The sequence below is a fragment of the Arachis hypogaea genome, chromosome 20, assembly GCF_003086295.3.
Source record: "Arachis hypogaea cultivar Tifrunner chromosome 20, arahy.Tifrunner.gnm2.J5K5, whole genome shotgun sequence".
In the NCBI taxonomy this organism is placed as follows: domain Eukaryota; kingdom Viridiplantae; phylum Streptophyta; class Magnoliopsida; order Fabales; family Fabaceae; genus Arachis; species Arachis hypogaea.
Genome location: NC_092055.1, coordinates 74,876,356 through 74,948,444, shown reverse-complemented (window position 1 = coordinate 74,948,444; position 72,089 = coordinate 74,876,356). Strand labels below are relative to the sequence as shown.

At 38.6% G+C, this 72,089-nt stretch overlaps 1 protein-coding gene, 1 non-coding gene and 1 pseudogene across 2 annotated transcripts; 1 reads left to right on the top strand and 2 right to left on the bottom strand.

The window, feature by feature from the left end:
- The first annotated feature begins 28,733 nt into the window (after positions 1–28,733).
- LOC112783969 (uncharacterized) lies at positions 28,734–32,225 on the top strand. Its single transcript, XM_025827059.3, has 3 exons — positions 28,734–30,139; positions 30,877–31,105; positions 31,816–32,225. Exons 1-3 carry the CDS (start codon positions 29,265–29,267, stop codon positions 31,978–31,980), a joined length of 1,269 nt encoding a protein of 422 aa, XP_025682844.1. The 5' UTR covers positions 28,734–29,264; the 3' UTR covers positions 31,981–32,225.
- Positions 32,226–59,045: 26,820 nt separating this feature from the next.
- LOC112787970 (small nucleolar RNA R71) lies at positions 59,046–59,147 on the bottom strand (annotated as a pseudogene).
- A 9,712-nt stretch (positions 59,148–68,859) lies between these two features.
- LOC112787892 (small nucleolar RNA R71) lies at positions 68,860–68,967 on the bottom strand. Its single transcript, XR_003195278.1, has one exon. It is a non-coding gene; the product is annotated as a small nucleolar RNA R71 (small nucleolar RNA).
- Positions 68,968–72,089: the final 3,122 nt, after the last annotated feature.

Below are 72,089 nucleotides of genomic sequence, written 5' to 3'. Positions count from 1 at the left end.
TTAGAGTCTATGCCTTAAGGTTATGAACAACCTATGAATCCATCACCTTTCTTAAATGAAAAATGTTTTAATTACAAAAGGACAAGAAGTACATGGTTTCGAATTCATCCTTGAAATTAGTTTAATTATTTTGATGTGGTGACAATACTTTTTGTTTTCTGAATGAATGCTTGAACAGTGCATATGCCTTTTGAATTTGTTGTTTATGAATGTTAAATATGTTGGCTCTTGAAAGAATAATGAAAAGGAGAAATGTTATTTGATAATCTAAAAAATCATAAAATTGATTCTTGAAACAAGAAAAAGCAGTGAATACAAAAGCTTGCAGAAAAACAAGAGAAAAAAATGGCGAAAAAAAAAAGAGAGAAAGAAAAAAAAAGCAAGCAGAAAAAGCCAAAAGCTCTTTAAACCAAAAGGCAAGAGCAAAAAGCCAATAGCCCTTAAAACTAAAAGGCAAGGATAAAAAGGATCCAAGGCTTTGAGAATTAATGGATAGGAGGGCCTAAGGAAATAAAATCCTGGCCTAAGCGGCTAAACTAAGCTGTCCCTAACCATGTGCTTGTGGCGTGAAAACTTGAGACTGAGCGGTTAAAGTCGAGGTCCAAAGCAAAAAGAAGAGTGTGTTTACGAATCTTGGACACCTCTAATTGGGGACTCTAGTAAAGCTGAGTCACAATCTAAAAAGGTTCACCCAATTATGTGTCTGTGGCATTTATGTATCCGGTGGTAATACTGGAAAACAAAGTGCTTAGGGCCACGGCCAAGACTCATAAAGTAGCTGTGTTCAAGAATCAACATACTAAACTAGGAGAATCAATAACACTATCTGAATTCTGAGTTCTTATAGATGCCAATCATTCTGAACTTCAAAGGATAAAGTGAGATGCCAAAATTATTCAAGAGGCAAAAAACTACTAGTCCCGCTCATCTGATTGGAGCTAAGTTTCATTGATATTTTGGAATTTATAGTATATTCTCTTCTTTTTATCCTATTTGATTTTCAGTTGCTTGGGGACAAGCAACAATTTAAGTTTGGTGTTGTGATGAGCGGATAATTTATACGCTTTTTGGCATTGTTTTTAGATAGTTTTTAGTATAATTTAGTTAGTTTTTAGTATATTTTCATTAGTTTTTAAATAAAAATTACATTTCTGGACTTTACTATGAGTTTGTGTGTTCTTTGTGATTTTAGGTATTTTCTGGCTGAAATTGAGGGACCTGAGCAAAAATCTTATTCAGAGGCTGAAAAAGGACTACAGATGCTGTTGGATTCTGACCTCCATGCACTCAAAGTGGATTTTCTAGAGCTACAGGAGTCCAAATGGCACGCTCTCAATTGCGTTGGAAAGTAGACATCCAGGGCTTTCCAGAAATATATAATAGTCCATACTTTGCCCAAGTTTAGATGATGCAAACTGGCGTTCAATTCCAGTTCTCTGCCCTATTCTGGCGTTAAACGCCAGAAACAGGTTACAAGTTGGAGTTAAATGCCCAAAACAGGTTACAACCTGGAATTTAACTCCAGAAACAGCCTAGGCACGTGTAAAGCTCAAGTCTCAGCCCCAGCATACACCAAGTGGGCTCCGAAAGTGGATTTCTGCACTATCTATCATAGTTTACTCATTTTCTGTAAATCTAGGTTACTAGTTTAGTATTTAAACAACTTTTAGAGATTTATTTTGTACCTCATGATATTTTCATGTTTTACATTATATCTCTACGGCATGAGTCTCTAAACTCCATGATTGGGGGTGAGGAGCTCTGCTGTGTCTCGATGAATTAATGCAATTACTTCTGTTTTCTATTCAATCACGCTGGTTTCTATTCTAAGATACTCGCTTGTACTTAACCGGGATGAATGTGATGATCCGTGACACTCATCATCATTCTCAACCTATGAACGCGTGCCTGACAACCACTCCCGTTCTACTTTAGATTGAGTGTGTATCTCTTAGCCTATTGGTTCATGATCAGAGTCTTCGTGGTATAGGCTAGGATTATTGGTGGCCATTCCTGAGATCCGGAAAGTCTAAACCTTGTCTGTGGTATTCCGAGTAGGATCTGGGAGGGGATGACTGTGACGAGCTTCAAACTCATGAGTGCTGGGCGTAGTGACAGACGCAAAAGGATCAATGGATCCTATTCCAACATGAGTGAGAACCGACAGATGATTAGCCGTGCGGTGACAGCGCATTTGGACCATTTTCACTGAGAGGACGGATGGTAGCCATTGACAACGGTGATCCACCAACATACAGCTTGCCATGGAAGGAGACTTGCGTGCGTGAAGAAGGAGACAGTAGGAAAGCAGAGATTCAGAAGACAGAGCATCTCCAAAACCTCAATCTGTTCTCCATTACTGCATAACAAGTACTATTTAATTTATGCTTTTTACTCTTCATAAATATAATCACTCTTATCATTGACCTCCTGACTAAGAATTACAAAATAACCATAGCTTGCTTCAAGTCGACAATCTCCGTGGGATCGACCCTTACTCACGTAAGGTATTACTTGGACGACCCAGTGCACTTGCTGGTTAGTTGTGCGGAATTGCAAAAGTGTGATTGTGATTTCGTGCACCAATAACCTATATCTTCTTCCAATGTTGGAGATGACGAAATAAGATAAATTCTTGTTTATCATTGTGATATGATTGATTAGTCTTGTTTGACATTCTCCCTATGTGAAGATAACATGATACCTTCTTTCATTTGTTGGAGTTAACTAAATAAGATGAATCGATCAATCCATGACTAGGATAGAAAGCCTATATTCTCAATCTTTGCCATGAATATCTCTCTTTACTAATTGCTTTCTTTAATTGCTCTCTTTACTTTTCTTGTCATTTAATTTCTTGCCCTCTTATCAACCAAACCCCCTTTACATTTTCATAGCCAATAATTGATCACTTCATTGCAATTCCTTGTGAGACGAGCCGAAGTCTAAATACTTCGGTTATAAATTCATTGGGGTTTGTACATGTGACAACTCAAAATTTTTTATTGGGAGGATTGTTTGTTGGTGTAGAACTATACTTGCAACGAGAATTTATTTAATTGAGGAAATTCTATACCGACACGACAATTCTCTTAAATCAAAATGGTGCCGTTGCCGGGGAGTTGCAATGGTGTTATATTATTGGCTATTGTGAATATTGTGAATATGTTTGCCTTTTGCTTATTTGTTAGTTTTTGTTAGCTTTAGGACTTTATTGCTTATTTTTGTAGCTTTTGCTTTTATTTGCTATTATGAATTCTCATCCTCACTTTGGCTATGAGTTTGGCTCAAATTATGTTGTAGGGAATGGGAACTACAATGACAATATGCATCAAGGATGGAACAATCAAAGGTGGGAGGAGCCTCAAGGAATTGATCAACCTTCTTGGCAACCACAACCTCCGATTTCCTATAGGTATAACTCTAATCCTAATGCATATCAATCTAATAGATGTGGTGACCCTTATTGTAATTGTCAACAACAACCACCACATGCCTATGAACCACCCCCTCAACATGGTTTTGAACCACCTTACTCACAAGCCCTCTACCACCAAACACCTCATTATGACCTTAATTCTTATCCACCATACCAACCACCTTATGAACCATATGAACCACACATGGAACCACCACCATTCCAACACAATTACTCTCAAGAACCACCTCAATATACACCATCTTCATACCCTTACCAAGATGAACCAACTTCCAATTATGAAACTTCCTTCCCAAACAATGAACCCTCTCTCTCACCACCGCTCCCCGATGAAGCCCTCACACTAGAACTAAGAGATCTTGACTCTCATATGCAAAGGCAACAAGAGGGGACGGAAAAGGAGTTTAAGGAGCTAGAAGCCAAGATGGCTATCCTAGCGGAAGCCGTTAGCAATTTGGTCTCCTCCTGCCTAAGCCTATGCGATCAAGGAACTCCCATTGTGAGGGAGTGAGCTTAGAGCTTCAAGGTGAAGAAGAGGAGTTGAAGCAAGAATTGTCACAAGGGGAAGAAGTTGAGATAAATGAGCCGGAAGAAGTAGTTCAAAACATAGGAGATGTTGGAAGTCCATGGGAATGTAGAATTAGAGAGTTCTCTTCCAAGATGTTTGATGTTAATGTAGAGGAGGGTGTACAACCTCCAAAGCATATCATGATTGAAGACTTTGAAGAGGTTGATCAAGAGATGGATTCAATCATTGAGGAGTTCCTATCTACAATTGAATCTTCTCCCATTGGGCTTGAAATTGAGATCAAGGAAGAAGAGGCACAACCTCCCATGCCCTTGGTAAGCAATGAAGAAGGGATTGAATTGGAAGAGAGCTACCAAGAGGAAGAGGTTGAAATTGAAGAAGCTTGTGAAGAGGTGGAGATATTCAAGGAAGAGCACAAGGGAGTGCAACTTACAAGGCCATTGGAGACGTCCCTTCCTAAGTCACCATCCAACACAAAATTCAAGTGGGTAAAATTCTTATCCTTAAGCTTTACTTTCTCACTTGAATATGGTTTGATTGAAAATGATGGTCAACTTAGAGCTCTTTATGGAGTTAAGAGTAGGAGAGAGTTGTGTAGTGGTTGGACACATTACTATAAGTTCATGATGGTTGCATGCTCGAAGTTGAATGGCAATGGTTAGTGTAAAACCAAATTGCATGGGTCTAGGAGAATGTTTGGATGCTTAATTGATAATTCTAAGGTCATGCCACCTAATTGGAATCATGATGATCAATTTGAAGATGGGTGTCAAAACAAAGTGTGGGATCCCGGATCGCACAAGGAAAATCAAATTTGGGAGCCCATGGTTTGTGTGGCACTCCATCAAGGCTTGGAGTTATCATCTTTGAATACTAAAGCTTATTGGAGATTCAAGCATTAGTGGATGTTCAAGGATAGCTTCAAGCACAAGCCACCTTAAGAGGAGCTCCCCATAAGTCTATCTTAAGGACAATAAACAAAAGTGCTAGCTGAGAGACACCCTACCATGGTAAAATCTTTTCATTTTTCCTTTTGTATATATTGATAGAATTAGTTTAAATTCATGTTTTGACTAGTTTGTTGAGTTTATTTGGTAGTTAGTATGTTAAATAAGGTTTTAAGGTGTTTGGGTAGCTGTTTGGAGGTTTGGAATGATTGGTTTGGTGCAAGAACTTGGAAAATTTTTGAAAAACAGAGAACCAACCCGCGCGTGCGCACACCTAGCGCGTGCGCGCGCCTCAGGCATTTTCGACCATCCACGCGGACGCGCCATGTACGCGTACGTGTGGATTGAAAAATCTCAACCCTCCATACATTGACCCGAGAGTTGCGCCTACACTGCGTCAGCACCATGCCTGAGGCACAAACCACCCGCGCGTGCACGCACCTGGCGCGTACGCGCCATTGATGTTAATTGCGCAATGCGCGCACACGCACACTGTACGCGCGCACCGTTAGCGCCACCTGCCTTCCTGGTACATGTTCCAGAGAGTTATGCCCAGTTTGTGCCTATTCTGTGCCTGCAACCCATGCGTGCGCGCACCTAGCGCGTACACGTCCTTTGGCCAAACTGCGCATCAGCGCAGAAGCGTGCGTGACACGTCCGCGCCGGTGAAAAAAAAAGTTCCTTCCAATTTCTTTTATTACATTTGCTTATTTTCATTTATTGCATTTTAATTTTGTTTTTATAGCTTATTCGTATTTTCTTTTCTAAGTTTCTTACTTTAATAATGGTGTTGAATGCTCTTACTCAATTGTTGAGAATTTCTTGTTTGATATTGATGGGTAATGAAATTTCTAATTCAATGCTTAACCTTTGATGATCCTTGTACCTTTTGTGCATTGATATGAGCTTATATGTCTTTCACAACCCACTCTTTCTTGTTTGAACTTGATGCTCAACATGTTCTTCATGTCATTTGCCTATGCTTTGACTTTACTCTTGTATCAAGTATTAATTAATATGCCCTTTGCCTATATTTCTCTCTCACTTACAAGCATTGCTAACATGTGGTGAGATCCATAATTTTATTTGGCATTAGCCCCCGCCTATGTTCTACTTGCTTTGATATCTTTGATGTAGGCTTAATTATCCTTCTTTCTCTTTCCTTTTAGGTTGGCTACTGATAAACCATTATTTTATGGTTTATATTGTGTTTAATTGTGTGGTTTTATCATGATCCTGACCCACTTATTCATTAAAATAGCATGCATTTATATTTCCTTCCTGAAATCATTACATGAGTGAAAACTGCTTCCTAGAGACTTTTAATTATACATTTTACTTCTCCTTTATTCCATTCGATGTCGTAATCTGTGTGTTAAGCGTTTCAGGCTTTATAGGGCAAGAATGAGTTGGAGATTGGAAAGGAAGCCAGCAAAAATGGAAGGAACACAAGAAATTGAGGAGATGACCAGCGAGAAGCAACGCGGTCGCATGGACGATGCGACCGCACGGAGAAGATCAAATCACAGTGACACGGCCGCATGGATGAAGCGACCGCGCGAAATGGAAAAGCACGAGCGACGCGGAGGCGTGGACGACGCGCCCGCGTGGTGAAGCGAAACGTGAATGACGCGTCCGCATAAGCGACGCGATCGCGTGGCATGCGCGATCTGCATAATTTGCAGAATCGCTGGGGGCGATTTTGGACCCTATTTTGACCCAGTTTTCGGCCCAGAATAGCAGACTAGAGCCAGAGAACATGCAGAAACCAGAGACAACATTCATTCTACACAGTTTTAGTTTTTAGATCTAGTTTTACTCCTCCTCTAGGTTTTCTCTCTAGACATTCATAGTTCTTAGGATTTTAGTTTCTCTTACTTTTTTGGCATTGGAACACTGAGAAGAGTTATTATCTCATCAAGACTTCGTCATTCTAGTTCATTTTCTTTACTTGGCTTTACTATTCCATGTTCTTTGCTTTGTTAATTTTACCATTGGAATATTTTTAGGATTATTTAATACAAGGATCACCTTTATTTTTAATTGACTATTTCGATTTTTATTTACAATGTCTTCCTTTAATTCTTTTTTGTATGCTATGAATTTTACATTCACAATGAGCAAGTAGTTCCCTAACTTGATGAGGAATTGATTGAAAGGAACCCTTGAGTTGGAAGGCTTGAAAGAAAAATTGTAATTGGGTTTATGATTGGATTGCCTCCTAATCACTAACACCAATCCCTTTTAATTAAGTGGATTACAACTTGTGAACGGACGTAGCATTCCAACTTGTTTGACTTTCCTTCACCTAGCAAAGGATAACTAAACAGGACAACCTTCAATTGTCAATTAATCCTGACAGCATTCCAACAATAATAGGGATTCCAACTAATCAATTCCCAGTCAAGGCTTTTATTTACACTATTCAAATTCACCAATTTAATTTCCTGTTTGCTCAATTCAATCCTTTTTGAAAACCTCTGATTAATAAAATAGCACACTTTTCTACAACTCGTTGGGAGACGACCTGGGATTCATACTCCCAGTATTTTAAATTTCAATTTTCTGTGACACCCTTCTAAATTGAGCAGTGGATTTCTGGCGAGTTAAGAACTATACTTGCAACGTATATATTTTAACAATTTTTAATTCAGCAATTTCTGCACGCATCAATTTTTGGCGCCGTTGCCGGGGAGTTGCAATAGAGTGCTAAAGTTATTAATTAGAATTTATTTATTTGCATTTTATTTTATTTTGCTACTATGAGCTGCATGTTTCTTTCGCTAGATGACGCGTTCACTCCCTGACCCACGCTTGCCAGTATTCGATCCTGAGATTGAAAGAACCATCTCACGAATAAGACGAGCTCGGCGTCGGTTAGTCCTCTCTGAGGGCGGATTTGAAATGCCATCTGAGGAAGAGACCAGCCCCCGTTCTACTGATTCGGTTGATTCACGTGTAGATGACATGGCAGAACCCAGAAGAGTTACCATCCAGGAGGAAGGACCCCCTGATTTTACAATGCAACCGTTTCAAGCGCATCACCCAGCGGTGGCTACAAATTTCGAAATAAAGACTGCACTGCTCAATTTGATGCCCAAGTTTCATGGCTTACCTGCTCAAGAGCCTATCAAGCACCTGAGAGATTTCCAGGCAGCCTGTTCTACTGTCAGGCGTGATGGTGCTGATGAAACTTTAATTCTGCTGAAAGCTTTCCCGTTTTCTCTTGAGGGAAAAGCAAGAGAGTGGTATTACACTCAACCCCTAGCAAATGTATCCAACTGGGATACGCTCGGAAAAGAGTTTTTGGAGAAATTCTTTCCATCTGAAGTTACTGATAAACTAAGGAAAGACATTTCCACGATTGTTCAAGATGACAACGAGACTCTTTTTGAATACTGGGAGTGCTTCAATAATCTTCTGGAAGCATGCCCCCACCACAGAATCGACAAGATAGTGTTGCTCAGCTACATTACACAGGGTATGAGGCCCCAAGATAAGACCACATTGGAAAGTGCTAGCAATGGGTCTATGAAGAAGTACAAAACCACTGATGAGGCATGGCAATTGATCAGCGACTTAGCTGAATCTACTAGGAACCACAGACAAAAGCAAGGCCATTTAAAAACCGTTGCAGAAGTATCCTCTAGCAGAGAGACTACTGCTCTAGCTCAGAGTATCTGTGAAATGACCAACTTGTTGAAGCAGATGCAATTGAATCAACAACAAGTTCAGCAAGCTCAACCTTCTCCAGCATAGCAAAGCCAACAGTTAGTCCCGCAGAGAGTTTGCGGAATTTGTGCTGATTATAGCCATTATACCGATGAATGCCCGCAACTCCAATAGGAAGACAACATGGTGGCATCCACTCATAACTTCTATGATCGCCCCAACCAAGGGTACAATCCAGGTGGAAATAATAACCATGGATGGCAGGACAATTCTAACCAAAACTTGAGGGACAACAATAACAGAGGAGGCAGAGATAATCAGGGAAATCAGAGGTGGAATAATAACAACAACAGGCAGCAGAACTAACCTTACAGAGCACCTCACCTGAGGCAATCCCAAGGACCACAGAATGCCCAACAGTAGACCTCTCAATTTACTCACCCTTCTTCATCTCCTAATGAAGAGTTACTAAAATTTTTGAGCGAAGTCAACAGACCATGGAAAATAACATTAATGCCAGTCTGAATGGTCTGACCGCTACTTTGCAAGCTCTTGTCTCACAGATTGGATCAATGCAAAATTCCAATAACCAACCTTCAAGTTCCACTAGAATTCCCTCTCAACCATTACCCAATTCGAAGGGGAGCATTAATGCCGTCACCCTAAGGTCCGGAACCACACTGCAGGAGAGGAATCAGGAGGAGCCAAGCCCACCAGAGCACGCCTCAGCTGAAGAGGTCGTAGAAATAGAAGATGTTGAAGAGGAAGAGGACATACAGGACATAACTGAAAAAGAAGAAGCCCAACCACAGGAGGAAGCACCAAGAGGCGTAGACACTGCAGAAAATACCACTCCCATTCCATTTCCACAACTTGCAAGGAAGCCCAGGAAGCAACTGGAACCCGATCCCAAAATGGTAGAAATATTCAAAAAAGTTGAGGTAACCGTTCCTCTTTTTGATGTTATTCAACAAGTACCTAAATATGCAAAGTTTCTAAAAGATTTATGTATACATAAGGACAAAATTCATAAATTAGAAACTATTCCTTTAGGTAGTTCCATATCTGCTTTAATGGGGGGATTACATGAGAAGTGTAATGACCCAGGTCCTTGTATAGTTAGTTGTACTATTGGTGGAGTAGTAATTTATGATTGCATGTGTGATTTAGGAGCCTATGTTAGTATAATTCCTTTGTCTATATATGATATTTTGAGGCTCCCTCCCTTAAAAAGGTCGGCAGCTCGTTTTGTGTTAGCAGATAAAAGCATTATTACAGTGGCTGGAGTTGCTGAAGATGTTTTAGTGAATATTAAAGGGCTTACATTCCCCACTGATTTTTATATCTTGGAGATGCCCCATAATGACTCAGATAAGCCATCATCAATCCTACTTGAAAGACCATTTCTGAAGACATCAAAATTCAAATTGGATGCTTTTTCAGGAACATACTCTTTTGAAATAGATGGCCGCATAGTAATCTTCAATCTGAATGGAGTCATAAACAACCCTCCAGAAGATCATTCCATCTTCCAGTGTGATGTCATAGATGAAACTGTAGCTGAAGTCCACAAGGAAGAGTTAGAAGAGAGGCACATTGGACAAGGTCCAAGTGTGGGGACCCTCTTGACTGACAATGAGGGCACCTCGGCATTTTCACAAGCTCCAGACAATCCAGAGCCTACCCATGATCAGAAGTTGGAACTGAAACCTCTTCCTCCACATCTCAAATATGCTTATCTTGAAGATGAACAGAAGTTTCCCGTTATCATTGCAAGGGAACTCACTTCCCAACAAGAAGAGCAGTTACTTGATGTACTGAGGAGGCATAAGAAAGCAATTGGGTGGAGTTTGGCAGACATAGTAGGCATCAACCCTCAAGTATGTGAGCACAGAATATTTTTAGAAGAGGGAGCAAGACCTGTCCGTCAACCCCAAAGAAGATTGAATCCCACTATCTTGGAAGTTGTCAAAAAGGAAGTGACCAGACTATTGGAAGTAGGTATCATCTATCCCATTTCAGACAGTGAATGGGTTAGCCCAATACATGTGGTGCCCAAAAAGTATGGAGTCACTACAGTGAAGAATGAGCATGGAGAGCTCATAGCAACTAAAGTTCAGAATGCTTGGAGAGTCTGCATTGATTACAGGCGTCTCAACCAGGCCACCCGTAAGGATCACTACCCACTTCCATTTATTGATCAAATGCTGGATCGTCTATCAGGTAAATCACATTATTGCTTTTTAGATGGTTACATAGGTTATTTCCAGATTCATATAGCTCCTGAGGACCAGAAAAAGACTACTTTTACATGTTCTTTTGGGACTTATGCTTACAAGAGAATGCCCTTTGGCTTGTGCAATGCACCAGCTACTTTCCAAAGGTGTATGATGAGTCTTTTCTCTGATCTTATTGAGGGTTGTATGGAGGTTTTTATGGATAATTTTAGTGTTTATGGTGATTCTTTTAGCCTTTGCTTAGATGGTTTATCTAGAGTATTAGATAGATATGTTAATACAAACCTTGTATTGAATTTTGAAAAATGTCATTTTACGGTAAAACAAGGGATTGTATTAGGACATGTGGTATCTAATAATGGCATTTCTGTAGACCTAGCAATGGTGAGTGTTATTTCTAGTTTATCTTACCCCTCTTCTGTGAGGGAAGTCCGTTCGTTCCTTGGCCATGCAGGTTTTTACAGGAGATTTATTAAGGACTTTAGTAAGGTAGCACTTCCCTTATCCAGATTACTACAGAAGGATATTGAGTTCGAGTTCAATGAAGATTGCAAGCAAGCATTTGATAAGCTGAAGGCCGCCCTGACTCAAGCTCCAATTATGAGCGGACCAGACTGGAGCCAGCCATTTGAAATCATGTGCGATGCTTCCAACCATGCAGTAGGAGCAGCGCTGGCTCAGCGCGAAGGTAAGGATCCTTTTGTTATAGCTTATGCGTCTAAGACTTTAGACGCTGCCCAGTCCAATTATACTACTACTGAGAAAGAGCTTCTTGCTATTGTTTTTGCTCTGGATAAATTACGAGCTTATTTACTTGGTACTAGAGCAGTAGTGTATTCAGACCATGCAGCTTTAAAGTATCTATTATCTAAAAAGGAATCCAAACCAAGGCTCATACATTGGATACTCCTATTACAAGAATTTGATTTAGAAATAAAGGATAGGAGTGGTAACCAGAATTTAGTGGCAGACCACTTGAGTCGCCTTGAGCACATTAAGGATGATTCTGCTCCTATAGATGATAATTTTCCATTTGATAACCTGCAAGCAGTATCTGAGGTATCTCCCTGGTATGCACCTGTAGCTAATTATCTAGTTAGCCGCACATTTCCTCCTAACTTTTCTAAGCATCAAAGAGACAAGCTGAAAAGCGAGTCTAAATATTATATATGGGATGACCCATATTTATGGAGATGTGGCGCTGATCAGGTAATTAGACGGTGTGTGCCTCAATCAAAATTCCAGTCCATCTTAGAGGCCTGTCACTCATCTGAGAGTGGAGGACATTTTGGCCCTCAAAGAACTGCTAGAAAAATCTTAGACTGTGGATTCTGGTGGCCTACTCTTTTTAGAGACGCTGCTGAATTTTGTAAATCTTGCCCCCCATGCCAAAAATTTGGTAATATATCCAGAAGGGATGAGATGCCTCAACAAATTATGCTTTTCTGTGAAATTTTTTATGTTTGGGGCATTGACTTTATGGGTCCATTTCCAAATTCAAATGGTTATTTTTATATATTATTAGCTGTGGACTACGTTTCCAAATGGGTGGAAGCAATTCCTACCCGCACTGATGATGCTAACACTGTTGTTTCCTTTGTGAGAAACCACATTATTTGTCGCTTTGGATCACCACGAGCAATCGTGAGCGATCAAGGCACCCATTTTTGTAACAGGAGACTAACAGGATTAATGAAGAGGCATGGGATAATTCATAAGGTTGCAACAGCATACCATCCTCAGACCAATGGGCAAGCCTAGGTGTCGAACAGAGAGATAAAGCGTATCTTGCAGAAGATAGTCAAACCTCATAGAAAAGACTGGAGCACCAGGCTACAAGATGCACTCTGGGCATACATAACAGCATACAAAACACCCATTGGGATGAGTCCGTTCCGCTTGGTTTACGGAAAAGCTTGTCATCTCTCTGTTGAGGTAGAGCACAAAGCCTTTTGGGCAGTCAAGGAGTGCAACATGGGGTTGGAGAACGCCAGAGCTGAAAGGAAGTTGCAACTGCAAGAACTGGAAAGCCTTCGCCTAGAAGCTTATGAGAACTCAAGACTATACAAGGAAAAGATGAAGGCTGCACATGATCAGCACATCAAGAGGAAAGAGTTCCAACCTGGGGATTTAGTCCTCCTTTACAAATCTCGTCTGAGGCTCATGCCAGGCAAGTTGAGATCCAGATGGGAAGGTCCATACAGAGTAGAGAAGGCCGAACCATACGGAGTTTATCACCTAAGTCATCCTTCAAGTTCTGAACTTATCAAAGTTAATGGACAACGCCTAAAGCTATACCATGGCGAGAAGATGCAGAAAAACAAGGAGCTTGAGATCTTCCTCTTGGAGGATCCCCACATAGCAGAAGAGTGAGCTAGTGGAGCGTCCAACTTACGGACGTTAAAGCAAAGTGCTAGGTGGGAGACAACCCACCATGGTATGATCGTTCTTTTCTTTATTTTTAGTTTTCTTATCCAATAACTCTTCTCTTTATTAGTATATTTCGTGCATCTGCATCTGCATATTTAAAAAAAAAAGAAAGGTGCCACGCGACCGCATCAGCGATGCGTCCGCGTGGCAATGAGAGGAGAGAAAATTAAAAACAAACAGAGGGTCATGCTGGAGCGTGGCTGGAGGAGTGCCAGTGGCACAAATCAGCCCACGCGATCACGTCGCTGACGCGTCCGCGTCGTATGGGCATAATGGCCTCTTACGCGACCGCGTGCCCTGATTTTCGACGTAAAACGGGTGCACAGCTGAAAGTTGTGCTAGACTGGTGCTGGACTGGCGCTGGATGCACAATCCCCCTCACGCGAACGCGTGCCCCACGCGAACGCGTGCCCCACGCGAACGCGTGCCCCACGCGGCCGCGTTGTATCCCATAAATCGCCCACTCACGCGATCGCATGCCCCATGCGATCGCGTCACCTAAAATTTGGCATTTAATGATTTTGAACAGAGAGTTGTGCGAGTGCGAGGCAACCCTCGCGCCACTGGCACAAACTGGGACACGCGACCACGTGACCGACGCGACTGCGTCAATCATCCTAAGCGCAAGTCGCGCGACCGCGTGCCCCATGCGATCGCGTCGCTTGCACCGCACAGCTCAACCTAATTTTGCCAATTATCATATCTTTTTCTTCTCCAAATCCTAATTTTTCTTTTCCCTCCTTATTTCTTCCTCCTCCCTTCTTCCTTCTATCTCACCTTTCACTCTCTCTCCCTCACCTCCATTAACAAGGTTTTATTTTCTTCTTCATCCTTTTCTTTTCTATCATTCTTCTTATTTTATATGTTATTTTCTTTTCTTTCTTTCTTTTCTTTTCATTATTCATATTTTCTTTCTTCTTCTTTCCCTTTTTACACGGTGTTAGAATTTTATTTGAGTCATTATTTTTCATTATATGCTTGTGGATTGTTGTAAATTATTTGATAATTATATATTATTTTTTTAAAGGGTTGCTTGCATGTTCACTTTAATACTTTCCATACCTTCTTCACCATGCATGCTATGTGTTTGTGAAAAAGCCCATATGGCATTATGCACTTCTCTATGTTATTCTACTATTCAATGCTTGCTTTTCACTAATTCCCTTTACTATTATATTAATTGAATTTAATTGTCAATACAAACGTGATGGTTTGTTACAAAGTAATGCTTGGTCTATGCTACTCATGCCCTTTTCCGGCATGCCAATAAACACCTTGCATTCACTTGTCACTATATGCACTAGCTATTTTCCTTCGATGACTTTTCACATGTACTCATGAGCGTGTGTTACTGTCAGTTACCTCCTTATGTGCATCCATCACCACCTTTTCCGTTCTTTTCATTGCTATATATCTCTTTGAATTCAATCTACTCTCTCTTCCCTTTTCAGGATGGCCACCAAGAAAGGAAAAGAGAAAGCTACTCCCAAACCACCAGCAAGAAGAGGAACTAAAAGAGCACTAGTGACAGAGCCTTCTTCAACTGCAGTCAAGCCCTCAACAAAAAGAGTTAAGAGGATCATAAAGGTTGATGAAAAGGAGAAAGCCTTTCCAGCAAAGGACACTGCGCGATTTCTAAATCGCTACTGTGAGCAGATGTTCCCTATCCTGGCTGCAAGGAGTTACAACAACGAACACTTTCTTATCCTCCCGCCCAATATTGCTACTTTTGTTGAGCCGGAAATTGAACGAAGACAATGGGGTTTCCTACAGAGACAACAGAAGCAGGTCAATCTTTCTTGGGTAGTCGAGTTCTACTCTAACTTCTACCTGCCTACCCTGCAGTCTGTCTTTGTCAGAAGCAAGTCCCCATTACAGAAGAGGCTATTCAACAAGCTTTAGGTCTTCCCCCTATTTCAGAAGGATTGGACGCCTTTCAAGAAGCCGCACTCAAGCGCCAGATGTACCAATTTGACTGGGAAGCTGTTCTCAAAGTTATCGCACTACCTGGCAGCCGTTGGATCTACGGATACCATCGTACCCGCCCTAAGGGTATATTGGCTTCAGCACTTACCTTGGAGGCTCGCGTATGGGCACAGATCATGTCCCATTACGTCTTTCCGAGCACTCACGAGTCCTCCTTCACTGCGGACATGGTCGTTCTACTATGGTGTATCCTTACAGACCAGCCTCTGAACCTACTAAGACATATCCGGAATGCCATGGGACACGTACAAATTGCGGACAAATTACCTTTTCCCGCCTTGGTCTCAGATCTTGTCTCAGCAGCCGGAGTCTCCTACAGAGCTGGAAACACCAAAGCCATGCTCCCACGGGATGATCAGTATGTCCCTAATGGGAAATACCTCAGACTTTCAGCAGCCACTACAAGCCTTCCTTCTACTCCAGTTGAAGATATTCCTTCTTCAACACCACAAGCACCTACAACAGATGAACTGCTCCAGCAGATAATCAAAAGATTGGATCGGCAAGAACAGAAAGCGAAGTTAAGAGAGCGCCGTAACGAGCGCCAATTCAAACACCTCAAGGAGCTACTCAAGGGACACTTCAAGGACTCAGACACCCCGGACTCCACTTCCTTTACCAGCACAGGGAGCCATGATGGTCCCGACTGTGGAGATACTGCTACCAGCCCACCCCTGTTCCTGACAGATGGCACCGAGGACGGTGCAAAGCCTTAAGTGTGGGGAGGTCGATCAGTACCTGACTTCCGGAGGTAATTTCTCTTCCCTAGCACCAATAAATTAGGATATTTTAGTTAGTTTTTCTTTTTTTATAGAATAGGATAAATTGCATAGTAATAGGTTAGTTGCATGCATGCTCTACTTGATTGAAAAGACAATAAGTTTCTTCTAAGACTCTATCTTTGGAACAAAATTTCACTAATTTTTAAAAAAAAAATTTTTTTTGATAAATCTACTTGAAGTTGTATTTGGAACATGATTTTTGAGCTAAAGAACACACAACCTGTGAAGATTTGAGCCTTTATGTATGGTTACATTATTTAACCATAATTATTTTATTCTTGTGTGTTTACTTCTCTATGATTGTAATCTATATTTTATTTTATCTTATATGTCCAATATTTATTATATTTGTATGCTTGCATATGATTGAGGCCATCTTTTGTTTAAACTCACTTATCCAAATTAAGCCTACCCTTTTCAATTATCTTTGTTAACCACTTTGAGCCTTTAAATCCCATTTGTTCTATATTTCACCACATTACTAGCCTTAAGCGGAAAAACAATTGTATATCCCAAATTGAATATTTGGTTAGCTTAAGATAGAATTGTGTGTGCTACTTAAGTATGGGAAATTGTGGGAACAAAAGTTATTAAGGGAATGTGTCATGATAATTTAATGGGAATTTAGATACCTACTCATGTGAAACTATAAGAATTAAAAATCTATGTGCATTGATAAGCTATGTTTATTTTTGCTTCTATTTAAAAAAAATTAATAAATAAATAAATAAGGGGACAAAATTACCCCAATGCTGAATTGAGAATTCAAAGATCAATGCACATACGATAAAAATTAAAATAAAAGGTTGATACATGAGTATGGAATGTAAAAGGGAAATTCTGGGTAGCTAGGTATGAATTCTAAGGTTATGCAAGTTATATAAGTTGGGTTGAAGCTTGGGTTAATTAAAGATTCAATTTATAAGCTCACTTGACCATACATGTATCCCTACCTACCTTGGCCCCATTACAACCTTGAAAAGACCTCATGATGTTTGCATTGGTATATTAACTGTTGTTCATTGGTTAGGAGAAGAACAAAAGTTAGAGAGCATGATTAGAGAAGGATAGAGTGATTACCCTATAAACTAGAGAGATTAGAGCGTACATACATCATCAGTGAGGGTTCAATGCTTGAATCTCCATGTTCCCTGCTTTCATGAGCTATCTTCTTGCACTTTTATCTATCTTACTGTATAATGATAGAATTAGTAGAATTTGATTTGTAATTGTTTTAAAGAGCTTATTTACTTTTGATCAAGTGGACAGGAATCATATAGTTGCATTCATATATATAGGATTGCATTGCATGAGTTTCTACATGTTCATACTTGTTTATTTTATCTCCTTCAATTGAGCATGAGGACATGCTAATGTTTAAGTGTGGGGAGGTTGATAAACCACTATTTTATGGTTTATATTGTGTTTAATTGTATGGTTTTATCATGATCCTGACCCACTTATTCATTAAAATAGCATGCATTTATATTTCCTTCCTGAAATCATTACATGAGTGAAAACTGCTTCCTAGAGACTTTTAATTATACATTTTACTTCTCCTTTATTCCATTCGATGTCGTGATCTGTGTGTTAAGCATTTCAGGCTTTATAAGGCAAGAATGAGTTAGAGATTAGAAAGGAAGCCAGCAAAAATGGAAGGAACACAAGAAATTGAGGAGATGACCAGCGAGAAGCGACACGGCCGCATGGACAACGCGACCGCGCGGAGAAGATCAAATTGCAGTGACGCGGCCGCATGGATGACGCGACCGCGCGAAATGGAAAAGCACAAGCGATGCGGAGGCATGGACGACGCGCCCGCGTGGTGAAGCAAAACGCGAATGACGCGTCCGCATCAGCGACGCGATCGCGTGGCATGCGCGATCTGCATAATTTGCAGAATTGCTGGGGGCCATTTTGGACCCTATTTTGACCCAGTTTTTGGCCCAGAACAGTAGACTAGAGCCAGAGAACATGCAGAAACCAGAGACAACATTCATTCTACACAGTTTTAGTTTTAGATCTAGTTTTACTCCTCTTCTAGGTTTTCTCTCTAGACATTCATAGTTCTTAGGATTTTAGTTTCTCTTACTTTTTTGGCATTGGAACACTGAGAAGAGTTATTACCTCATCAAGACTTCGTCATTCTAGTTCGTTTTCTTTACTTGGCTTTACTCTTCCATGTTCTTTGCTTTGTTAATTTTACCATTGGAATATTTTTAGGATTATTTAATACAAGGATCACCTTTATTTTTAATTGACTATTTTGATTTTTATTTACAATGTCTTCCTTTAATTTCTTTTTGTATGCTATGAATTTTACATTCACAATGAGCGAGTAGTTCTCTAACTTGATGGGGAATTGATTGAAAGGAACCCTTGAGTTGGAAGGCTTGAAAGAAAAATTGTAATTGGGTTTATGGTTGGATTGCCTCATAATCACTAACACCAATCCCTTTTAATTAAGTGGATTGCAACTTGTGAACGGACGTAGCATTCCAACTTGTTTGACTTTCCTTCACCTAGCAAAGGATAAATAAACAGGACAACCTTCAATTGTCAATTAATCTTGAGAGCATTCCAACAATAATAGGGATTCCAACTAATTAATTTCCAGTCAAGGCTTTTATTTACACTATTCAAATTCACCAATTTAATTTCCTGTTTACTCAATTCAACCCTTTTTGAAATCCTCTGATTAATAAAATAGCACACTTTTCTGCAACTCGTTGGAAGACGACCTGGGATTCATACTCCCAGTATTTTAATTTCAATTTTCTGTGACATCTTTCTAAATTGATAGGCGGATTTCTGGCGAATTAAGAACTATACTTGCAATGTATATATTTTAACAATTTTTAATTCGCCAATTTCTGCCCACATCAGCCACCAAGAAGGAAAGGATTGGAAAGGCTTCTAAATGGGGCAACAAACAAGTCCATCCGCACAACCTTTTGAAGAAGCTCATCAATTGTAGCAACCCTTCCACTTTACTCTTCTTTGCATGCACCGAGGACGGTGCAAATTTCTAAGTGTGGGGAGGTCGTCCGACCGATCTCCATGGGTAACAATTCCTTTCTTTCAACACCAATTCTTGATTTTCTTTCCTAGTTAGTTGTTGCATTGCATGATAGGTTGCATGTTAGTTAGAATTTGTACATATTTCACCACTTCTTTTTATGTTAGGACTACTTGGTTAGGGTGATGATTTCTTTTTCAAGAAAAATTGTTTTTAGGGCACCCTACCAATTTAAAAAAAAAATTCTTGTTGAACTTGCTTGAAGAATTTATTTTGGAACATGGTTTTTGAGCTAAGAACACAAGCATGTGAGTTTTAAGCCCAAGGGTATGGTTACATCTTATAACCACTTATTTTCATTCTTGTGTGTATTATTCTCTCTCTATGATTATAATCTTTGATTTGTTTGATTCTTTATGTCCATTGTTCCATGTATACATGCATTTATATGATTGAGGCCATCATTTCATTTTAGCTCACTTACCCAAATAGCCTACCTTTCATCAACCATTGTTAGCCAATTTTGAGCCTAATTAATCCCTTTTGTTCTTAATTTTAGCACATCACTACCCATAAGCGAAAAACAATAAATGTCCTTAATTTGGATCTTTGATTAGCTTAGGCTAGTAAGGGTGTGTATCATTTGGGTATGGAAAACTTGGGACATTGGTTGAGGTAAAAGTATATTTTGTATTTTTGATTGAAAATATTGGAATTGGGTACATGCTTATGCATTAAATATGTAAAACCATATGCATTGATACGTACGTTTGTATATACTTTTGAAAAAAAATGTGAAAAAAAATATTTGTAGAAAAAAATAGAAAGATAAAATAAAAGAAACAAAAATAAAAAAATAAAAAAATAAAAAAATAAAATAGAAAAAGAAAAAAGAGAAAAAGAAATAAAAAGGGGACAAAAATGCCGCAAAGTAAAGTTCAATAAAAAAAATCAATGCATATGGAATGTTAATTAACGAGAATGCATGAGTATGTGAAAAAGTGAGAATCATGGGTAGCTAGGTTGTGTATTAGAATTGTATAGGTTGTTACATGTGTTAGGTGAGAGCTTAGGCTAATCAAAGATACAAATTTCAAGCTCACTTGACCATATGCATCCTTACCTTTACCCTAGCCCCATTACAACCTATGAATAAGTCCTCATGATGAATGTATGCATGCATTGAATAATTGTTTATTGTTAGAAGAAAAACAAATCTTGGAAAGCATGATTAAAGGAGAATTGAGTGAATCGACCCTATACACTAGAGCGATTAGAGCGGATACACATCCGGTGAGGGTTCGATGCTCAATTCCTTGTTCCCGGCTTTCATGAGCTTTTCTTCTTGCAAGTCTATTTGTACTTTATTTTGATATTCAAATTGGTAGGATTCATGAATCATCATATGATCATAGCCCAACTTGTTCATATATGTTCTTGGAGATTGATTTACTTTTAACCAAGTAGGTAGAATCATTTTGCATTCAGTTGCATTCATATAGATAGATGCATATAGTTTATTTGCATTGAATAAATGTTCATAACCCTTTTCTTGTCCTTCTTTATTCTTAGCATGAGGACATGCTTAGTTTAAGTGTGGGGAGATTTGATAAACCCCAATTTTGTGGTTTATCTTGTGCTTAATTTGGGGGATTTTATCACCTTTTCTCACATTTATTCAATGAAATAGCATGGTTTGCAATTCTCCCTTGATTTGTGATTAAATGTGAAAATATACTTTTTGGGCCTTAAAATAGCTAAATTTAACTCACTTTAATTTCATTCGATGCCTTGATATGTTTGTTGAGTGATTTCAGTTCATAAGGAAAGAATTGGATGGAAGAAGTGAGGAGAAAAGCATGCAAGGTGGGAGAACTCATGAAGAAATGAAGGAACCGTAAAGCTATCAAGCCTGACCTCTTCGCACTCAAACGACCATAACATGAGCTACAGAGCTTTGTATCGTTCCCATGCTTCATACATGGGTTCAGCATCCATTTGAGTGAATGTTTGCACTTCAGTCTTCAATCTAATAACTCTTTGAGGTGGGTAGAACTTGGCAAGGAACTTGGTTACTAGATCATCCCAATTGTTGATGCTGTCTCTTGGGAAGGATTCCAACCATTGAGTGGCTTTGTCTCTGAGAGAAAATGGAAATAGCAGTAGCTTGTAACTGTCAGGGTGCACACCATTGGTTTTGACAGTGTCACAAATCCTCAAGAAGGTGGACAAGTGTTGGTTAGGGTCTTCAAGTGGCCTTCCTCCATAAGAACAATTGTTTTGAACCAAGGTGATGAGTTGTGGCTTTAGTTCAAAGTTATTTGCATTAACATTTGGGGTAAGAATGCTACTCCCACAATGTCTAGGATCTGCACATGTGTAGGAAGCCAAAACTCTTCTCTGTGGTGGGTTATTGTTGTTATTGGTTGCTCCTTCAGCTCCATTTGGTGGATTTGTTAGGTGTTCCTCCATATCCTGTAACTCTTCTTCTGACTCCTCTTCTCCAACAATGTTTTTCCCTCTTTCAGCTCTTCTTAATCTTCTGAGGGTTCTTTCATCTTGTTCACAAAAAGTGGGTGTAATTCTCCTTATACCTGACATACAACCAAAACATAAGAATCACACAACACCAGAAAGGCAATAACACTTCAATCCATGGCTGAAGTAAAATGTTAGTTAGCTTAAGCAAAACTTCAAACAGTTAGCGTGTTAGTCAAAAGTTAAAGAAACAGAAAAGAAAAAGTGCTTGATCTAGATCTCCACTTCACTTAATCATTGTCAATCTATTTCAATCCCCGGCAACGGCACCAAAAACTTGATGTGTATTTTTGGAAAAACGAATTCCAAACACACAAATCTAACCGGCAAGTGTACCGGGTCGCATCAAGTAATAATAACTCACGTGAGTGAGGTCGATCCCACAGGGATTGAAGGATTGAGCAATTTTAGTTTAGTGGTTGATTTAGTCAAGTGAATCAAGATTTGGTTGAGTGATTTGTAATTGACTGAAACTAAACTGCATGAAAATTAAAGGGAGAGGGATAATTGCAGTAAAGTAAAGAGAATAGAAAATAAAAGTGCTGAATCTTAAAGAACAAGAAATTAAATGGCAGAAACTTAGAACGCAAGAAATGTAAATTGCAGAATCTTAAAGTGCAAGAAATGTAAATGGCTTGAATTATAACAGGAATTGGGAATTGGATTTGCAGAAATTAGACAAGGAAAAGTAAATTGCGATAAACAGAAAAGTAGAAAAGGAATTAAAATGAAACGGATCTCAACTGGAAATGTAAATGAATTTGGAGACGCATTCAACAGAGAAATTAAAATGAAAACTCCAGATCTCAGGACCCAAGAGACTAGATAACCAAGTCTAGATCTCAATACCTTCCTAGATCCAAATTCAGAATTCAATTGCAAGAAAAGTAAAGATCAAGCAGTAGAAGAAAGGAATGCAAAAATTGATTTCTCAAAAAAAGTGCAGTAAATAAAACAGAGAGATCTCAGGGTGAGATTGAAACAGAATTCCTTCAATTCTCCAACACCCAAGATTCAAACAAAGTGTAAATGAAATTGAAAATAAGAGAACTAAGAGGAAGAGAATTCAATTCTCCTTCCCCAAGACTCAGAATCTCAAAATAACTTCTAACCAAAAGCTCTCCCCAAAATCACTTAGTAAAAACTAAAATGGAAAAGGCTCTCCAAAAACTTAAATTCTAAGCTATTTATACACTTTCTTCAAATGATCTTCAAGCCTTGAATTGGGCCTTTGCTCTTGATGGAATTGGGTTGACAAAAGCCTCTGTTGATTGCTCTTGGAGTTGGAGAGAAACTCACTTGTGAACCGGGCCATGAACCGTTAAAGCTTGAGTCAAAGGATGCTTTGGAATAAGCCATTAATGATGGGAAACTCTCCGAATTTGTGAAAATAATATGCGAACCCCAAAAACCCGCAAGGGAGAGATCCCTGGAAATGGGAGAAGGCCACAAGCCACGAGCTGCCAAACTGCCATCAAGGGAAGAAACTGAGGTGGACCCCACCATTGTGTTCAACATGGCGGTTGGGAGGTTAAGCAAGAAGTCAAAGGCCTCTGAAAAAAAGATCTTAAGATCCTTGCGGCAACCACCTCAGAACACTGCACGCCACCAACCTTTCTCGATTTCACATTCCGAGCGCAGGATTGTTGGATCTAGGACGTTATCGATGACCCACCCATGGTTATCCCAGCCAGAATAGGATCCGGGCTCATAAAGAGGACACTAGTAGACATGGGTGCCAATTTCAATATCCTATTTAGGAATGCCTTCAATGCCCTCGGGATCCGTGACTCTAACCTCCAGACACACACTAGAACGGGGTGGTGGGCCCGGGAGACTTCTTTATCAAGCCAGATGGGGTAGTCAAGCTTCCGATCATTGTAGGAAATGGGGTCATGAGGCAAATTGTCATGGCTGTAGAAGGTGGGGTCATGAGGTAATTTGGCGAAGCTTGCCATCCAAGATGTGAGATTATCCTAGAACTATCTCCATCTTGCACACCACAGCGGCTGAGCAAAGCAGAGAGCGATAAACCCACTTCGCCTGTCCCGCCAGATCATAGTCAACAAAAAACTTCTCAGTCCCCGGGAGTAGCTGCTCATCAATATAAGCAGCGGCGTCAAAGGAATTTTCCATCACAAAAGGAGCCATAGTCCCTTTTCCCTTCTCGCCAGGCGCAACCTTCCTCTTCTTCCGAGCTCCTGCTCCTCATCTTCATCCTCAATGAGAAAGACAACCATCAAATTCTCTATAGTAGTGAGACCTCCTACCATATCAACTACAAAGAAGAAAGCTCGTGATGCCTAATGAAAACAAAAATAAGAAAAGACAATGCAAAAGGCCAAGACACCTAGACCGACATCCCGATCACTTATCACATGGTGAGGGTTCAGTGGCCTTTTCCCAAATATGGCCGCACCTCAATGATGTTCTTGCTTTCTTGGTTCAAACCCATGTAAGTCACTTTTACGAGGTAATCGACCGCAGCCTCGTACTTCTAGAAAGTGGGAAACTTGCGCTCCCCCACCAAGGTCAACCAAAAGGGGTGATGACCCACGGTTGGCCGTACCTTAAAGTATTCCTCCTTAAACCCATGAAACGAGTCGTCAAAAAGACCAATGATCTTCCGGCCCTAAACAACCCGGAAGGACTTGCACCCTTTTTTTAATTTCTCCTCCCGATGAAGAACGGTCAGGAGGAAGAAGAACAAAAAGACCTCCACCACAACAGGGATCTCCAGATACTCGCACGTGAGCTCGAAGCACCTAATAGCATCGTAGCTATTAGGATGGAGTTGTAACAGGGCAACGCTATACCGGTTCAGAAGCCTGATGATAAAGTTAGAGAATGGAAATCGAACCCCAACATCATCAAACATGGGTTTGTAAACTCACATCCTGTTGGAAACTCGGGGAGCATCCGAGTTGATGTAACAGACCCATTCATGAGGCTCAGGAAGGGAAAGCTCATACTGTTCCTTCGTGGCACCCTATTGCAGATCGCTCGGACATCTTGAAGTTCTTAGAGATCCCACTTGTGAGACACGAGGGTCCCCACCACCTTCGTATTGCAAAAGAAATACATTCAGGGCACGCCCCCGCCGGAAAGACAAGTTCCCAAGGCTCGGCCCTCCTCTACGCCAGACCTACAAATGGGGGCACCACCACTGTGAGCCTACAAGCTACGAGCGAAACACGAAAGAAGGCTGGCCTAAACCCTAGGCCAGTAAGATAGTGGCACCCCCCTAAACCACTAAACGCCACTACCATGGTGGTGTCTATCCGCCATAGCCAATGCAGCAAAATAAATAAAAGAGCAAAATGAGACTTATGGCAAAGCAAATAAAGACTTACTTCGACAATGATGGTGATGAGAGAGTGATAGGGAGTAGAGACTGCCTGAGCAAGCAAAACAGAGTCTAAAGCAGATGAGAAAAATGGAGAAAATGAGTTGAGGAAAGTGGCGAAGCTTGCGAGAAAGAAAGAGTGGAACTAGAAGAGTAGAGAAAGAAAAACTGAATCCAAGTTTTAAATGAAAGGACCCAAAGAGGGTGAATTGAAAGGATTGGAGAGACAATATGGTAAATTTGGCCCCATGGCAATAAATGCCACTTCCCATTGAACTGATGTGACACCTCGAAACGTGTGAGCATGTCCCCCACAATCAGGAGCTTCTGGAAACCGTTCGTCTCCAACTGAACTTCCGTGACCGACACCACCTCAGGACCCCTGAAACGTGGAAACACTGTTAAAACTCATCATGTCACGTTTGGGGGGCTATTTTCTGGGCCTGGGTTCCAGACTCAATGGATGGACCCAGACCCAACTCGTCAGGTACTCGCACGGTGATCCAGCTCATCTCGAGAAATCCGCTTGTGCCATCTCCGATACTTAATATCGCAGATACACATTGTATCCGATTTAAGGAATACCAAAGTCTTATAAGAAGGAACCACGATTCCCCCAAGGTATGCATCATAACCCTAACTTTCGATCTCATGGACAGTGCTTTGACTTTAGCATTAGAGTGTCATTGCAGGTCCACCCACCATCCGGTTCTCACTCAACGCCCCGCAGAGACACAGCAATCATACTCCCACTATTTGGTCGAGGTTCCGTCGAGTTAAGTTAAACCTGAATGGATTTATTGGATTTTTTTAAGTCACATCTTTAGAAGATAATTCTAACACAATAACTTTTGAATAGCAAAACTAGGATATTAGACATATTGTCGATATAATTCTCAAAATATTTACACAATGTTTTCGATATAGTATTTTTTTATTTTTATCTATTAAACTTATCCTAATAGTAACAGAATTATTTGTTATTATTTTTTAACAATATATTATTATTTTCTAATACTCAAATTAATATTTATTATTATTATTATTATTATTATTATTATTATTATTATTAGTAAATATATATAAAATTTATTTTAATATTTATTTATTATGCACTATACATTTTTGAAATCAAGTCTAAGTATTGTGTGATTTTTTTATTTTATAGATTTTTTATATCAATATAAATAACAAAAAATATATATGAAATTATTTTTTATAAATTAAATATACTGATAAATAATTTATTTTAAAAATCTATTTTAGATATAAATATAAGAAATAAATATTTTTTATGTATTCCAGAAGAATATACACTAGTTCTTTTTAAAAAGTAAAAACAATTAAATTATACCAAAATCTAGTAGAAAAATTCGACCCAATCAAAATAGGGCAATAAAGTTATAACTTTTATATGTGGAGCTTTTTTTCACGGCTCAGGATTCGGTGGTCCAGGAAACTTTGGATCACTTAGTGGTCCAAGTAGAAAACATGTTTTTTAAGATTTTTTAACAATTGCTACATAATCCTTTAACTAATTTTAATTATAAATTGACCCTATATATTTTATATAATCATAAAAACGATTTTTTATTTTATAAATAATTAATTTATCATAAATCTATCATGTTCATTAACAATCAAATACAAAAACAACAACAATTATATCCTCCATGGATCCAAATCGATTAAAATATTACATTCGATCCGAGACGTTCCTGAGGAGTCATGAAATCGTGTTTCGCTGAAAACCAATCGATTGGACTATCAAACCAATCGATTGAAATTTAACTTAATCGATTGGATTTCAGTTTATCAATAAACAATCGATTGGTCATAGTAACCAATCGATTGAACAATGAATTAAATGTAAAATTTATGTAATTCAATCGATTGCTTATGATTTTCAATTCGATTGAATTCTTCCAAGGAAGCAATTCCACCAAAACAGAGAAATTGTATGCAGGGACCAGCTTGTGCTTACAGTGGCAGCAGCACTGTTGTAAAGCCAATGAGAGGGAACAGTTTGTAGTAGTTGTAAAAAAGAAGCTCTTCAAATATAATATACTGAGTGGCAATTCCACTCAATTGCACTTGTTAATTCGATTCTTGCTGAGCATTATTGATCGGATTTGAGACATTCACTTGAGCATAAGGTTATTTCTGGAGCTATATGTTATCTCTTATTTTATTTTAGTATGAGCGCTTCTTGTATCTGATTCTGCATGTTTTGTGGTTGTGGATATGTGTCTGAGAGAACTCTCACTCAATCCCCCGTCTCCTCTTTTTGTGTCAGATTTGCAGAGTACTCATGGTCTGTGAAATCCTGTTATATTCATGAGTGGAACAACTCAATTGAAGTGATTCACTTAAAAGTTTCTTACCCTAGTCCCTGAGTTACAAGCAACTGAAGCTATTGGAATTTTCTAGTTTCAACAAAGTTCCTTACAAGTATATTCTTGCTTCAATTTTCAACCTGTTTCTTTTCCATTCTGATTTTGGAACCATGTTTTCAGTTTTTTGGTGTCATGTCTTAGATCAGTCACATGTACGAGGAGCATCGACTGCTTGTTGCTCAATCATGTGGAGAGCTTGCAGAATTTGTACGGCCTGAGATTCGGGATTCTCTTAATTTATCTATTGTGCAGCAATTCTGCTGTTGTTGTTCGAGAGGCTGCGGCTTGTAATCTGGCTATGCTGCTTCCACTTTTCCCAGACATGGATAAATATTTCAAGGTCAGTCTCACTTAATTTGCTCGAGGCAATCATGAAGATTACTGACTTGAGACTTGGCTACAATATAAGCTCTAGAACAAGTTGATAAGGCATGGTCTAGGAATGGAGCCTTCTCCACTTGTCATAATATAAAAAAAAATTTAAGGAACTATAATTAAGGCTGAACAGTTGATACAGTTCTATGTTGTTTTCTTTGTTGATAGGTGGAGAAGTTGATGTTTCAATTAGTATGTGACCCATCAGGAGTGGTGGTGGAAACTTCTCTCAAGGAATTGGTTCCAGCGTTGTCCTCCTCTTTCTGGGGTTGAAGGGTCTGCAGAATCACATCTCTGTGTTCTGGGTGAAAGAGAGTGCTGGAATATAGATATTCTTTTAAGAATGCTGGTGGAATTGCTTCCTTGGGTAGACCAGAAAGTCATAGTAACCAATCGATTGTTTGGAAGAATTCAATCGATTGAAAATCATAAGCAATCGATTGAATTACATAAATTTCACATTTAATTCATTGTTCAATCGATTGGTTACTATGACCAATCGATTGATTTATGCAAAACCATGCTTACCAGCAATATACAATCGATTGTTTGTTGATAAACTGAAATCCAATGGATTAAGTTAAATTTCAATCGATTGGTTTGATAGTCCAATCGATTGGTTTTCAGCGAAACACGATTTCATGACTACTCAGGAACGTCTCGGATCGAATGTAATATTTTAATCGATTTGGATCCATGGAGGATATAATTGTTGTTGTTTTTGTATTTGATTGTTAATGAACATGATAGATTTATGATAAATTAATTATTTATAAAATAAAAAATCGTTTTTATAATTATATAAAATATATAGGGTCAATTTATAATTAAAATTAGTTAAAGGATTATGTAGCAGTTGTTAAAAAATCTTAAAAAACATGTTTTTTACTTGGACCACTAAGTGGTCCAAAATTTCCTGGACCACCGAATCCTGAGCCTTTTTTCACTTTGAGAGAAGTTTAAGAGTAGTTTTAAACGGGACTATTCCTCTATTTAAACAGTTCTTTATTTTATTTATTTTGTTTTTCTTTGTTTAGTTTATTTCGGTCAAAAAAAAAAAAAAAAGGGCGAAATAGGATGGGTCGAACTAAATTTGCTATTACTATCCGCAATCCACGGTCACAAACCTCAAATAAAAGAGCAACCGTTCGATTTGCATCGTACGCTTTTCATGAAATCTGGCAACCTCCCCTTCCCACCACTCCAAACAAACGTAGCACACACTAAACAAAATACCCTCATCGTAAACTGTGACACTTTTTATCCCTTTCGTCCCCCGCTTCGAATTCGAAGGGAGAAAGAAGAAACCCCAAAAAGTCTGTTAAACATTAAAAAAAAAAAAAAAAGAACAAGATTGCGCCTTTTCTCCTTTTATCTCCCAACTTATACGCCCGAAAAGAGAAAGTACAAGTTCGGTTCGGTTGGGTTCAGTTACTGTCTCCGCCAACGTGTTCCGCCGCCTGAAATGTTTCCGGCACCACCGGAAAGAAACGCTGTCGTAACAATCTCTCGCTACAGGTAGCGACTTTGAACTGAAGATCTGAAAAGAAGAAACGTTGTCAAGAACGATGGAAACTCCGAAGAAGAGCCAAACCAAGCTGACCCGAACCCAATCCTCTCTTCTACGATGTTCTTCCCCAACCGCCCGATCCCCCATCCACAACGAACAGAACCTTCTAGAAGATGAAGAGAAGAATGATGGTAACAGCAAGAAAACGAAGATTAAGAGCAAGAGCAAGAAGAGCATCAAACCCGGTTCGAACCGGTTGATTTCTGGACCGGTTCTTGGCTTCTTTGGCGCATGCTTTCTCTCCTTCTACCTCTTCTACTTCCTCTCTTTCAGATTCTCCCAGGAGGTACCAACTTCGGAGAACGTTCTCCTCGCGCTGATCTTCGTGGCCGTTTTTCTCTACCTCATCTCAAAGAACAGAGCCCTGATCCACCGAACCGGTGCGGCTCTGAGAAGACTCAGTTTCTCCAGCGGCGGAACCGCTAGGCCGGTTCAGTGGTCTATCGGGGACTCAGAGGGGGAGCAAGAGAATCAAGAAGAGAAAAGTGCTGAGAAGGAAGGTGTTGAGTTCTTCAGCAACGGTGATTTCTACGAGGGGGAGTTCTCCGGCGGAGTAGGCGGAAGGAAGAGCAATGGTTTCGGTGTGTACCATTACTTTGTGGGTGGAAGGTATGAAGGGGAATGGGTTGATGGAAGGTATGAGGGGTTTGGGGTTGAAGGGTGGGCCCGGGGGAGCCGCTATAAAGGACAGTATAGGCATGGGTTGAGGCATGGGTTTGGGGTTTATAGGTTCTACGCTGGAGACTCCTATGCTGGGGAATGGTGTAATGGACAGAGCCATGGGATTGGAGTTCAGAGTTGTAATGATGGCAGCTCCTATGTTGGAGAGTTCAAGTTTGGTGTCAAGCATGGTCTCGGGTGTTACCATTTTAGGTGACTTTAATTTCTTTCGTTTTTTATTTATTTATTTGTTGATTACATTACACAGTTAAAATCTCGTGCATACTACTTGAATTGCTCACCACTAAACAACTCCCAGTGGCTTTCATGTTTTTGCTTGATTGATTGAAAACTTGGTGCTGAGTTTGAAGAATTTGTGGTTTTTATTTTGCAATCCTTTTAGTGGATTTGATTTTAGTTGAATAGTGAACAGACTCTTTGGGGTGTACAGTTTTTGATCCGTGATGATAGAACAGTGACTCTTTTTTTATGTTTTGTGGATTAAATCATTCGTGGGTTTGTCCCTGAGATTGGATTTCTTGGACATCCAGGTTTTCCTCGTGGCTCCATTTTAGTTAGATTTTTAGGTTTCATTTCTTTTTCTCCTTTTGAGCACATGGGAAGAGTTCTCTTTAGATTTTTAATTTTTAATCAAGACTTCGTTGGATGGGGTACCTAATGTTAGTTATTTTCATCCTTATGCCATTGAAATTAATCTATGCTTTGAAGACCCCAATTTGGATGTCCTATTTGCTGATTTTTTATTTTATATATGCAATATTGATTGATTTATATTTTCCTTGTTCAACGATATAAGTGATGATTTCTAAGTCATTGTTTATGCCCATTGACTATTTGACATAATAATAGTTTTATAGTATCAGTTGACCGTAACAGCTTTGGATTTAGTTACTTTCACATAATATTAAATAATTTACAACTTTGTGCAGGAATGGAGATAGATATGCAGGGGAGTATTTTGGAGACAAAATACATGGGTTTGGTGTGTACCACTTTGCCAATGGGCATTGTTATGAGGGAGCATGGCATGAAGGGCGTAGGCAAGGTTATGGGTTGTATACTTTCCGAAATGGCGACAAGAGATGTGGTGAATGGGATTCTGGCAACCTCAAGAACAATCTACCAACAATAACTGATGCTGTGCTTCGAGCTGTTCAGGTAATTGTCGGCTTAAAGCCTTAAAATATCTTATTGTCCTACATGATTAGGAAAATACATTTGTATTAGAAATTCTCACATAAATAACTACGGTGGCAATATGATTAGCTACAGTGGAATCTTTCTTTGTTTCTTTGTTTCTTTTCTTTCTTTTTCTTTTTTTTTTCTTTTTAGTTTTGGCTGCTTTGAATAGTGACAATGTCACCTCATTCTAACGCAATGTTTGGTTAACTTAGATCTGCTACTAAGTATAATTGGCCATTTTATTCATATTTCTTCCTATTTGTAATGTGTCACTTTAGTCATTGATATGGTAATATGGTATCAATCAAGGAACTCAAAACCATACGGTTTTTTTGGTGTAGAAAAAGTTATAGGTTAATGTTAACTGAAAAATATTGACCAACATTCCTGTATTTTAATAGTTATAATATTTTTTTTCCCCTTTTTTTGTGTGTAAATTTGGTTAATTCTTAAATTAGCTTAATTTTCACAATGATGGAGGTTGATAGTTTACCATTCAGTTATAATTTAATATAGAAATCATACTAAAAATTCTTGTAATTAACTTTGTAGAAAAATGTGAAAAATTCACATAGATATAAATTGAACATGAGAACCAAATAAATTTGGCTGGATCTTTCCGAAATTCATTTGATGCTGTTTCTCGAGTCATAAGCGAATGTTAAATTATGGTTGTTGAAATGCAGGCTGCTAGGAAAACAGCAGAAGATGCTGTGAAAGTTGACCGAAAGGATGACCAGGTGAACAAAGCAGTAATTGCTGCCAACAGAGCTGCAACTGCTGCAAGAGTTGCTGCAGTCAAAGTCGTTCAGAACAGAATGGGTGGGAAATTTTGTGATACTCATGTCTAAGATGTAAATAGAGTTTAGGGGTGCTAAAGCTTTTGTTTGGAAATTGTAAATTTTACTAATTGTAAGTACTTGAAAGGGTCACCCCGGTGAGCCAAAATGGCTCGTGGGAGGGTGAAGATGAAGAGTGTGTTTTAGATGTTTGTTTCACGAAAATGCAACTTGTATATATAGATCATGTAATATCAAATTATCAAATGATAAGTGAAAAGTCGAAAAAAAAAAGGAACTGTACTTTCTTGAAGAAAGTAATAGCAAGTGGTAAGTAAAGGTCTAAAACGTACAGAAAGGAGGATTATGCTTTGTTCAAAGAAATATTTTTGTGAGAGGAGAAAAGGAGGTATATTTTATATTAAATGTTATTCAGTCAATTAGATGCAATTCGGATTATTAGATAAATATTTGAAGGAGATGCTAGATAAATGGATTTTTTGCTGTTATAAAATAAAAAAAATTATTTTAAAAAAAATATTATTTCATTTTAAATTTTCAGGATTTGAGGCAAACTGTAAAATTTACTTAAGTTTGGCTCGTTAATATGTTTTATTATACTCATTAATATCTTTAAGAGTATAAAAAATATTTTTTGTTTTAAATTTAATCAATATTAGTGTATTAATACTCATTAACATGCTTATTGATTAAATCTTTTTATACAAATTTAATAAATACACACATTAGACTACATATAGGTACACTAGTATTAAATTTAAAAAAAAAATATTTGTTAATATTAATATTTTATTGTATTCGTTAATATTTGTTAATAATATTTTTATAGTATTCGTTAATATTTTTTATTGTACTCTAAAGATATTATTGAGCATAATAAAAAATATTAACGAGTAATATTTTTATAGGGTAATGAATATTTAGTTATGATGTAAAATAGAAGAATAAAGATAATCTCGACCAACCCAACGCTATATATGTATATATTATATACTTATATAAAAATGTATTTCAAGTGGATGTTGAATTAAAGACCTCTCACTAGATACAAAAGATCCTTAACAACTAAGAGAAGATTATTAATTGATAATTTAATACATTTTTTTACATAAAAATTAGTTCTATTTTAAATTATCATCAACTTATATAATAATATTGCATATTTTTTTTATAACCCACGGGTAGAGTCGTGTATCCGCGGATTAGGAACGGATAAGGTTAGAATTTGAAATATTCTAAACTCGCAGGTAGCGTTAAAGTTGGATCCAAACTCCTATCCTATCCTTACTTAATGCCACCCCTAAAATAAATACTAGAAAGAGATGTTAGATAAATGAATTTTTTATTGTTATAAAATAAAGAGTTTTTTTTTAAATATTATTTTCATCTTTATTTTTTAGGATCTGAGGCAAACTGGTGAAATTGTTGAAGTTTGCCTTATTATTATCTTGAGTATAAAGAATATTTTTTGTTTTAATTTTAATCAATATTAGTGTACTAATATTCCTTAACATGCTTATTAATTAAATTTTTTTATTACAAATTTAATAAATATACACATTAATGCGTGACTGCATATAAATACACTAGTATTAGTTAAATTTAAAATAAACATATTTGTAAATATTAATATTTTATTGTACTAGTTAATATTTGTTAATAATAATTTTTATAATACTCGTTAACTTTTTATTATACTCTAAAAATATTAATGAGTACGATACAAAATATTAACGAGTAATTATTTTATTGAATTTGTTATATTTTTATAGGATAATGCATATTTAATTATAGTGTAAAATAAAAGAATAAAGATAAATATAATTTAAAAACGACGAATGGGTATATGTGGCAAGAAGTTTGCCTAAGGTTAAAGTGAGTAAGATTTTACGCAGTTCGTCCAAGTCATAGCTAGGGACGGATTTAGAAATGTTATTATGGGAGCTAATAATATATATAATGTAAGAAAATATATGCAAAAAATTTATAATATAAGATGCATTATAAAAATATATCGATAGAAAATATATATTTAAAGTATAAAAAATGTATATCTTTTACTAATGAAGTGGTGCACTGATACGTGAAAATTAGATTTCACGTATACCCGACAAGTATACCGGATCGTATCAAGTAGTAAAACTCACATGAGTGAAGTCGATCCCACGGTGATTGATGGATTAAGCAACTTTAGTTAAATGGTAATTTAGTTAGGCAAACACTTTTGTGATTTCATGGGATATCTAATTTGAAAGTAATTTGTGGAAAATTAAATGACAAAAAATTTAAAGAACTGAAATGAAGGAGAGCAAATTAAACAACTGAAAGTAATGGTGGAAACTTAAAATGCACAAAATTAAAGGTTGAAATGTAAATGACATAAACTTAAACTGCAAGTAAGTATAAGCTGAATTTAAATGGTCGGAATGTTAAATTACAAGAAGATAAATGGGAATTGGGTAGTGGGCATTCAAAATAACTAAAGAACAATAGAAATGAGAATTAATGATGGAAGATATCATTAGGGATCAGAGATGTAAATCCTCATGAATTGATGATGATCATTTTTTTCTCAATCATGGGGATAGATCCATGGCGGATTGTGAATAATTGAATTCCAATCTTTTGGTAACTCAATTTCTCATCAACACAATCAATTGTCACTCTCGTGATCTAATTGTTCATGAGAAGAGATGAAGCTCAATAACTAATCCTTCAAGCCACACAACTTCGAGGATTTCAACCAAGGGTGGTTACATCTCACATACCAACCCAAAGTGTATTAATCAAGGAAATTATGAAAGGATGAACTCTAAACTGAATTATGTGACTCCTTTCTCAAGTTCATCACACAATTCATATAGATTCAATCCCTCTCTCGATGGTGATTGAATCTTTGAAGAACAAGAGTTTCCTCTTAGATGAACCACTTGAATTGAGAAGGAGAAGAAGAGTTATCAATTCATTCAAATAAACAGAGCTCCTCCCCCTAATGAAAATGGGATTTAGTGAATCATAGCTCCAATTTCAACAACCATTGCAAAATAGAAATTAAACTAAGTATAGAGAAGAACGAAGAAGATGAATCCTCCAAACTGAAATTGAAAGTTGCAAGAAAACAAAATAGATGACCGGTATCTCCTCAAAATGCAGTAAAAAGGTAAAAGTAAAAGTCTAAGAAAAGTGTAGTGTAAAAGTCCTCTTCAATTACAAACTTTCTCCTATTTATACTAGTCCTTAAGCTCCTTGAGAGGCCCTCAATCTTGTTTGTTGGGTTAGCAATTGGGCTTTGTTCTTGTTGGATTGGCTAGCTCTTGAATGGAATTGCTGCACTTTCAAGAGACAGAGAAAACAGAGAGCTTGTTCACATCATTTCTGGCCCATCGGGCACGTTGCTGGCAAACACGCCTATGCAAATGCAAGTTAGCAACGTGCTTGTGGGTTTACTGGGCTAGAGCTTCTTACAAGGGCGTTGCCAACTTGGTTTCCAAGTTGCCAACATGCTTCCTGCTCCTTGGATTCAATTCTTGTGCTTGTTTTTGAAGCTTAAAGTTGCCTATGGTTTGAGCTTCAATTTTGTGCTCCACTATAGACTTTTATATATGGTTGGAAATCTCTGAATGTCAGCTTTCCAACGCAACTGGAAGCACCTCAATTGGATCTCTGTAGCTCAAGTTATGCTCCATTGAAGAGGGTAAGGTCAGCCTACCAAAATCGCACACGTTTTTGGTGAACACGCCTTTGTTCTTTCAAGTTGCCAACGCCTTCAGATTCTGAAGCTCTAAATGAAGCCAGCATTTGAAGCTTCAAACGAATGTCAACCCTATACTATGATATATGGTTGGAAAGATCTGAATGTCTACTTTCCAATTCCGTTAAAAGAACTTCAATTGGATCTCTATAGCTCAAGTTATGCTCCATTGAAGGAGGTAAGGTCAGGCTGCCAAGCTCACCAGCGTTTTTGGCAAACACTCCCTTGTATTTCCAAGTTGCCAACGTCTTCAGATTCTGAAGCTCTAAATGAGGCCAGCCTTTGAAGCTTCAAATGAATGTCAACCCCGTACTATGATATATGGTTGAAAAGCTCTGAATGTCTACTTTTCAATGCCGTTGAGAGTGCATCATTTGAGGCTCTACAACTCAAGATATACTCCATGGAAGAGGGTAAGGTCAGGCTGCCCAGCTCACAAGCGTTTTTGGCAAACACTCCTTTGTTCTTCCAAGTTGCCAACGTGCAGGTTCATTCCAAGGTTGCCAAGCTTGCTGGTGTTGTTGATGAACACGCCCATGCAATCCCAAGTTGGCAACTTGCTTCTTCATTCCAAGGCTTGACAAGCTTGCTTGGCGTTGGAGGCAAACACGCCTTCACCCACTCACATTGGCAACGTGGATTGCCTCCTTCTAGGTCTGAGACCTCCTGTCGCAGGCGTTGTTGTTGGACACGCCTTCCTCTTCTCACGTTGGCAACGTGCTACCTCTGCCTCCTAGCTCCAAGCTTGCTGGCGTTGCCATTGGACATGCCAATGTAATCCTAGGTTGGCAACGTGCTCAAGCCTTCCTCCTAGCTCCAAGTATTGCTTCCTGGCGTTGTCATTGAACACGCCAATGCTTCCTTGAGTTGGCAACGTGCTTGAGTGGCTCATAATCATCATCCAAAGCTTCCTTGAGTTATTGCCAAACACGCCAATGTAACTCCAAGTTAGCAACGTGCTAACTTCATCCTCCTTGCCAAGCTTCCTGGCATTGCTGCCAAACACTCAAGTAGTAATGCACGTTAGCAACGTGCAAGTCTCTTCAGGTTCACCCTCCAGGGTTGCTGGCGTTGTTGCCAAACACGCCATTAGTAATGCACGTTAGCAACGTGCAAGTCCTCTGCCTCCTTGCCCAGCTTGATGTATTCTCAAGCTTTCTTGCTCAAATTCTTGCTCCATTGCCTTTTTGCTTCATTACCTGTCGTTAACCAAAGAAACTTCCTCAAAGTCTTGCCATTCTATGCAATCAATTTCAAGATATTCATTCACCTTAACTCATTTATAAGCTCCTTGAATTATTTGCATGAATTTGGCCAAAATTAACCTAGTCCTTGGTATTTTAATGCATAGAGGTAAAACTCATCAAAGTGTTTGTTTATTTCAAAGAAAGTGAATGAAATTAAGCTAAAACTACTTAAACTAACTAGCTAATATAGCAAAGATGCAAATGCATCATGCACGTTGATTCTTCATATCATAAAATTCATCGATAATAGAATCTGTGTCAAATCTTTCAATAATCTTCTTCTCAATGTAAATCAAAAGACAATTAGCAAGAAATTAATCTTCCATTTTGTTTCTGAGTCTATTCTTCACTATATTCATAGCTGAAAAAGATCTCTCAGTTGTAGCAGTTAAAACAGGAAGAGTTAATACGAAGTGAATCAAACGATCAATCAAAGGATATGTTAAAGACTTTCCTGTCTTCGTTAATCCTTGACATAATTCTAAAATTGTGCACAAATTAGTTAATTCAACATGATTAAGAACATTAAGTTCATAATGTTGAGCTTGCATTCTAATGTAAAATTTTTCTTGGTCACTGAAGTCACCTAGATAAAACCGTTCTAGTAATTCACATACTTTGTTAACACTGAAGAACTTATAATTATCTCTGGGATCTAAAGTTGAACTTAAAGTAAGCAATTCCAGCATATTATCATTGAATCTTCCATTAAGCTCTTGCAATTGTGTATCAATTACAGCCAGAAATAAATTAACACGGTAATGATGCTCCACTGAAATTTGGTCAATGATGAGCGGATATTTTATACACTTTTTGGCATCACTTTCATATAGTTTTTAGTAGTTTTTGTTTAGTTTTTTTTATTAAGTTTTTATAGGTTTTAGTCTTAAATTCATATTTTTGGATTCTACTATGAGTTTTTATGTTTTTGGAGTAATTTCAGGTATTTTTTTGGCTGAAATTGAGGAGTTGGAGCAGAAGTCTGATTCAGAGACAGAGAAAGCACTGCAAATGATGTCCGGATCTGACCTGCCTGCATTCAGAAGGGCTTTTCTAGAGCTACAAAAGTCTAAATGGAGCTATTTTAACGGATATGGAAAGCTGACTTCCAGAGCTTTTCAGCAATATATAATAGTTTATACTTTGCTTCGGACTAGAAGGCCCAAAACTGGCATCTAACGCCAGCTTCCTGCCCCTTCTAGACGTCCAGCGCCCAAAGAGCAGCGCCCAACGTCCAAGGGCCCAGAGAGGACCCCTTAGCTGGCATTCCACGCCCAAGGAGCCTCATAGCACGTGGATCTCATTAAAGCTCAGCCCAAACACTAACCAAGTGGGCCTCAGAAGTGGATTTTAGCACTAAATAGACTGTTTTACCCTTACTAGTCATTTGTTTAGTATTTAAGGGATCTTATTCATGTAATTCAGACAGACTGAGAGGTTTCAGAACCTTGGGCACCTCCCGCTGAGGGAGGTCTACCATATTTACATTTTCACCATTGTTTTTATTTTTAGTATGAGTTTCTAAACCTCCTAGGTTGAGGGGAGGAGCCCTGCTAAGTCCTATGAATTAACAAAAGTACTATTTCTTCTTCTTCGATCCAGGTATGATCTATCTCTAAGATGTATATTTCGATCTTCATCGTGATGAACAGGACGATCTGACAAATTGGCTCTGTTCATCACATTAAGACGAACGTGCCTGACAAACACCTGCATCTACTTGGGTTCGTGTGAATACTTGGCCGGAAAGCACGAACCAACAGCTATGTTTATACATCTCTCAGACGGTTAATCCACGATTTCGTTGGGGACTTCTCGAGACACCTGTTCAGCTGATCTTTAAGGAGATTAAGGTCTCCATGGTATAGGCTAGAATCCATAGAAGCAGCGTTCTCTGATCCGGAAGATTCGACCTTGTCTATGGCGCTTTGAGTAGGATCACAAAGAGAACAATTTGCTAAGAGCTTCACCTTCTGTCAGATTGAATGACCACGGGCAATGGCGTTCAACTTGTAGCAGAGGAGATCAAGGACCATTGGCATGGCTTTGATCGCTTACAGCCTGCCATAGAAGAAGATCATTTACAAGCAAAGAAGACAATAGTACCAGAGTTACTTCAGAAAGACAAAGCAACTCCGACTCTCAATCTAATCCTATCACTTATTCCTAATAGCTAACTTCTTAATAGCTAATTTACACAACTCCTTCTGATTCTACCTGACTAAGACCTGCAAGACAACCATAGCTTGCTTCAAGCCACAATCCTCTTGGGATCGACCCTGACTCACTCAGGTATTACTTGGACGACCCAGTGCACTTGTTGGTACTGTTGCTGTTGTACGAAATAGTGTGGCTTTTGCGTACACGCGCACCAAGTTTTTGGCGCCGTTGCCGGCGATTGTTGAGTTTGGACAAATTGCCGGATTGTTTTGCTCCTTAGATTAGGTAAGGTTATTTTACATTATTTTAATTGAGTCTTTAATTTTTGTTTTCTTCCTCTTCTATTTTTTTTGAAAATTCTTAAAACCTTTTTAAAAAATATTTTTTCTTTTCTTTGTTTAATCCTTGCATTTTTTGAATGTGTCTATGTTCTTGGTAATTTCATGTTCTTTGAGTCTTTCTTTCTAAAAACTATCAAAAATAATTTTTCTTTGGTTTAATTTTGTGTCAAATTTTTAAGTTTAGTGTTTTCTTTTTATTTTTCTTGCAATTTTTGAAAATTTTGTTTTAGTTTTCAAAAAATTTTAAGTTTAGTGTTCTTTTTTGTGTTCTTGAGTTTTTTGAGAATTTAAATTTTGTTCTTCGTGTTCTTGTGAGTCTTCAAGGAGTTCTTGAGTCTTGCATGTGTCTTGATCTTAAAATTTTTAAGTTTGGTGTCCCTTGGTATTCCCTCCAAAAATTTTTGAAAAACAAGGGTGCTAAATCTAAAAATTTTAAGTCTTGTATCTTTTTTCTGTTTTTCTCTTTCATCATAAATTAAAAAAAAATAAAAAATATCTTTTCTAACTAATTCCTAACCATAATTTTCGAAAATATTCATAAAAATTCAGATTTTGATTTTCAAAATTTTATCTTATCATATCTTAGTTGTCAAGTTTTCAAAAATCAACTTTTTCAAAATTTAAAAATCATATCTTTTTCAAAAAAATCTTATCTTTTTCAAAATCATATCATATTTTTTTTCAAAATTCAAAAATCTCATCTTATTTTTTTCAAATTTTAAATTTTTAAAAATTAAATCTTTTTCAAAATCAATTTTCTAATCTTATCTTTTTGTTTCTTATCTTATCTTTTCTAACTTCTAATTTTTAAATCATATCTTTTTCAAAAATTTTTAAAATCTTATCTTATCTTTTTCTAAAATTTTAAATTTCATTTTCAAATCTTTTCTTATCGTATCTTATTTTTAAAATTCAAATCTTTTCTCATCTTATCTTTTATTTTTATTTTTATTTTTATTCTTTCTAAAAATAATATCTTATCTTCTCTCTTATCTTTTTCAAAACTACCTAACTAACTCTACTTCCTGCCCTAGCTCTAGTTCAACTTCTTTATCTGCATTCCTTTCTTTTTTACATCTCACTTGGAGCTTCTTGCCAATTGGCATAGAAAACTCTCTTGTGATTTCCTTTCTTTATTTACTCTTATTTATTAATTCCAAGGTAAATTTTTTTCTCTACTTATTTTATTTTTATTTTTAATTTTTATCTTCTTCTTTCTCTACTTCTGACTTTAAGGAGAAGCTTCTTGTCTATTGAAAGTCTCTTTCTTTTTTTTCTTTTTCTTGGCTTCTTGTTTATGACTAGGAACAGGGATAAAGAACCCCTCTTGACTCCTGATCCTGAACCTAAGAAGACTCTGAGGAGGCGTTTACAACAAGCTAAAGTGCAACACTCCGGAAGAGACCTTTCAGAAAGTTTTGAACAAGAAACAGAGGATATGGCCGAACCACAAGAGGAGCCTAGAAAGGTCCTTGGTGACTTCACCATGCCTATCTCTGACTTTTATGGCAGAAGCATTATTGTACCTGCCATTGGAGCTAACAATTTTGAGCTTAAACCTAAGTTAGTCTCTCTTCTGCAGCAGAACTGTAAATTCCATGGACTTCCACTGGAAGATCCACATCAGTTCTTAGCAGAATTCTTACAGATATGTGATACTGTAAAGACTAATGGAGTTAATCCTGAAGTTTATAAGCTTATGCTTTTCCCCTTTGCTCTAAGAGACAAAGCTAAGTTCTGGTTGGATGCCCAACCAAGAGAGAGTATTGACTCTTGGGAAAAGCTTGTAAATGCTTTTCTGGCTAAGTTCTTTCCTCCTCAAAGGATGAGCAAGATTAGAGTGGAAGTTCAAACCTTCAAACAAAGAGAAGGTGAATCCCTCTATGAAGCTTAGGAAAGATACAAACAACTGATCAGGAGATGTCCTCCTAACATGCTCTCAGAGTGGTCCCTCATAAGCATGTTCTATGATGGCTTGTCTTAGATATCCAAGATCTCTTTGGATAACTCTGCAGGTGGATCTCTCCACTTGAAGAAAACGCTTACAGAAGCTAGAGAACTCATTGAGATGGTTGCAAACAACCAATTCATGTACACATCTGAGAGGAATCCTGTAAACCATGGAACCTCTCAGAAGAAAGGAATTCATGAAGTTGAGACTCTGAATGCCTTCCTAGATCAGAATAAGATCCTGACCAAACATGTCAACATGATCTCTCAACATCTCACTGGATGCAAACTGCACCTGGCAGTAATCAGGAAGCTTCTTTTGAAGAAGAAGCTTATGATCCTGATCAACCACCATGGAGGGGGTGAATTTACATAGGAGAAGCCTATGAAAACACTTACGACCCTTCATGGAGGAATCATCCTAACCTCTCATGGAAGGATCAACAGAAACCTCAGCACGGTTTCAATCAAGGTGGTAGGAACCAGAATAGGTTCAATAATAGACCACTGACAACGGCCTAAAGTGGGTTCAGAATTTATCTCAAGATGAAATCGGCATTGCAAGTATAGTTCCAAATCCAACAATTGACCAATATCAAATTTCAATATGAAAATGTCACAATCAATACAAAATTAACCAAGAGTTTTAAATCCTGGATTGTTTTTCCTAGGAGTTGCAATTGAAGTGTTATATTATTGGCTATGAGAGAGCATGGGGGTTGGGAGATTGCAATTGACAAGAAACGTAAATAGCAAGAAATCAAAGTGTAAGAAGGTAGCTTAGCATGTAAGAAATCAAAAGTCAAAGCAATTAAAGAAAGCAATAAAAGGGCAATTAAATGCTGAAAAGAGCTCTTGGCAAGGATTGGGTAATGAGAGCTTGCTATCCTAGCTGTGGACCACAAACATGGTAATTATGTGTGGATAAATCCCAATTAGTTAACCCTACATCGAGGATAAGTCAACTAGGCATAATTAATCTCAATCCCTAAGTCCGAAGTCAACACTATTGGGTCACATAGAGTCAAGGGAGACCAAATTAATTAACAACTGATGTGTATTTTCGGAAAACGAATTCCAAACACACAAATCTAACCGGCAAGTGCACCGGGTCGCATCAAGTAATAAAACTCACGGGAGTGAGGTCGATCCCACAGGGATTGAAGGATTGAGTAATTTTAGTTTAGTGGTTGATTTAGTCAAGCGAATCAAGATTTGGTTGAGTGATTTGTAATTTGCAGAAACTAAATTGCATGAAAAGTAAAAGGGAAGAGGGGAAATTGCAGTAAAGGAAAGAGCAGGAAAGTAAATGTGCTGAATCTTAAAGAACAAGAAATTAAATGGCAGAAACTTATAACGCAAGAAATGTAAATTGCAGAATCTTAGAGTGCAAGAAATGTAAATGGCTTGAATTCTAAAGGGAATTGGGAGTGCAGAAATTAAACAAGGAAAAGTAAATTGCAACAAGCAGAAATGTAAAAGATGGATTCAATTAAACCGGATCTCAAATGAAAATGAAAATAAGCTTGGTGTAGCAACGAAACAAGGAAATTGAAATTGAAAGATGTAGATCTCAGGACTCAAGAGACTAGGTAACCAAATCTAGATCTCAATGCCTTCCTAGATCCAAATTGAGAATTCAATTGCAAGAAAAGTAAAGATCCAGCAGTAGAAGAAAAGAAGTGAAATCGTAAATTCTCAAATGATGCAGTAAACTAAAACAGAGAGAGATCTCAAGATGAGATTGAGACAGAATTTCCTCAATTCTTCAACCCAAGATTCAAGACAAGTGTAAATGAAATTGAAAACAAGAAAACTAAGAGGAAGAGAATTCAATTCTCCTTTCCCAAGACTCAAAATCTCAAAATAACTTCTAACCAAAAGCTCTCCCAAAATCACTCAGCGAAAGTAAAACGGAAAAGCTCCCTAAAAACTTAAATTCTAAGCTATTTATACACTCTCTTTCTCCTTGCCATTCCTTCTTTCTTCAACCTTCTTCAAAGCTCTTTTCACCTATCATCAATCAATCAAAGACATCAAAGCTATGCTCAAAATCATGAGATTGTGTCTCTTTCATAATATATGACAATTATAGCACAAAATCTCATGAAAATGCATTAATTTATCCATGGTTGATTGAATCAAAGGAGACATGAAATTCCACCCAAATGGCTTACTTATTGCATAAGAATGCATGAAAACCAAGTAAAAAAACTAGTGAAAAAGCATAGAAAAACATGACATGGTGACATGTCATCAACAACCCTCACACAATGTGGAATGGACATCCACCACTCAAGTTCACCCAAACACCCAAATTTCCTACCAATAGTGTGAAAAACTAAGTAAAAACCCAACCAAGCATTTTGTCAAATACTTGGTGGGCATGTAAAGAAAGCATGGTAAAATGACAAGAAATAATAAATGCTACAACTACTAAGCAAGAAAAATAAAGATAGCAACTCAATAAAGCAATAAATGACATGAAACATAAAATTACATTAAATGTAAATGAAAATAACAAGAGTGTGCATAAATATGAAGGACAAATAAAATGAGAAATTAACAAGATAAACAAAGAAATTAAAACAATAAAGTAAAGAAAGGTAGAAGAAACTAGACCAAAACAATAATTAAAAGTAGCAATTACAAGGAAATTAAACTAAAACCCCTAGGTTTTAGAGAGAAAGAGGAGCTTATCTCTCTAGAAAATGAACTACATGACTAAAATCTAACCCTAATTGCTCCCCCTTTCTCCAAGCTTCAATTCTGCATGAAATAGCCTTGGAAAATGAGCTGGACTTGGGTCCCGGAGGCCCACAAATCGCCCCAGCGATTTGTATTAATGAGGTCACGTGCAGCCTCCCACGCGTACGCGTGGGTCACGCATACGCGTCGCTTGCAAATATCTCTTGTGCGTACGCACGCGTACTTGTCCATGCGCACACTGCTGAAAAGCTCAAAATGCTCATTTCTTCAAGGATTCTCCCCCTTGCATACTTTTCTCTTCACTTCTTGTATCCCATACTTGCCTTGGAAACCTGAAATCACTCATCAAACACATCAAGGCATCAAATAGAATAAGAGTGAAATAAAATTAGCTATTTTAAGGCATAAAAATCATGTTTTCACAATTAAGCACGAATCTAGGGAGAATTACAAAACTATACTATTTAAAGGAATAAGTGTAGAAAAAGTTGATGAAATCCACCCAAATAGAGCAAATAAATATCATGCAATGTGGATTCATCACATCCTCACACTTAAACAATACCATGTCCTCATGCTATACTAAAGGAAAAAGAGAAGGGGAATGAACCTTTATTCAAAGCAAGGAAACTACCTATATGCAATCTACCTATATGAATGCAACCACTTTGTCAAAATAAATAAATTTTCAAGAATACATATATAAACATAAGGGCTAAAACAATCTCAACCAAGTCCAATCCATAATTTATTAGAGTTATTGAAAAGCATATACAAACTTGCAAGAAGGAGATAATCAAAGGTGGAAACATGCAATTGAGCAAGTGAACCCTCACCGGATGTGTATCCTCTCTAATCACTCAAGTGTATAGGGTCAATTCACTCATTTCTCTTCTAATCATGCTTTCTAAGATTTGTCTTTCATCTAACAATCAACAATTATTCAATGCATGCATACAAGTATCATGAGGACTTTTCATGGTTGTAATGGGGCTAGGGTAAAGGTAAAGTTATATGTGGTAAAGTGAGCTTGATATTTGCATCTTTGATTAGCCTAAGCTCTCACCTAACCTACTTAACAACCTATACAACTCAAAGCAAACCTAACTACCCATTTCTCACTTTTCTTATACACCCATGCACTTTCTTTTTAATCACAACTCATATGCATTGTTATTGTTACTTTACTTTGGGGCACTTTGTCCCCTTTCTATTATTTTCTTCTTTTTTTTTCAAACTAACATATATACAAAAGTGTCAATGCATATGGTTTAAGTATTTGATGCATGAGTATGTACCCAATTCCCAAGATTTTTAATAAAGTACAAAAATTCACTTTTACCTCAACCAAAGTTCCCAAACTTCCCCACACTTAGATGATACACACCCTCACTAGCCTAAGTTAATCAAAGATCCAAATAAAGGACATTTATTATTTTTTCACTTTAAGGCTAGTAATGTGTTAACTTTAAGAACAAAAAGGCGATTGAAATAGGCTCAAAGTTAGTTAACAAGGGAGGATAAAAGGGTAGGCTATTTGGAATAAGTGAGCTTAATGAGAAGATGGCCTCAATCACATACATGCATATATACATCAAACAGTGGACATAAATAATCAAACAAATCAAAGATTACAATCATAAAAAGAGAATAGCACACACAAGAATAAAGATAGTGGTTATATAATGTAACCACACAATGAGGCTCAAAACTCACATGCTTATGTGTTCATAACTCAAAAACATATTCCACAATATATTTCAAGCAAGTTTCAATCAAAAGTTTCAACTCAAATCAATTAGGATGATGATGCCCTATCAAGAATGTTTTTCTTGAAAAATTTCATTATATTAACTAAGCTTATTATGTAAATGCAAAGAAATGAAATAAACTAAGAAACGTATAATTAAAGCTCTAAAATATATACAAGCTAAAAAAAATGTGAAGTGTTTAGGATTAGAGTATGTCATCCAATATGGTCGATCGGTGACGACCTCCCCACACTTAAGGATTTGCACCGTCCGTGGTGCAACTAGAGGTGAGTGACAGGGGGTATGGTGACCTCGGATTGCCACCTTCAGCTGGTGGATCAATAGGCTGGTACATGCTCTTGCTCTTCCTCCCGCCTTCCTTGTTACTTACGGTGACTCATCCATGGAAAATAGACAATAAGATAGTAAGATGAGTGAATGCAAAAACAAGGAAGCAAAGAGTGTTGTAATGAGGTGATAAGCACTAGAATGAGGTGAGTGGACAAGCTTGTGACATGAAGAAAACAAGTGTGTGGATTCTAAGTTATGCACGATTTAGAACACACACACACTAGCATGGATAACTAGGTCACAAGTATACAAAATAACATGCACTTCACTCATCCTAGTGTGTTTGAAATACTTTAAAAGAGGCTTGTAGGTTAAGATAAACAAACAAGCAATAAAGAGACATGAAAGTATTCAAACAAGAATTAAGGAATTGTGAAATGAATAATGAAGCACACCTAATTGACATGAAGTGGAAAACATGACAAGCATAGTCCACAAAGCTTAAAAAGCTCAAAAAGTGTCCTTAGGTAAGCTTGGGATCCAATTTCACAATTCTCAATGTTAATGCATCAAATAGGTGACTTAAATGGAAACTCAATCATAACAAATATCACTTAACAAAAAATGCATCAAGAAGGAACAAATTGCCTAACTTAGATAACGAAATCAAATTACATGGTGATCAAACATGCAATTTAGAAATCTAACAAGCATTCTCAAAGGCAATGTTATGAGTACTTGGTGTGCATAAAATTCAACATTCAAAACTCAATACCAAGTAACAATTTACAACCTCAAGAAATGGCAATAACAATAATGATTCAGCCGCAATATCTCAACATAATCAACAAATCAACTCAATTATCCAACACTTAGCATCAAAAACTGAGAATTAAAGTAACTAACTAAGAAAAATAAATAACTAACTAACTAACAAACTAACTAACTAACCCACGGTGAGCATGGTGGGTGGTGAATGGTGGTTGAAGAAGGGAAAGAAGAGAGGAGAAGAGAAAAGAAGAGAAGAAGTAGAGAGAAGAGAAGAAAAGAAGGATGGGGGGTGAAAACAGGGGCGTGCGTGCGCACAAAGGGATGTGTGCGCGCATAGGGTATCACGCGTACGTGTACCGGACGCATGCGCGTGGTGCGGCAAGAAACGGGACTCGACGCGTACGCGTGAAAAGGCGAAAAAGCAGAATGACGCGTATGCGTGAGGTACGCGTACGCGTGGATGGAAAAATGCAAAAGGCTTATGCGTTTGCACTGTATGTGCAAACGCTGCGGACAGAGGCCTCGGATGGATTGTGCCCACGCACAGAAATAAAAAAAAAATTTTTTTTTGACATGGAAAGTAATATGTGTGCGCACGCTCACAGGTCTGTGCGCGCGCACCGAGGCGTAAGGGAAAGGGGTTCACGCGCACATGCTGTGCCAGCGCTGCGAACAGAGGGCATAACAATGAGTGTGCGGGCGCATAGGCTTGTGCGCTTGCACAGGTCATGAAAAACATAGTTGTGTGCGCACGCACAGCAGTGTGCGTACGCACAGATGCCTTGTTTTTCAAAAACTTTTTCTTTTAAAATCTAAGGTACCAAGACTTAGCTCAAGCAAAATTCAGCCCCAAAACATCCAAAACATCACAAAATCATGATCCAAACCAAAATTAACATAACTAACTTAAAATTAAACCAATTCTAAGCTAATCAATCAAACAAAAATGCAATAAAAGCAAATTATAAACAAGGAAAGGATAAGAACAATGTTACCTTGGTGGGGTGTCTCCCACCTAACACTTTGGTTTAATGTCCTTAAGTTGGACTTATGGAGAGCTCTCATCAAACCTCTTTAAAAACTCACCCAAGCTTGTATCCTCCAAGGCAATTGAGATCCCCAAGCTTGTGCACCCAATCTTGTTGTGAATCCCTTCCATTCCTTCTAGGAAACAAGCAATTGAAATTCCCAATTCCAATACACAATAGCAACAAAGCTCACAATGCAATGGGTGGGAATTCATAGGATAAAGTAAAAGTGAAAATCAAAGGTAGTAAGAACAAATGAAATGAACTCCTAAAACTAGCAAAAACAAGCAATCAATCAAAACAAGCTATTCACATATTCATATATTCACATATTAACATATTTACATCAACCAAAAGCAAGCAACTTATGTACAATCAACCAAAATAAGCTATTCACACTATTCATATATGCACAATAGCCAATAACATACACCATTACAATTCCCCAGCAACGGCACCAAAAATTTGACGATGGCCTAAAGTGGGTTCGGAATTTATCTCAAGATGAAATCGGCATTGCAAGTATAGTTCCAAATCCAACAATTGACCGATATCAAATTTCAATATGAAAATGTCACAATCAATACAAATTAACCGGGAGTTTTAAATCCCGGGTCATCTTCCCTAGGAGTTGCAATTGAAGTGTTATATTATTGGCTATGAGAGAGCATGGGGGTTGAGAAATTGCAATTGGCAAGAAACGTAAATAGCAAGAAATCAAAGTGTAAGAAGGTAGCTTAGCATGCAAGAAATCAAAAGTCAAAGCAATTAAAGAAAGCAATAAAAGGGCAATTAAATGCTGAAAAGAGCTCTTGGCAAGGATTGGATAATGAGGGCTTGCTATCCTAGTTGTGGACCACAAATATGGTAATTGTGTGTGGATTAATCCCAATTAGTTAACCCTACATCGAGGATAAGTCAATTAGGCATAATTAATCTCAATCCCTAAGTCCTAAGTCAACACTATTGGGTCACATAGAGTCAAGGGAGACCAAATTAATTAACAACCCTCACACAATGTGGAATGGACATCCACCACCCAAGTTCACCCAAACAGCCAAATTCCCTACCAAGAGTGTGAAAAACTAAGTAAAAACCCAACCAAGTATTTTGTCAAACACTTGGTGGGCATGTAAAGAAATCGTGGTAAAATGACAAGAAATAATAAATGCTACAACTACTAAGAAAGGAAAATAAAGATAGCAACTCAATAAAGAAATAAATGACATGAAACATATAATTGCATTAAATGTAAATGAAAATAACAAGAGTGTGGATAAACATGAAGGACAAATAAAATGAGAAATTAAGAAGATAAACAAGGAAATTAAAATAATAAAGTAAAGAAAGGTAGAAGAAACTAGATCAAAACAAGAATTAAAAGTAGCAATTATAAGGAAATTAAATCAAAAACCCTATGTTATAGAGAGAAGGGGGAGCTTCTCTCTCTAGAAAATGAACTTCATGACTAAAATCTAACCCTAATTGCTCCTCCTTCTCCAAGCTTCAATTCTACATGAAATAGCCTTGGAAAACGAGCTGGACATGGGTCCTGGAGGCCCAGAAATCGCCCCCAGCGATTTGCATTAATGAGGTCACGTGCAGCTTCCCATGCGAACGCGTGGATCACGCGTACGCGTGGATCACGCGTACGCTTCGCTGCACAAAATCACACCCATGCGTACGCGTCGCTTGCAAATCTCCGTTGTGCGTACGCATGCATACTTATGCGTGCGCACACTGCTGAAAAGCTCCAAATGCTCATTTCTTCAAGGATTCTCCCCCTTGCATGCTTTTCTCTTCACTTCTTCTATCCCATACTTGCCTTGGAAACCTGAAATCACTCATCAAACACATCAAGGCATCTAATGGAATAAGAGTGAAATAAAATTAGCTATTTTATGGCCTAAAAAACATGTTTTCACAATTAAGCACGAATTTAGGAAAAATTACAAAACTATTCTATTTAAAAGAGTAAGTATAGGAAAAGTTGATGAAATTCACCCAAATAGAGAAAATAAATATCTTGAAATGTGGATTCATCAACCACCATTCCCATCTTCTCAAGGGAATATAGAGATCTCTAAGCAGAGCCTTTCTGACTTAGCCACTCTAGTCTCCAGCCTCACTCTGACCACTCATAGTTTCATTAATGAAACAAGGTCCTCCATTAGAGATTTGGAGGTATAAGTTAGCCAACTGAGCAAGAGGATCCCTGATATCCCTCCTGACACTCTTTCCAGTAATACTGAGGTTAATCCTAAAGAAGAGTGCAAGGCCATAACCATGGAGGTTGAGGCAGAATTGGAGGAGAATGGGAAGGCATTGAACACCAGTGAAGAAGCTTTCACTGGGCGTTCAACGCCCACCAGCCCAGGGAAGCTGGCATTGAACGCCAGCAAGGACATCCCTGCTGGGCGCTCAATGCGCAGAATGCTAGAGGGACTGGCGTTTAACGCCAGTCAGGGTAGACAGCAAGGGCGTTTAACGCCCAATAAGCTCACAGAGCTGGCATTGAATGCCAACCCAAGCACACCCTTTGAGTTCTTGACGTGGCGGAAATTGGCGAGTCAAGAAATTGTTATAAGAGATACGTTGCAAGTACAGTTCTTAACCAACCGAAAATTCGCTATCAATTTAGAAAGGGTTGTCACAAAATTAAAATTAAAATACTGGGAGTATGAATCCCAGGTCGTCTCCCAACAAGTTACAGAAAGATGTGCTATTTTATTAATCAGATATATTTTAAAAATGGTTTGAGTTGATAAACAGGAAATTAAATCAGAGAATTTATGTAATTTAAATAAAAACCTTGACCGGGAGTAGATTAGTTGGAAGCCCTATCCTTGATGGAGTTCTCTCAAGATAAAAGTGATAATTAAAGGTTGCCTGCTCAGTTATCCTTTACCAGGTAAAGGAAAGTTAAGCAAGTTGGAAGTCAATTTCTATTCACAAGTTCTAATCCTCTCCCTTGGGAAGGACTAGTGTCAGTGATTAGAGGGCGACCCAACGCGAAACCCAACTATAATTTTACTCTTGAGCGTCCAACTCAAGGTCCTCCTATCAATCAACTCCCAATCAAGTTGTAGAACTACTCGCTCATTATGATTGTAAAATCCATGAAATAAGAAAGGGAAATATTGAAAGACATGATAAATAATAATCAAAAAGATCAATTAAAAATAAAAATAGTTCTTGTATTAATAAATTCTAAAAATAATCCAATAATAATTCTGAGTAAATAAACGACATGGAAGAGTAAATGACAAGTAAGGAAACAAACTAGAATGATGAAGTCTTGACGGAAATAATAGCTCTTCTCAATATCCCAGTCCCAGAAGCAATAAAATCAAAATCCTAAGAACTATGAATGTGTAGAGAAAAAATCTAGAGGAGGAGTAAAATCAGATTTAAAACTAAAATTATACGGAATGAATGTTGTTTTTTTGGTCTCTGCATGTTCCCTGGCACTAATCTGCTTTTCTGGGCCAAAAACTGGGTCAAAACAGGGCCCAAAATCGCCCCCAGCAAATTCTGCAGATTCTGCAGATCGCGCATATCACGCGATCGCGTCATTCACGCGTTCGCATCATCTGGCATTTTGCCTTACCACGCGTGCGCGTCGTCCACGCTTTCGCGTCACTTGTGCAATTTCCAATCCGCGTGGTCGCGTGAGCCATGCGTCCGCGTCACTGCAATTTCCTCTATGTCGCGTGGTCGCGTGAGCCTTGCGTCCGCGTCACTTCTCGCTGGTCATCTCCTCAATTTCTTGTGTTCCTTCCATTTTTGCAAGCCTCCTTTCCAATCTCCAAGTCATTCATGCCCTATAAAGCCTGAAACACTTAACACACAGATCACGACATCGAATGGAATAAAAGAGAGTTAAAATACATAATTAAAAGTCTCTAGGAAGCAAGTTTTCACCGATGAAGTATTTTTAGGAAGGAATTATAAATGCATGCTAATCATATGAATAAGTGGGTAAAGATTTGATAAAACCGCACAATTAAACACAATATAAACCATAAAATAGTGGTTTATCAACCTCCCCACACTTAGTCATTAGCATGTCCTCATGCTTAGTTGAAGGAGATAAAATAAATGAGTAGGAACATGTAAAACTCATGCAATGCAATGCAACCTATATATGTGAATGCAACTATATGATTCTTGTCCACTTGGTCAAAAGTAAATAAGCTCTTCAAGACAATCACAGATCAAATTCCACTAATTCAATTCTTATATAGTAAGAACAGATAAAAATGCAAGAAGGTAGCTCATGAAAGCAGGGAACATAGAACTTAAGCATTGAACCCTCACTGATGATGTATGTACACTCTAATCTCTCTAGTGTATAGGGCAATCACTCTATCCTTCTCTAATCATGCTTTCTAATTTTTGTTCTTCACCTAACCAATCAACAACAATTGATATACCAATGCAAACATCATGAGGTATTTTTAAGGTTGTAATGGGGCCAAGGTATGGGTAAGGGTACATATATGGCTAAGTAAGCTTATAAATTGAATCTTTAATTAACCCAAGCTTTCGCCTAACACACATATATATTCTTTATAGCTTAAATTTCACACCTAGCTACCCAAAATTTCCCTTTCACATTCCTTACTCATGTATCAACTTTATTTTGATTTTATCATATATGCATTGATCTTTGAATTCTTAACTTAACATTGGGGTAATTTTGTCTCCTTATTTGATTACTGAATATTTTTTGGATTTTTTTTAACATAAATATAAACGTAGCTTATCAATGCGCATAGATTTTTAATTTTTATTGTTTTACATGAGTAGGCACCCAAATTCCCATTATATTATCATGACACATTCCCTTATTATCTTTTGTTCCCACAATTTTCCCATACTTAATTAACACATAATTCTATCTTAAGCTAACCAAAGATTCAATTGGGATATATAATTGTTTTTCCGCTTAAGGCTAGTAATGTGGTAAAATAAAGAACAAATGGGATTTAAAAGCTCAAAGTGGCTAACAAAGGTAACTTAAGGGGTATGCTTAATTTGGATAAGTGAGCTAAACAAATAATGGCCTCAATCATATGCAAGCATATAGATATATTAAACATTGGACATATAGGATGAAACAAAGTATAGATTACAATTATAGAGAAGTAAACAACACACAAGAATAAAATAATTATGGTTAAATAATATAACCATGTATAAAGGCTCAAATCTCACAGGTTGTGTGTTCTTTAGCTCAAAAACCATGTTCCAAATACAACTTCAAGAAGATTTAACATAAAAGTTTAGATTAAAATTAGTGAAATTTTGTTCTAAAAATAGGGTCTTAGAAGAAACTTATTGTCTTTTCAATCAAGTAGAACATGCATGCAACTAATCTATTACTATGCAATTTATCCTATCTTACAAAAGAAAAACTAACTAAATATCCTATTTTATTGGTGTTAGGGAAGAGAATTTACCTCCGGAAGTCAGGTACTGACCGACCTCCCCACACTTAAGGCTTTGCACCGTCCTCGGTGCCATCTGTCAGGAACAAAGGTGGGCTGGTAGCAGTATCTCCACAGTCGGGACCGTCATGGCTCCCTGTGCTGGTAAAGAAAGTGGAGTCCGGGGTGTCTGAGTCTCTGTATTTTCCCTTAAGTAGCTCCTTGAGGTATGTGAATCGGCGCTTGTTACGGCACTCTCTTAGCTTTGCTTTGAGTTCCTGCCGATCCAACCTTTCAAGAATCTGATGGAGCAGTTGGTTTGTTGTAGGTGCTTGTGGTGTTGAAGGAGGAATGTCTTCAGCCGGTTAAGTAGGCTGGCTTGTAGTGGCTGCTGGAGGTCTGATATATTTCCTGTTAGGGACGTACTGATCATCCCGTGGAAGCATGGCTTTGGTGTCCCCAGTTCTATAGGAGACTCTGACTGCTGAGACAAGATCTGAGACCAGGGCGAGAAAAGGTAAGTTGCCCGCAATTTGTATGTGTCCCATAGCATTCCGGATGTGTCTTGGTAGGTTCAGAGGTTGATCTGTAAGGATGCACTATAGTAGAACGGCCATGTCCGCAGTGAAGGAGGACTCGTGAGTGCTCGGAAAGACGTAATGGGACATAATCTGTGCCCATACGCGAGCCTCCAAGGTTAGTGCGGAAGCCAATATTCCCTTAGGACGGGAACGGTGGTATCCGTAGATCCATCTGCTGCCAGGTAGCGCGATGACTCTGAGAACAGCGTCCCAGTCAAATTAGTACATCTGGCACTTGAGTGTGGCTTCTTAAAATGTGTCCAGTCCTTCTGGAGTAGGGGGAAGATCTAAAGCTTGTTGAATGGCCTCTTCTGTAATGAGGACTTGCTTCTGTCGGACATAGACAGACTGTAGGGTTGGCAGGTGGAAATTGGAGTAGAACTCTACTACCCAAGAAAGATTAACCTGCCGTGGCTGTCTCTGTAGGAAACTCCATTGTCTTCGTTCAATTTGCGGCTCAACAAATTCAGCAATACGAGTCGGGAGGATAAGAAGGTATTCGCTGTTGTAACTCCTTTCTGCCAGGATGGGGAACATCTGTTCACAGAAGCGATTAGGAAATCGCGCAGTGTCTTTTGCTGGGAAAGCTTTCTCTTTTTCATCAACCTTTATAATCCTCTTAATTCTTTTTGTTGAGGACTTTACTGCAGTTGAAGATGGCTCTGCCACTAATGCTCTCTTTGTTCCTCTTCTTGCTGGTGGTTTGGGAGTAGCTTTCTCTTTGCCTTTCTTGGTGGCCATCCTAAAAGGGAGAAAAGAGAAAGTATGTCAAAATGTCATGGGATAGAGCAAGGAAGAGGGTGGGTAAGGTGGTAATCAATGCACATTAAAAGATGAATGAAGTTAACACATGGTCATGACTACATGTGAAAAATCATAAATGGAAATATAGGAAGTGCATATGATGACAATTAAATGCAAGGTGTTTATTGGCATACAGGCAAAGGCATGAGTAGCATAGATCAAGTATTTAATGTCCTAGTGAGATTACCAAGCCTTTCAAACTAATAACCTATTTGTAACAACAATTATATTAAATTAATAAAATATAAAAAGGAGTTTTGTGAAAAGCAAGCATTTAGAGTAGTAGAATAAAAGAAATCTAAAAATAGTGCACAATGCCATACGGGCGTTTTCACAAACACATAGCATGCATGGTAAATAAGCTATTGAAAGTATAAAATTGAACATGCAAGCAACCCTTTTAAAAAGTAATATATAATTGTCAAACAATTCCTGAATAATTCACAAGCAAATCATAGGAAAGAATAGTGACCCAAATAAATTTCCAACACCAATTAAAAGAAAAATAAAGAAAAAGAAAACATGGATAATGCAAGGAAAAAGAAAAGAAAAAGATAACATAAAAAGAAGAAGAATAGAAAAGTAAGGAGGGAGGAAGAAAAGAAAAACATTGATAATGGTGGTGAGAGAGAGAAAAAGTAGAGAGTGAGAAAGAAAGAAGAAGGAAGAAATAAGGAGGAAAAAGAAAAAATAGGATTTGGGGAAGAGAAATGTAAGATCTTTTGGCAGATTAAGTTAAGCTGTGCGGCGCAAGCGACGCGGACGCGTGACTTGTTTTGTGCTACTGGCGCGAGGGCAGCCTCTCGCTCACACAACTTTCTGTTCAAAACTCATTATTGCCAAATTCCAGAGTGACGCGGTCGCGTGGTTGACACGATCGCGTGGGTGGCGAATATTGGGAGATGACGCAGACGCGTGGGGCACGCGTTCGCGTGGTAGGGACTATACGTCCAGTGCCAGTCCAGCAGCACTCTAGCACAACCTTTTGCCATGCACCCTCTTTTATGTCAATTTTTAGGTCACGCGTCCGCGTGGGTGACGCGGACGCGTGGAAGTCAATTCTCCCACAGGACACGGACGCGTCAGCGACGCGGTCGCGTGGGGCGATATGTGCCGAAGGCACGCCTCTAGCCACACTCTCGCGTGACTTTCTGTTCGATTTCTTATTCTTTCTAAGCCACCTGCGACGCGGACGCGTCGGCGACGCTGTCGCGTCGCGTGCTCTCCCTCTTTTTTTATTGAAAATAAAAATATGCAAATGCAGATGCAAGCTAAATGTACTAATAAAGAGAAGAGTTATTGGAAAAGAAAACTAAGAATAAAGAAAGGAACGATCATACCATGGTGGGTTGTCTCCCACCCAGCACTTTGCTTTAACGTCTTTAAGTTGGACGCTCCACTAGCTTAGTCTTCTGCTGTGGGTGGATTGATGCTAGGGCACTTTGGCCAGTTTCACTGACCTTTTCTTTACTGTTTTAGGGTAGTTTCATGCATTTTTATATTTAATAAGCAAGTTTTGGGTAGATAATCACTTACATCTTGATTCAAGCAAACATTGTGAATTCTATATGATTTTATGATAATTATGCATGAATTTAATGATAAAATGGATGATGCATGATCTCATGAGTTAGAACCTAGCTTTGATGCACTTTACTTGCTTGATTTTAGGACAAAGGAAGCAAGGAAGATGCCACGTTAATAGCCACGTTAGTCTAACTAACGTGACCAATAACGTGGAATGGGAGCTAGCTTGCAACGTTAATGAGAAAAGTAATCGCCAATAATGCTTTCGAAAGCCATCATATCCCACGTTAGTTGCCACGTTAACTACATTAACGTGGAAGATAACGTGGAGGAAAGAAATGATGAGCCAACGTTAGTGACACTCACCTTTGTCACTAACGTTGGAGATGGCAATCACCACCACGTTAGTGGCCACGTTAATACAATTAACGTGAGGCACTAACGTGAGAAGGGGCGTTTGGAGCGTTAGTGACAAAGGTAAGTGTCACTAACGCTCTCGAAGCTGAGGCATGCCCACGTTAAGGGTCACATTAGCTACACTAACGTGGACTCTAACGTAGGGAGGAAGGACAACAAGCAAACATTATTGGAAAAGTGAATGCCAATAATGTTTGCGAAGGACCAAGAGGCAACGTTAGTAGTCACGTTAGTGCCACTAACGTTGAAGTTAACGTGGACCATCTTGGGTTAGGAACGTTAGTGAAAAAGGTGATTGTCACTAACATTCTCGAACCCACATTTTCACTTAACGTTAACACCACTAACGTCCTAACTAACGTCCATGCCTAACTCACACTTTCTCTGCAAGCAAAGCTGAGCCCACTGAAGACTGCAACTGCTTCAACTCAAAGATCCAAAGGCCCATATCCAAGACTTGAAGATCCAACTAGAAGATCAGAAGAGTAGTATATATAGGAGTAGTTTTGAACTAGAAAAAAGGAGCTTTTAGCCATTGGGAGAACTACTCTCTGTATAATTTTACTTTCTCTGCAACTTCTAGTTTTACTTTTAGAATGTATTTTCCATCTTTGCTTTCCATTCCGAGAGCTATGAACAACTAAACCCCTTTCATTGGGTTAGGGAGCTCTGTTGTAATTTGATGGATCAATAATAGTTTTCATTATTCTTCTTCTTTCTTTTCTCTTGATTTTACTAGAAAGCTTTCAATCTTCATCGAATTGGGTAGATGTCTTAGAAAAGAAGCTATTCATACTTGGATCTCTTCGGAACCTTGGAAGAGGAATGAAGAGATCATGCTAGAAATGCTTTCTCATGTTGGACCAAATTGGGGTTTGGATGGATATGGTGACATATAATCATACCAACACTTTGATTTGGGAATACATGTGGTAGTCAGTGACTATACTTCATCTCTTCTCATGAGCAATTAGACCAAGGAATTGGCTATTGATCAAGATTTGAGAGATTGGGTTGCCAAGGAATTGGAATCCAATCACTTAAGATTGCCAAGGAGATCAATGAATGCATTGATTGAGGAAGAGATGAGAATGAACTTGATCCGGAGAATACAACATCTCCTGAGCCCAATGAATCCCCCATTTCTGATCTTACCCATTCTCTTTACCTTCTGTCATTTACCTTTATGTTCATTTCCCCAAATCCCCATTTAAGATTCTACAATTTATTTTCTGTCATTTACATTCCATCATTTACTTCCAGCAATTACATTTTCTGTTATTTACTTTCCCGCCATTTATTTTTTTGCAAATCTCAACTCAATTTCTGCTTAGCTCAACTAGAATATTCCTCTGATTAAAGTTGCTTGACCAATCAATCCCTGTGGGATTCAACCTCACTCTATTGTGAGTTTTTACTTGACGACAATTCAGTATACTTGCCGAGGAAAAATTGTTGAGAGACAAGTTTCCGTGCATTAAGTTTATGGTGCCGTTGCCGGGGATTGATTTTGTATCAACAATGATTAAATTGGTGGATAACTAGATTGAGCATTTTTTTTGTTTGATTTAATTTCTATTTGATTGATTTACTTTCAGTTTCAGTTATTTTCTTCCCTTTACCCTACCCGTTTGTGGTGTTCTCTTATTTGTTACAATTCAGTTCACTAACCCACTAACTATTTGATATATTGCATCACTCACACTAACAGCATTTTTTTATACAAGAATACTCTCTATCTCCCTTTTGCTTTGGCCTTGTTAGTTATATGACAGGTAGAAGAAGCGGGGCTTCAACTTTCTTTGATTCTGAACCTGAGAGGACCTTCCTTAGATTAAGGAGGGAAGCAAGAGGAAAGATAGTTGTTGGTACTGAGGAAGAAGAGGAGTACTTTAAACCAGACATGGATGATAATATGGAGAACCATCATGAAGAAGAGGCTCACAACCATGGCAGAGAAGGTCCAGTGCATCATGCCGAGCAAGAGAGAAGAGTTCTGGGGTCTTACATAAACCCAAACCCAGGAAACTGTGGAAGTAGCATCCAAAAGCCAACCATACATGCCAATAACTTTGAACTAAAGCCACAGCTCATCACCCTTGTTCAGAACAACTGTTCATTCAGAGAAAGTCTCCAAGAGGACCCCAATCAATATCTCACTACATTCCTGAGGATATGCGATACTGTGAAGTCTAATGGTGTTCATTCTGACACCTATAGATTACTTTTATTCCCCTTTTCACTCAAAGACAAGGCATTTAAATGGCTAGAATCTTTCTCGAAGGAGAGTTTAACAACCTGGGAAGATGTGGTGAACAAATTCTTGGCGAGATTCTATCCTCCTCAAAGAATCAACAGGTTGAGAGATGAGGTACAAACCTTCAGGCAACAAGATGGTGAAACTCTATATGAAGCATGGGAGAGGTTTAAGGACTTGACAAGAAGGTGCCCGTCAGATATGTTTAATGAATGGGTGCAGTTACACATTTTCTATGAAGGTCTTTCTTATGAATCAAAGAAGGCAGTAGACCATTCATCCGGGGGATCTCTGAACAAGAAGAAGACCATTGAAGAGGCCATAGATGTCATTGAGACTGTAGCAGAGAATGACTACTTCTATGCCTCTGAAAGAGGCAACACTAGAGGAGTAATGGAGCTAAACAATGTGGATGCACTGCTAGCCCAAAACAAGATGATCACCAAGCAGCTGGCTGACCTTACCAAGAAGATGGAGAGGAACCAAGTAGCAGCGATCACCACCTCATCAGCAGCCCAAGAAGGAGTGAATGCAGAAGTAGAGGGTGATCAGGAACAAGTCAACTACATTGGAAACTCACCTAGGTAGACCCATGATCCATACTCCAAAACTTATAATCCTGGTTGAAGGAACCACCCAAACTTTGGGTGGGGAAATCAACAAGATCAAGGCCAAGATCAGAGACGTCACAACCCCAACAACAATGCAGTTCACCAACATTCCACACAGAGATCATATCAGCACCCACCTAACAACACCTCTCCACATCCATATCAAAACCAAAATGGCCATTCTCATCCCTCCAACCCCAACTCACCATCATCTGAAGATAGACTCTCAAGGATTGAGACTCTACTTGAAGGCATATGTAAAGAACTCCAAGATAACAAGGTGTTCAAGGAGGAGGTGCGAGCCAATATCAAAAACCAGGGAGACACTATCAAGAGGCTAGAATCTCAAGTGGGATACCTCTCTGAGAAGATTCCCAAACCTACTGACAGCTTCCTAAGTGACACAAAGAAAAACCCGAGAGGTGAAGCAAAGAAAGTAAGATGGGAAGAATGTAAGATGGTCACTATAAGTGATAGGGGGACTGAGGAAGAGCTAAACAAACCCTTCCAACACTCTAGAGATACTTCAGCAGAGAAGCAGGAAGAGGGTCCCCAAGAAACCAAAATTACACAGAAGGAGATGCTGAAACTCTATGCACCTTTTCCCCAAAGACTCAAGGGTGGTGTAGAAAAGAGAATATACTCAAAGTTCCTTGATATGTTTGCATCTCTCCATGTAAACATACCATTCATCAAGGCTCTCCAACAAATGCCCTCATACATTAAGTACATGAAGGAGCTGCTGACCAGGAAAAGCTCACTCAAAGGAGGGCAAACAATAGTGATGAATAAGGAGTGCAGTGCTCTCATTCAACCAGAGTTGCCTACAAAAAGGAAGGACCCAGGGAGTTTTCACATCCCCTGTGCCGTAGGAGACACACTGATTGATAAGGGACTCTGTAATCTGTGAGCAAGCATTAATTTAATGCCTCTATCTCTCATGAAGAAGCTGCAGATTAATGAGCTAATGCCCACAGACGTAGTCATCAGGCTGGCTGACAAAACTCAGAAACAAGCAGTAGGAGTGGTTGAAAACGTGTTGGTGATGGTTGGGAACTACTTCCTTCCTACAGACTTTGTCATATTGGAAATAGAAGAGAGTCACCTTCACCCAATCATATTGGGAAGACCATTCCTAGCTACAGCCAGAGCGCTCATAGATGTGGAGCGAGGAGAGTTAATACTGAGGATACATGATGAACAACTTGCATTCAATGTCTTCAAACCTTCACAAGAAGCAGATCAGGAAAACAAGGACCAAGGGGAGAGTACGACAAAGCATTGGTGGAAGAAACAAGCATTGAAGCACAAGCTGTACACCTGGAAACTCCTTTGGTTGATGAACAAGACAATCAGTAGTTGTCACAGCTAAAGGAAAACCAGGAGGAACCTAAACCACCAGAGTCATATGAGACCAGCAACAAAATTTCCTTGGAAAAAGAGGCCACAAAGAGCAGGGCAACATCAAAAGGAACAAAGAAGAAGGCACCAAGGAGATGGAGGAACAAGAAGATCCCTACAGAGGACTTCTCTCTAGGGGATAAAGTGATCTCAGCTTATTTCCCAGTTATCCCACCTCATCTCCCCACCATCCCAACTCAGCTACCTAAAGTTTTCACCATCAACAGAATTCTCTCCCTAGAACATGTAGAGATCCTTGATGAAGCCAATGGAGATAGATTTACTGCGAGGGGGGGAAGATTTGAAGTATTACCAACCACCCTGACAAAGGCAGAATGTCAAGCTAGTGATGCTAAAGAAGTGCTTCATGGGAGAAAATGACGTGGCGGAAATTGGTGAGTCAAGAATTGTTATAAGATATGCGTTGCAAGTATAGTTCTTAACCAACCAGAAATCCGCTTATCAATTTAGAAGGGTGTCACAAAAATTTAAAATTAAAATACTGGGAGTATGAATCCCAGGTCGTCTCCCAACGAGTTGCAGAAAGGTGTGCTATTTTATTAATCAGATGTTTTCAAAATGGTTTGAATTGAATAACAGGAAATTAAATTAGAGAATTTATGTAAATTAAATAAAAGCCTTGACTGGGAGTAGATTAGCTGGAAGCCCTATTCTTGTTGGAGTACTCTCAAGATTAATTGACAATTGAAGGTTGTTCTGTTTAGTTATCCCTTACTAGGTAAGGGAAAGTTAAACAAGTTGGAATGCTACTTCTATTCACAAGTACCAACCCACTCAATTAAAAGGGATTGGTGTCAGTGACTAGAGGGCAATCCAACAATAAACCCAATTACAATTTTTCTTTTTGAGCATTCCAACTCAAGGGTTCCTTTCAATCAACCCCCCATCAAGTTAGGGAACTACTCGCTCATTGTGAATGTAGAATTCATAACATAGGAAAGGGAATTAAAGAAAGACATGATAAATAAAAATCAAAGAAATTAATTAAAAATAAAAGTAATTCTTGTATTAATAAATTCTAAAAATAATTCAATAGTGAAATTGAGTAAATTAAAGGACATGGAAGAGTAAGAGCCAAGTAAAGAAAACGAACTAGAATGACGAAGTCTTGATGAGGTAATAACTCTTCTCAATATCCTAATGCAAAGAGCAATAGAAATAAAATCCTAAGAACTATGAATGTGTATAGAGAAAACCTAGAAGAGGAGTAAAACTAGATCTAAAAACTAAAAATTGTGTAGAATGAATGTTGTTTTTGGTCTCTGCATATTCTCTGGCTCTAGTCTGCTTTTCTGGGCCGAAAACTGGGTCAAATCAGGGCCCAAAATCGCCCCCAGCGAATTTTGCAGATTATGCAGATCGCGCACGTCACACGATCGCGTCATTCATGCGGCCGCGTCATTCGGCGTTTTTCCCTGCCACGCGAGCGTGTTGTCCACGCCTCCGCGTCACTTGTGCTATTCCAATCCGCGCGGTCGCGTGAGCCATGCGGCCGCGTCACTTCTCGCTGGTCGTCTCCTCAATTTCTTGTGTTCCTTTCATTTTTGCAAGCTTCCTTTCCAATCTCCAACTCATTCATGCCCTATAAAGCCTGAAACACTTAACACATAGATCACGGCATCGAATGGAATAAAGGAGAATTAAAATACATAATTAAAAGTCTCTAAGAAGCAAGTTTTCAATCATGTAATAATTTTAGGAAGGAAATATAAATGCATGCTAATCATATGAATAAGTGGGTAAAGATCATGATAAAACCACATAATTAAACACATTATAAACCATAAAATAGTGGTTTATCAACCTCCCCACACTTAAACATTAGCATGTCCTCATGCTTAGTTGAAGGAGATAAAATAAATAAGTATGAACATGTAAAACTCATGCAATGCAATGCAACCTATATATGTGAATGCAACTATATGATTCTTGTCCACTTGATCAATAGTAAATAAGCTCTTCAAAACAATTACAAATTAAATTCTACTAATTCAATTCTTATACAGTAAAAACAGATAAAAATGCAAGAAGGTAGCTCATGAAAGCAGGGAACATATAATTTTAAGCATCGAACCCTCACTGATGATGTATGTACGCTCTAATCTCTCTAGTGTATAGGGCAATCACTCTATCCTTCTCTAATCATGCTCTCTAATTTTTTGTTCTTCTCCTAACCAATCAACAACATTTAATATACCAATGCAAACATCATGAGGTCTTTTCAAGGTTGTAATGGGGCCAAGGTAATGGTAAGGATACATATGTGGCTAAGTAAGCTTATAAATTGAATCTTTAATTAACTCAAGCTTTAACATAACCTATATATATTCTTTATAACTTTAGAATTCATACCTAGCTACCCAGAATTTCCCTTTCACATTCCATACTCATGTATCAACTTTTTATTTTAATTTTATCATACATGCATTGATCTTTGAATTCTTAACTTAGCATTGGGGTAATTTTGTCCCCTTATTTATTTATTGAATATTTTTGGTTTTTTTTAACATAAACATAAAAATAAACATAGCTTATCAATGCACATAGATTTTTAATTCTTATAGTTTCACATGAGTAGGTATCCAAATTTCCATTATATTATCATGACACATTCCCTTATTATCTTTTGTTCCCACAATTTCCCATACTTAATTAGCACACACAATTCTATCTTAAGCTAACCAAAGATTCCATTTGGGATATATAATTGTTTTTTTCTGCTTAAGGCTAGTAATGTGGTAAAATATAGAACAAATGGGTTTTAAAGGCTCAAAGTGGCTAATAAAGGTGATTGAAAGGGTAGGTTTAATTTGGATAAGTGAGCTAAACAATCAATGGCCTCAATCATATGCAAACATATAAATATAATAAACATTGGACATATAGGATGGAACAAAATATAGATTACAATTATAGAGAAGTAAACACACAAGAATAAAATAATTATGGTCAAATAATGTAACCATGCATAAAGGCTCAAATCTCACAGGTTGTGTGTTCTTTTAGCTCAAAAATCATGTTCCAAATACAACTTCAAGCAAATTTAACATAAGAGTTTTAATTAAAGTTAGTGAAATTTTGTTCCGAAAATAGGGTCTTAGAGGAAAACTTATTGTCTTTTCAATCAAGTAGAATATGCATGCAACTAACCTATTACTATGCAATTTATCCTATTCTACAAAAGAAAAACTAACTAAATATCCTAATTTATTGGTGTTTAGGGAAGAGAAATTACCTCCGGAAGTCAGGTACTGACCGACCTCCCCACACTTAAGGCTTTGCACCGTCCTCGGTGCCATCTGTCAGGAACAAAGGTGGGCTGGTAGCAGTATCTCCACAGTCGAGACCATCATGGCTTCCTGTGCTGGTAAAGGAAGTGGAGTCCGGGGTGTCTGAGTCCTTGAATTTTCCCATAATCAGCTCCTTGAGGTATGTGAATCGGCACTTGTTACAACACTCTCTCATCTTAGCGTTGTGTTCTTGCCGATCCAACCTTTCGAGTATCTGATGGAGCAGTTGGTCTGTTGTAGGTGCTTGTGGTGTTGAAGAAGGAATATCTTCAACCGGTTTAGTAGGATGGCTTGTGGCGGCTGGTGGAGGTCTGATGTATTTCCCGTTAGGGACATACTGATCATCCCGTAGGAGCATGGCTTTGGTGTCTCCAGCTCTGTAGGAAATTCCAGCTGCTGAGACAAGATCTGAGACCAAGGCGGGAAAAGGTAAGTTGCCCGCAATTTGTACGTGTCCCATGACATTCCGGATGTGTCTTGGTAGGTTCAGAGGTTAGTCTGTAAGGATGCACCATAGTAGAACGGCCATGTCCGCAGTGAAGGAGGACTAGTGAGTGCTCAGAAAGACGTAATGGGACATGATCTGTGCCCATACGCGAGCCTCCAAGGTAAGTGCTAAAGCCGATATTCCCTTAGGGCGGGTACGATGGTATCTGTAGATCCAACGGCTGCCAAGTAGTGCGATAACTCTGAGAACGGCATCCCAGTCAAATTGGTACATCTGGCGCTTGAGTGCGGCTTCTTGAAAGGCGTCTAATCCTTCTGGAACAGGGGGAAGACCTAGAGCTTTTTGAATGGCCTCTTCTGTAATGGGGACTTGCTTCTGATGGACAAAGACAGACTACAGGGTTGGCAGGTGGAAGTTGGAGTAGAACTCGACTACCCAAGAAAGATTGACCTGCCTCGGCTGTCTCTGTAGGAAACTCCATTGTCTTTGTGCAATTTGCGACTCAACAAAGGTAGCAATATGGTTTGGGAGGAGAAGAAGGTATTCGTTGTTGTAACTCCTTTCTGCCAGGATGGGGAATATCTGCTCACAGTAGCGATTGGGAAATTGCGCAGTGTCCTTTGTTGGGAAGACTTTTTCTTTATCATCAACCTTTATAATCCTCTTAGTTCTTTTTGTTGAGGGTTTAACCGCAGTTGAAGAGGGCTCTGCTACTAATGCTCTTTTTGTTCCTCTTCTTGCTGGTGGTTTAGGAGTAGCTTTCTCTTTTCCTTTCTTGGTGGCCATCCTGAAAAGGGAAAAAAAAGAAAGTAACGTAAATTCAAAGAGATAGAGCAAGGAAGAGGGTTGTATAAGTGATAAACAATGCATGGTAAAGAGGATGTTGTTAACACATGGTCATGACTACATGTGAAAAGTTCATCAATGGAAATATAGCAAGTGCATTGGAGGATAATTAAATGCAAGGGGTTTATTGGCATGCAGGCAAAGGCATGAGTAGCATAGATCAATTATTTAATTAGTTGAATGTGTTATCACTCGTAACAAACTAGCCATCACGTTTGTATTGACAATTAAATTCAATTAATACAATAGTAAAGGAAATTTGTGAAAAGCAAGCATTGAATAGTAGAATAGAATAATGTAGAAAAATGCATGATGTCATATGGGCTTTTTCACAAACACATAGCATGCATGGTAAATAAGGTATAGAAAGTATTAAAGTGAACATGCAAGCAACCTTTTTAAAAAAAGTAATATATAATTGCCAAACAATTTTACAACAATCCACAAGCATATAATGAGAAATAATGACTCAAATAAATTTCCAACACCAACTAAAAAGGAAAAAGAAAGAAAAAGAAAATATGGATAATGAAAGTAAAAAGAAAAGAAAAGAAGATAACATATAAAAATAAGAAGAATAATAGAAAAGTAAGAGGGGAAGAAGAAAAGAAAACCTTGTTAATGGGAGTGAGAGAGAGAGAGAGAGAGTAGAAAGTGAAAAAGAAGGAAGAAGGAAGAAGGAAGAAATAAGGAGGGAAAAGAGAAAATAGGATTTGGAGAAAAGAAAGATACGATAATTGGCAAATCAGGGAAGCTGTGCGGCGCAAGCGACGTGGTTGCGTGGGGACACGCGGTCGCGCGACTTGCACTTATACTAATTGACGCAGTCGCGTCAGTCACACGGTCGCGTGACCCGTTTTATGCTACTGGCGCGAGGGCAGCCTCGCACTTGCACAACTCTCTGTTCAAACTCTTATTGCGCCAAATGTTGGGTGACGCGATCGTGTGGGGCATGCGATCGCATGAGTGGCCATTAGAAGGATATGACGCAGACGCGTGAGCCATGCGTCCACGTGGGAAGAATTGTGCGTTCAGTGCCAATCCAGCACCACTCTAGCACAACTTTCGGTCGTGCACCCTTTTCACGTCGAATTGTGCGTCGCAATTGTTCGCTTTTTGGCATTGTTTTTAGTATGTTTTTAGTATATTTTAGTTAGTTTTTATTATGTTTTTATTAGTTTTTAAATAAAAATCACTCTTCTGGACTTTACTATGAGTTTGTGTGTTTTTCTGTGATTTCAGGTATTTTCTGGCTGAAATTGAGGGACCTGAGCAAAAATCTGATTCAGAGCTGAAAAAGGACTGCAGATGTTGTTGGATTTTGACCTCCCTACACTCAAAGTGGATTTAATGGAGCTACAGAAGCCCAATTGGCATGCTCTCAATTGCGTTGGAAAGTAGACAACCTGGGCTTTCCAGCAATATATAATAGTTTATACTTTGCTCGAGAGTTGATGGCCCAAACAGGCGTTCCAAGTCAGCTCAAGAATTGTGGCGTTTAACTCCAAAACTGGCACAAAAGCTGGAGTTAAACACCCAAACTGGCACAAAAGCTGGCGTTTAACTCCAAGAAAAGTCTCTACACATGGAAGCTTCAATGCTCAGCCCAAGCACACACCAAGTGGGCCCGGAAGAAGATTTCTGCATTAATTACCTATTTCTGAAACCCTAGGCTACTTGTTTTCTATAAATAGGACCTTTTGCTATTGTATTTTCATCTATCTTTGACTCATAATTTGATAGACCTTTTCACGTTTGGGGACTGGCCTCACGGCCATCCCTATACCTTGTTCTTATGTATTTTCAACAGTAGAGTTTCTACACACCATAGATTAAGGTGTGGAGCTCTGCTGTTCTTTATGAATTAATACAAAGTACTATTGTTCTTCTATTCAATTCACGCCTACTTCTTCTCTAAGATATTCATTCGTTCTTCAAATTGATGAATGTGATGATTCGTGACACTCATCATCATTCTCACCTATGAACATGTGCCTGACAACCACCTCTGTTCTACTAGCAATGACTTGAATGCGTATCTCTTGGGTTTCTAATCTAAGATTGGAACCTTCGTGGTATAGGCTAGAATTATTGACGGCCATTCCTGAGATCCGGAACGTCTAAACCTTGTTTGTGGTATTCTGAGTAGGATCGGGGAAGGGATGACTGTGACGAGCTTCAAACTCGCGATTGTTGGGCATGTGACAGACGCAAAAAGATCAATGGATCCTATTCCAGCATGATCGAGAACCGACAGATGATTAGCCGTGCGGTGACAGCGCATTTGGAATGTTTTCACTGAGAGGACGGGAAGTAGCCATTGACAACGGTAATGCCCAACATAAAGCTTGCCATGGAAAGGAGTATGAATGATTGGAAGAAGGCAATAGGAAAGTAGAGGTTCAGGGGGAACAAAGCATCTTCATACGCTTATCTGAAATTCCAACTAAAGAATTACATAGGTATCTCTATCTTTATTTTATGTTTTATTTATCTTTTAATTATCAATTCTCCATCACCATCGGAATTCGCCTGACTGAGATTTACAAGGTGACCATAGCTTGCTTCAAGCCAGCAGTCTCCGTGGGATCGACCCTTACTCATGTAAGGTATTACTTGGACGACCCAGTGCACTTGCTGGTTAGTTGTGCGGAATTGTGACAAAGTGTGATTCATGTTTAAGAGCTCTAAGTCCTTTGGCGCCATTGTTGATGATCACAATTTCGTGCACCAGGTGTTCACACACCAAATCAGGTTCAGAAATCCACAAGCATACATGCATGCTAATTCAAGTTGATCCTGAACCTGAAAGGACCTTGAAGAGAAAGCTAAGAGAAGCCAAAGAACATCTCTCTTTAGAGGGCCTAATAGAGCTTTTCAAGGAGGAAGAAACCATGGCAGCCGAAAACAACAATGCCAACAATGCAAGGAAGGTGCTTGGTGACTTTACTGCACCTACTCCCGACTTCTATGGGAGAAGCATCTCAATCCCTGCCATTGGAGCAAACAACTTTGAGCTTAAGCCTCAATTAGTTTCTCTAATGCAACAGAATTGCAAGTTTTATGTTCTTCCATTGGAAGATCCTCATTAGTTCTTAGCTGAATTCTTGCAAATCTGTGACACTGTCAAGACCAATGGGGTTGACCCTGAAGTCTACAGACTTATGCTTTTTCCTTTTGCTGTAAGAGACAGAGCTAGGACATGGTTGGATTCACAACCTAAAAAAAGCCTGAACTCTTGGGAAAAGCTAGTCAATGCCTTCTTGGCAAAGTTCTTTCCACCTCAAAAATTGAGCAAGCTTAGAGTGGAAGTTCAAACCTTCAGACAGAAGGAAGGAGAATCCCTCTATGAAGCTTGGGAAAGATACAAGCAATTGATCAGAAGGTGCCCTTCTGACATGCTTTCAGAATGGAGCATCATAGGTATTTTCTATGATGGTCTGTCTGAACTATCCAAGATGTCATTGGATAGCTCTGCTGGAGGATCTCTTCATCTGAAGAAGACGCCTACAGAAACTCAGGAACTCATTAAAATGGTTGCAAATAACCAATTCATGTACACTTCTGAAAGGAATTCTACGAATAATGGGATAGCTCAGAAGAAAGGAGTTCTTGAGATTGATACTTTGAATGCCATATTGGCTCAGAATAAAATATTGACCCAATAAGTCAATATGATTTCTCAGAGTCTGTCTGAAATGCAAGCAGCAACAGGCAGTACTAAGGAAGCTTCCTCTGAAGAAGAAGCTTATGATCATGGAAGGATCAACAGAGACCTCAACAAGGTTTCAACAACAATAATGGTGGAAGAAACAGGTTTAGCAATAGCAAGCCTTTTCCATCATCTTCTCAGCAACAGACAGAGAACTCTAAGCAAAGCCACTCTGACTTAGCAACCATTGTCTCTGATCTAATTAAAACCACTCAAAGTTTCATGACTGAAACAAGGTCCTCCATTAGAAATTTGGAGGCACAAGTAGGTCAGCTGAGTAAGAAAATTACTGAACTTCCTCCTAGTACTCTCCCAAGCAATACAGAAGAAAATCCAAAAAGGGAGTGCAAGGCCATAAACATGTCTCACATGGCCGAACCTGGAGAAGAGGAAGAGGCAGTGATCTCCACTGAAGAAGACCTCAATGGACGTCCACTGGCCTCGATGGAGTTCCCTGATGAGGAACCATGGGAATCTGAGGCCCACACTGAGACTATAGAGATTTCATTGAATTTACTTCTGCCATTCATGAGCTCTGATGAGTATTCTTCCTTTGAAGAGGATGAAGATGTTACTGAAGAGCAAGTTGCTAAGTACCTTGGAGCAATCATGAAGCTAAATGCCAAGTTGTTTGGTAATGAGACTTGGGAGGATGAACCTCTATTGCTCACCAAAGAACTGGATGACTTGACTAGGCAGAAATTACCTCTGAAGAGACAAGACCCTGGAAAATTCTCAATCCTTTGTACCATAGGCACCATGACCTTTGAGAAGGCTCTGTGTGACCTAGGGTCAAGCATAAACCTCATGCCTCTCTCTGTAATGGAGAAGCTAGGGATCATTGAGGTACAAGCTGTAAGAATCTCATTGGAGATGGTAGACAATTCAAAGAAACAGGCTTACGGACTTGTAGAGGATGTCTTGGTAAAGGTTGAAGGCCACTACATCCCTGCTGACTTCATAATTCTAGAGACTGGAAAGTGTATGGATGAATCCATCATCCTTGGCAAACCCTTCCTAGCCACAGCAAAAGCTATGATTGATGTTGACAGAGGAGAATTGATCATTCAAGTGAATGGAGACTCCCTTGTGTTTAAAGCTCAAGGATATCCCTCTGTCACCATGGAGAGGAAGCATGAAGAGCTTCTCTCAATACAGAGTCAAACAGAGCCCCCACAGTCAAACTCTAAGTTTGGTGTTGGGAGGCCACAACCAAACTTTAAGTTTGGTGTTGAACCCCCACATTCAAACTCTAAGTTTGGTGTTGGGAGGTTCCAAAATTGCTCTGAACATCTGTGAGGCTCCATGAGAACCACTATCAAGCTATTGACATTAAAGAAGCGCTTGTTGGGAGGCAACCCAATTTTTACTTATCTATGTTAAATTTCTATTTTCTTTTGTTATTTTATGTTTTCTGTAGGTTGATGATCATGAGAAGTCACAAAAACAATTGAAAAAGCAAAAACAGAAGGAAAAACAGAATGAAAAATAGAACACCCTGGAGGAGAAACTTACTCGCGTTTAAACGCCAGTAAGGGTAGCAGAATGGGCGTTAAACGCCCAGTCTGGCACCATTCTGGGCATTTAACGCTAGAAATGGGCACCAGACTGGCGTTTAACGCCAGAAATGGGCAGCAGCCTGGCGTTTAACGCCAGAATTGGCAGTAAGGGGCATTTTTGCACGCCACATGGTGCAGGGATGAGAAATCCTTGACACCTCAGGATCTGTGGACCTCACAGGATCCCCACCTACCCCAGCTCTCTCTCTCTTCTTCACCCATTCACCAATCACCTCAATACCTCTTCCCCAAAAACCCCTCACCTATCAAATCCCATCATTCTCTTCACCACTCACATCCATCCTTCATAAAACCCCACCTACCTCAACATTCAAATTCAAACCACTTTCCCACCCAAACCCACCCATAATGGCCGAACCATACCCCCCTCTCCACTCCTATATAAACCCATCTTCACTCCTTCATTTTCACACAACCTAAACACTACCCATCCCCCTTGGCCGAAACACAGAGCCCCCTCCATCTCCTCTATTTCTTCTTCTTCTACTCTCTTCTTTCTTCTTTTGCTCGAGGACGAGCAAACCTTCTAAGTTTGGTGTGGTAAAAGCTAAAGCTTTTTTTGTTTTTCCATAACCATTAATGGCACCAAAGGCCGGAGAAACCTCTAGAAAGAGGAAAGGGAAGGCAAAAGCTTCCACCTCCGAGTCATGGGAGATGGAGAGATTCCTCTCAAGGGTGCATCAAGACCACTTCTATGAAGTTGTGGCCAAGAAGAAGGTGATCCCCGAGGTCCCTTTTAAGCTCAAAAAGAGCGAATATCCGGAGATCCGACATGAGATCCGAAGAAGAGGTTGGGAAGTTCTCACCAACCCCATTCAACAAGTCGGAATCTTAATGGTTCAAGAGTTCTATGCTAATGCATGGATCACCAAGAACCATGATCAAAGTGTGAACCCGGATCCTAAGAATTGGCTTACAATGGTCCGGGGGAACTACTTAGGTTTTAGTCCGGAAAATTTAAGGTTGGCATTCAACTTGCCCATGATGCAAGGAGATGCACACCCATACACTAGAAGGGTCAACTTTGATCAAAGGTTGGACCAAGTCCTTATGGACATCTGTGAAGAGGGTGCTCAATAGAAGAGTGATTCAAGAGGAAAGCCGGTTCAACTAAGAAGGCATGACCTCAAGCCCGTGGCTAGGGGATGGTTGGAGTTCATCCAACGCTCAATCATTCCTACTAGCAACCGATCTGAAGTTACTATAGACCGAGCTATCATGATTCATAGCATCA

Bases quoted from the DNA above. Each gene is read 5' to 3' on its own strand.
- LOC112783969 (XM_025827059.3), top strand. From the start codon at position 29,265: ATGGAAACTCCGAAGAAGAGCCAAACCAAGCTGACCCGAACCCAATCC. The intron at 30,140-30,876 runs GTGACTTTAATT...AACTTTGTGCAG, and splicing joins CTCGGGTGTTACCATTTTAG to GAATGGAGATAGATATGCAG. The intron at 31,106-31,815 runs GTAATTGTCGGC...GTTGAAATGCAG, and splicing joins CTGTGCTTCGAGCTGTTCAG to GCTGCTAGGAAAACAGCAGA.